Below are 72,089 nucleotides of genomic sequence, written 5' to 3'. Positions count from 1 at the left end.
AGGTGTTGAGGTGCCAAAACAGTAGGAATCCCCCAATAGTGACCCCATTTTGGAAACTATACCCCTCAAGGAATTCATTTATGGTTGTTGTTACCATTTTGACTGCACAGTTTTTTCACAGCACGTATTTGAATTGGGCTGTGAAATTAAAAAAATGTAATTTTTTCCAATAAAATGTCATTTGTGATAATAATTTCTTATTTTCACAGGGAACAAAATACCCCATTTTGTTGCCCAATTTGTCCTTAGTGCGACAATACCCCATTTGTGGTGATAAACTGCCGTTTGGGCCCATGGGAGGGCTCAGAAGGAAAGGAGCGCTATTTGTTCTTTTGAGTCCAGATTTTGCTGGATTGATTTTCGGGTGCCATGTTGCATTTGCAGAGCCCCAGAGGTAGCAAAGCAATGGAAACCCACCAGAAGTGACCCCATTTTGGAAACTACACCCGTCAAGGAATTCATTTATGGTTGTTGTTACAATTTTGACCGCACAGTTTTTTGACAGCACCTATTTGAATTGGGCTGTGAAATGAAAAAAATGACATTTTTTCCAATAAGATGTCATTTTTTTATCAAAATTTCTTATTTTTACAGGGAACAAAATACCCTATTTTGTTGCCCAATTGCTCCTGAGTGCAGCAATACCCCATTTGTGGCGATAAACTGCCGTTTGGGCCCATGGGAGGCCTCAGAAGGGAAGGAGCACTGTGTGTTCTTTGGAGTGCAGATTTTGCTGGTTTGGTTTTCGGGTGCCGTGTCGCATTTGCAGAGCCACAGAGGTATCAAAGCAATGGAAACCCACCAGAAGTGACCCCATTTTGGAAACTACATCCCTCAAGGAATTCATTTATTGGTAATGAGACCATTTAGACCCCATAGTTTCTTCACAGAACTTATTTGAATTGGGCTGGGAATTTAAAAAAAATATATTTTTTCCAATAATATGTCGTTTTAGCTCAAAAATTCTTATTTTCACAATAAATAAAATACTCCATTTTGTTGCCCAATTTGTCCTGAGTGCGGCAATACCCCATTTGTGGTGATAAACTGCCGTTTAGGCCCATGGGAGGGCTCAGAAGGAAAGGAGCGCTATTTGTTCTTTTGAGTCCAGATTTTGCTGGATTGGTTTTCGGGTGCCATGTTGCATTTGCAGAGCCCCAGAGGTAGCAAAGCAATGGAAACCCACCAGAAGTGACCCCATTTTGGAAACTACACCCGTCAAGGAATTCATTTATGGGTGTTGTGACCATTTTGACCCCATAGTTTTTTCACAGAACTTATTTGAATTGGGCTGGGAATTAAAACAAAATTATTTTTTTCAAATAATATGTAGTTTTGGCTGAAAATTTCTTATTTTCACAAGAAACAAAATACCCCATTTTGTTGCGCAATTTGTTCTGAGTGCCGCAATACCCCATTTGCGGTGATAAACTGCCGTTTGGGCCCATGGGAGTGCTCAGAAAGAAAGGACCACCATTTGGCCTACTGGGGATTTTCTAGTGCGAAGTCATGTATGCAGAAGCCCCTGAGGTACCAGTACAGTTGAAACCCGCAAGAAGTGACCCCGTTTTAAAAACTACACCCTTAAGGCATTCATCTAGAGGTGTAGTGAGCATTTTGACCGGAGACCTACGCCCCATAAACTGTAATGTGGGTTCTCCCGGGTATGGCAATACCCTACATGTGGCTGTTATCAGCTGCCTGGGCACACAGCAGAGCCCAGAGGGGAAAGACGAGGGGAAATAAGCTGTGCGGAATGCATCAGGGTAAGTAAAATTGGGGTAAATTATAAGCCAAGGGATTGCATGATAAATTTTAAAACACTCTTTCATACAGAGCTCTGGTTATTCGGGACACGTGTCACATTGATATATTGTGTCATCCCTTATCGCCCTCTTATAGCAGACTTTGCACCTCTTTTGACTTTTTCCCTTCTTGCCAGTTTGGGGAACTTCTCCTGGAAAGTGTTGCCCTGGTGCGATGCGTGTGGCCTCGCTTCCAGAAGTACTGGGTGCCCCCCTTCTTGGTCCCTAAAGATTAGGTTCTTGATAACCACCTCTTGAAATTCCAGGAAAGATCCCCTCTGGCCTGTACATCGATGTAGCACGTACGCATTGTACAATGCCATCTGTATGATGTGCCCGGCCAGCTTCTTATACCGCACCGCATGGCGATGTAGGGCTTCAGGACTTGATCTGACAGGTCCACCCCTCCCATGTACCTATTATAGCCCAGGATGCAGTCTGGTTTGGGGGTGGCCTTTCCTTCATATATCCTAAATCTGTAGGTATACTCTGATGCACTCTCGCACAGCTTATACATCTTCACGCCATACCTTACCCTCTTACCCGGCAGGTACTCGCGGAATTGAACCCTCCCTTTAAAATGTACCAGGGACTCATCAATAGAAATATCAATAGAAATACACTTCTTGGGGGTGTATGCTTGGGAAAACCGGGCACTGAAACGGTCTAATAGGGGTCTCCGTTTATACAAACGGTCAAAACTGGGGTCATCTCGGGGTGGGCACGGCTCATTATCAGTATAATGTAAGAAGCAAAGTATTGCCTAATTGATTTATTTTTTTTGGTTACAGTTCAGTTCTGAAGTTGCTTTGAGGGGCCCATATATTAGAAACCCCTATGAAATACCCCATTTTAGAAACTAGACCCCTCAAAGTATTCACAACAGCATTTAGAAAGTTTATGAACCCTTTAGGTGTTTCACAGAAATTTAGAGCAAAGTAGAGGTGAAATTTACATTTTTATTTTTGTCAGAAAATCCTCTTTATACCATTTTTTTTATAACCCAAAACGATTTATCAGAGAAACGCAACTCAATACGTATTGCCCAGATTGTGCAGTTTTGAGAAATATCCCACATGTGGCCCTAGTGCGGTAATGGACTGAAGCAGCAGCCTCAGAAGCAAAGGCGCACCTAGCGGATTATCAGGCCTCCTTTTTATTAGGCACCATGTCCCGTTTGAAGAGGTCTTGTGGTGCCAAAACAGTGGAAACCCCCCAAAAGTGACCCCAATTTGGAAACTAGACCTCTTAAGGAATCCATTGTAGTTTTCTTGGGGTGTATGCGGCTTTTTGATCAGTTTTTATTCTATTTTTAGGTGGCGTGGTGACTAAAAAACAGAAATTCTACTATTGTTTTTTTATTCAATTTTTTTTACAGCGTTCACCGTGCGCTATAAATGACATATTCACTTTATTCTGCGGGGCGATACGATTACGGCGATACCAGATGTTTATAGTTTTTTTTTATGTCTTATGGTGTTTGCACAATAAAATACGTTTTGTAAAAAATCATTCACTTTTTGTGTTACCTTATTCTAAGCGCCAGAACTTTTTTATTTTTCAATCAATAAAGCCGTGCGAGGACTTATTTTTTGCGTAACGAACTGTAGTTTCGATCAATACCATTTTTAGGTACATGCGACTTTTTGATCTCTTTTTATTCCATTTTTTGGGAGGTGAAGTGACCAAACAATTGTGATTGTGGTACGGTTAATTATTATTTTCTATTATGGGGTTCACCGTGCGGGATACATAACGAAATAATTTTGTAGTTCAGGCCGTTACGGACGCGGTGATACCAATTATGTATAGTTTATTTGTTTGTTTATATGTTTTTATTAATAATAAATGACTGATGAGGTAAAAAGGGGGATTTTTACTTTTAATACTTTTAAAACTTTTATTTTCTTATTTTTACACATCTTTTTTTCACTTTTTTTTTACTTTATTACTTTGTCCCACTAGGGGACTTGAGGGCAGGAGGCCCTGATCGATATTCTAATACACTGCACTACATGCATAGTGCAGTGTATTAGAACTGTCAACTACTCACTGACAGCAAGCATAGTGGGTCCTGGCATAGCCGGATGCCATTGTTTGGTGTCCGGTTGCCATAGTCACCATCGCCGGCCGCTGTCGTGTAGCAGGCCGGCGATGGCAGTTTAACCCCTAAAAAGCCGCGATCTCTATAGAACGCGGTTTTAAGGGGTTTTTAAGGGGTTTTAAGGGGTTAATCAGCGGGGACACAGCGAACGGTCCCCGCTGTAGGAGCTGTGACAGCTGCTGTACGAGACAGCAGCTGTCACAGCTCCTGTATGTGTCGGGAGGATGGCCGAAACGGCCGTTACTCCCGTGACGTACTATTAGGTCATGGAGCGCGAACGATACAGCTGCCATGACCTAATAGTACATCCAGGAGCGGGAAGGGGTTAATACACCCACTTGAAAAGGGAGGGGGAACATACAACACCACCAACACACAATTCCAATGATAAAGAGTACAGTGTACCCCGACATACCGCCCCTCCCCATCCTGGAAGGAGTCATGACATATAAATGGCACCGCCCTATGAATATGTAGTGTGATAGGAATGAAAACTATGGCCTACCCAGGCCCTATGCATCATGGAAACCGAATACCTAGTCATATGCGTCTCCTGTAGTCCTATCACCCATGCCTCCTGCTTCTTGATAAATTCAAATACCACCTGCCGTTTTCTGGAGTCCCGCAAGCCCCGAACATTCCAGGACAGACAATTAAGTGATCCCGTCATCCCTCAACATATCCCAATACATCCTACCCTGTATTTGTAATTTTAAATATCCGACCGGCTGGGACATCCTTCCCTCCCTCCCCTCCCTTCCCCATCCCTGTAACATCCCCCGTAAACCTACCCCTTTCCAAGGGTCGGGGCGACAGATAGTATCTGTCATAACCCATAACAACAAGCATCGGCAGGTCAACTCCGCCCACCGTTCACTCAGCAATACCATAACTTGCAATTCACCCTTCCCGCTTAACTGACCATTACTCCCGCTGCCTTTTTTGCAAATAAACAGCCATCCCTTCAACATATCAGTACCCCTCAATGTCCATAGACAAATTCCTCCACTCCCTGTCTTCAGTGTGCACCGCAGCCAGGCCCTCAAAGGCCCCCAGGGGTTCAATCAGGAGTCCAAGCATAGCCAGGAACCCTCCATGCCAGTTCTTGCAATGGTCTACGACACCTGGTTCAATCCCGCATCCCCGGCCTCATCTTCTCAGCCATTCCACGGCAGATCAACGCCTTCTCTCTGCCTCCGCCGGTCTCAGTTGACTTTCATGACTGTCCAACCAATCTAACCGCTTTTCTCGGTGTCTCGAAAAAGGAAGTCGTGCCCAGAGCCACTATTCTCAGGCGGGCAGGATACATCATAGAATATTGCACTTGTAGCGCCCTTAAGCGTCTCTTTATATCCATAAACTGCGATCTTTTCCGTTGTACTTCCAAAGAGAAATCCGGGAAGAAGGACACTTTCACCCCATTGAAGGAGATGTCCTGACGTTCTCTCGCTTTCCTCAGGATCTTGTCTCTATCTTTATAGTGTAGAATCTTTATTAGAACGGGTCTTGGCGGCCTCCCCGGAGGACCGGGTCTGGTCGGCACTCTGTGCGCTCTCTCCACAGCAAACAGAGGGGTCAATTCATCTCTGCCAAATGTGTCTATCAGCCATTTTTCAAAGAAATCATCCGGATTCGTTCCCTCCACTCTTTCCGGAACCCCCACGAGGCGAACGTTGTTCCGTCTCAGCCGATTCTCCATGTCCTCTGTCTTTGCCAGCAATGCAGCCACTGCCTGAGAGTGTGCTTGTACATCCTGCTTTATGTTAGGAATTGCATCCTCCATGTCTGATACTCTCCCCTCCACAGCAGTGGTGCGTTCCGCTACTTTTTGCAAATCATTCCTGAGCAACAAAATGTCCTCCTTCAATCCACCCATCTGGCATGATAAGGCAGTAAGGACCATAGAATTCTGCTTCACCGCTGCCAAAATGTCCTTTAATGAGGGTTCCCCTTCCTTGCTCCACTTTTCCCTCCAGCACCTGGCTGATCCTGCATGGCATCGCACATCTCCTCCTCCTCCTCATCCTCGCTTCTCATGTCCCCTGCCAAATGAGAGTACCTGGATCCATAAGAGGAGCCTCCAGTAGCCTGATCTCCAGCCGACGTTCTCTGCTGTGCTGCCGCACCCCCTGCTCTCGGCGTGCGGGCGAACCTCTCCAGCTTCTCTGCTGCTTGCCTGAGGCCTCTAGTGCGGCCCTCCGTCTCGCCGGCGCCATCTTGAGAGCGGGACCCGGGACTCGCTGGCGGCGACTTCTGCTTCTTCGAGCGCGTCATTATGGACGGGCACTCGTGCACCTCCACCTCTAGATTCAGGTAAGTCTCCGGGGAAACCGTTTTCCCCGAATTCTGTGCGATATATAGGCCTTACAGGATGGATACAGCAGGAGCTCCGGTCACACACGTCCTCTCACATTCACCACTAGGCCACGCCCCCCTCGGTCTTGTCTTTCTCACGGTGTTCATCTGGTGGCCTTCTTTTTAATGAAATGCATGTATTTTGGCATAAAAAGCACTTTTGTAATTTTCTTTTATAAAAATGTTGTATCGTTGCACTTCTACAGCTTCACTGCAGCACGCCGAATACATCAGTTAGCTGTTCTGACTGCTCGGTCTGCAGAGGCTCCTGTATGCTCCTGAGCCATTATCTTAGCCTTCGTTCACATCTGTGCCAGAGACTCTTGGACATAAATCCAGCAATCTATTAAAGTCAATGAGTTCCGTCGAGCCATTGGTTTCCGCCATGTGATAGATCCGCCAGCTTTGGTTTTTCGTTGTTCTGCTCCCATGAGAGAGCAGAGCATTAGAAAAGCTTGGCGCAGATGTGAACAGAGCTTTAGGCTTAGAAGATCAAGAGCACACAGAAGCCACGGCAGACCGAGCCATAAGACCAGCTCACTGACAGATTCGGCTGACAACAGCGTTTTGCAGCTTCTATGTAAAGTGATACATAAAAGCTGCAGAGGTTAAACATATATTTAATAAAAGTAAGTTACAAAAGTGATTGTAACGCTTACATACATACATCTTATAAAAAAACACTGTAGATGTCCAAAGCATTTAATGTTACCACATCCTTAACCAAATGGGATTAAAGGACTTGTTCTACCCATCTATATGCTATACATAATATACATAATTTACGATTTTCTTACTTGGTAAATAATAATGCATTTTTAAGTAGGAGAATAAGATAACAATACATACCATGAGATTCAGAAAATGCTGAGATCAAGAGGACATGTAAGCTCAGACTAGTTGGCTTCTTGGGATGAACATGCTGGTTAATATACCAGCAACTTGGGGGTTAAATTCATAAGTCAACAATAATGATTAACTGGATGCCGACACAGGATGAAAATACTCGTACTGAGATGCAGGTACTTCGCATATTTGGATGAGCATTCTCGTCCTGTGTGACAGCCTTGTCCGCGAGCGATCAGGAGCAGGGCAAAGGCTGTAATACATAGCCACATCCCCGCTCTAACGGAGGAGAAGAGAAACCTCTTCTCTCTGTCGTTAACCCCTTGAATGCCAGGATCAAAGCTAATTGTGGCATTCAAAGTAAATAAGAGAAGGAGGGACTTCCCTTTGATCGCGTCACAGAAAACCCCTGTGACACAATCAAAACCCATAACTTGTATGGCCAGACGGACCAGGGTCCATTGAAAAAAAAAGTTACGTTAATTTAAAAAAAATAAATGATATTAAATAAAAAAAAAATAGGAAAAATATACACAGAAATACAAATTTTTTACAATAAATAAACTTTTTAAAATATGAGTCCCAAAACATGAAATAATACAGACAAATTTGGTATCGCCACGAGCGTAACAACCTGTTCAACAAATGTATAACATTATTTATGATGATCGGTGTATGGTGTAAAAAAACTAATATTAAATCTGCAGCGGAACTGCTTTTTTTCAGCATTTTCGCCAAAATTTATATAAATGAAATGATAATGTATATGTACCAAAAAATGGTACCGCCACAAAGTACAACTTGTCCCGCAAAAAAACAAATTCTCATACAGCTACGTTGTACAAAAAATAAAGTTATCAGCGCCGGGATGCAAAGAGGGAAAAATAAAAAAGTTGTTCTGTCCTTAAAGAGGCTCTGTCACCAGATTATAAGGGCCCTATCTCCTACATATTGTGATTGGCGCTGTAATGTAGATAAGTGTTTTTTATTTTGAAAAACGATAAATTTTTAGCAAATTATGTACAATTTTAGATGTATGCTAATTAGTTTCTTAATAGACAACTGGGCGTGTTTTTACTTTTTTACCAACTGGGCGTTGTAAAGAGAAGTGTATGATGCTGACCAATCAGCATCATACACTTCTCTCCATTCATATATAGCAGTACTCGCAACAGAGCGTTATCTCGCGAGATCACGCTGTGCAGTCACATACTCCCACATTAACCTTACAGAATTGTTGAGAGTGAATAGACATCACCTCCAGCCAGGACGCGATGTCTATTCACACTTACGACACTTCACTAAAGTTTATTGGGGACTTACACAGCACAGCGTGATCTCGCGAGATCACGTGTGCTGTCATTCATAGTAACTTTACCGAAGTGTCGGGAGTGTGAATAGATATTGCATCCTGGCTGGAGGCAATGTCTATTCACTCTCAAGACACTTCGGTAAAGTACTCGCAAGATCACGCTGTGTTGCCAGTACTGCTAAAAATGAATGGAGAGAAGTGTATGACGCTGATTGGTCAGCGTCATACACTTCTCTTTACAACGCCCAGTTGGTAAAAAAAAGTAAAAACGCGCCCAGTTGTCTATTAAGAAACTAATTAGCATAAATCTAAAATTGTTCATAACTTTTTAAAAAGTTATTGTTTTAAAAACAACAAAACACTGTTGTTATCCACATTACAGCGCTGATCCCATTATGTAGGAGATAGGGCACTTATAATGTGGCGACAGAGCCTCTTTTAGGCCAAAATTGGCCGTGTCTTTAAGGGGTTAAACTGTAGACGAGATTATTTTGTTTGTTTTTCTCATGCACATAGAGGTATCGTGGGTCACATTTTGTGAAGAACCATTCTCATGATTTAAAATAAATACATATTTTAGTATATTCACTACACATACAAATATTGTTTCTATGCTATCACATTTGTCATGAGTTCAATTATCCCAAGTTACTAGTAACGTTAAAATAATTTAGATCAACCAATAGTCTTAGGTGGCAAATTCTGAACTGGAGATTTTAGATAGATTTAAGAATTTACATTATCAGGATTATATATTCTCTGGACAAGTTGTTTATATACATCTATGCTTTGGTGCTGAATGAAAATGTATTTGGAAGGGAAGGGACAAGCCTAGTTTGGTGGGCAAGTAAGGGAAGAGTTTACAGGCGAGAGGTAATATAAGACAGGCTGACTTGATTGCTGACTAGGGGGGTTCACACGGCTTTGCATCCACCATTTAGATAACTGATAGTGTTGTTGAGAAGATGGATTCACAGGGTAGTCCAATGACCAGCTCACAAAGTTCTCTACAGAAGTGCTGCACCCAACCGTCCAAGGATGACATCAGCACCAAAAACCCTTCGATGCCGATTACCTTTTAGTCCAACATGTTTAACACATGTCAAGCAAAGGGTGGAGTAGACATGGGGCACACTGACTCTGTTGGCCCACATATACCTGGAGACGGCTCTGCATCCACCATTTAGATCACTGATAGTGTTGCTGAGAAGATGGTCAGTGCAGCCTTTGATAAAAACAGGGAGCCCTTTGGAGCAGGGGTGCACAACCTTTTCTGTTCTAAGGGTCACATTGTTAGATTGTACTATAAAGGGCTGCAATGAAACTTAAAGGTGTATTCCCATCTGAGACATTTATGGCATATGGACAGTATAGGTCAATAAATTCCACAAAAGTATGCCTCTTTTCACTGTTTTATCAGGGAATAGTAGACTGGAAATACATGTGAGCCGCTTGCTTCTATTTCAATCAATAAGATGAAAAAGTATTGACATTAGACAATATATTTCTAATTTGTCTGCCCAAGGCACAGATGTAGAAGTTATGAAACACGTATGGATTTTCTAATTGGATCAGTCTACTAATGTTAGCACCTCGGTTAGGATGTTGCTTGGGATTCTGAACTTACTGACTGATATATCTCTTCTAACAGGTGCATTTGGTAGGTACTGATTCTCCTTGTGGAGATCCAGAAGGCAGGGTGTGCAATGCTCCCTAGGAAAAAAGTATGCAAAATAGTTCTTCTTTTGAAGGAAGAAAACACTAGTTTCCACCTACAAGTGGCTACACTGTAACTCTATAAAGGGTCAAACCAGTGGGGTCGGTAGCGTCGGGCCTTCGGTATCCAAGCCCCGAAACTTTGACCCGATGCCCCGGATCTCCGGGCGACTGCCGCTACAGTGGACGCAATTACGACCGGACAGCGGCCCTCCGCACCGCGTCTACAAAAATAGTAACTGTGGCCTATGTCATAAAATAAACAGGCCCCAGTTACTATAGTAATAACATATAACATAACCAAACTTATCCTACTTTCCGAGCGCAGCAGAGGTCCTGACGTCTTCTCGTGACATGACGTTACGACGCTGAGCGCTGTGCACAACATCGCGACACTGAATGGAGTCAGGACATGCACTGCACCTGGAGCTGAAAAGGAGGGTAAGTTTAACGTCACTGTCTGCTGGTGCCCCGTATCTAAGCCTACCACCTGGTATCTGCTGCGGGGCCCGCGATATAAGGGGGCCCGTGCCGCCCACCTACAAGGGCCCCCCAATGCCCGGTGGTGCCGCTAGCAGCCGTTACGGCTGCTACAGCGGCAGCAACACTATTACAGGGCCTGCGCCGCCCCGGTCTCTAACATTTATGGGAGTGGGCCCCGCTGCTAACGACAGACACATTCACATGTCTCTGCATCTTCTGGACGTAGATACAAATAAATATTATAGGCTGTTGCTGCCTCTCTGAGGGGGCGGCGGCGCCACTGAAACCAGCTGCTGATACCCAGTGGTGGATTAAGACCATGGGTCCTGGGCTGTTACTCAAACTTGGGCCCCCCTTCTCCACCGCCACCCTGCCGCGCCGTAACTATTGCTAACACTACCTTTTTGCACAAGCATTAACAAATGGGTGTTACGATTCCCCTTTCACAGGGTTGTGTCCCTACATACTGACAGTATCATCCTCCTGACAAGGGGATTGGTAACACCAATTTTTCGATCAGTCCTGGACTGCACAAAGACGTTATGTGAAATACAAGGATTTCCTATAGTAAACATGTCAGGAGAGGGGACAGATTCTCTACAAATCCAGTGACTCACAGGTGACGACGTTACAGATGCTAGTAGTTTTCTTTCCTCTTTTCTTCTCCATCTGGTCCAGAGCTCATGACGACTTCTCCTGGCCATGACCCATTTCTGCAGCCCTTAAATTTAATATCACCATGCACTGCGCCCCTGAATAGAATTGTGTCACACACTGTAAAGTAAAGCAACACATACACAGTGCCCCCTGTAGATAGCGCCACACACACCCCCCTGTAGATAGCGCCACACACACACACCTGTAGATAGCGTTACACACACCCCCCTGTAGATCGCACCACCCACACCCCCCTGTAGATAGCGCCACACACACCCCCTGTAGATAGCGCCACACACACACACCTGTAGATAGCGTTACACACACCCCCTGTAGATCGCACCACACACCCCCCCCTGTAGATAGCACCAGCAGACAGTGACAGTGACAGTGACCCTGTAGATAGCGCCACACACACACACCTGTAGAAAGCGCCACACACACAGTCCCCTGTAGATAGCGCCACACACACAGCCCCCTGTAGATAGCGCCACACACACAGCCCCCTGTAGATAGCGCCACACACACAGCCCCCTGTAGATAGAGCCACACAGCCCGCTGTAGATAGCGCCACACAGCCCCCTATAGATAGCGCCACACAGCCCCCTATAGATAGCGCCACACAGCACTCCCCCTTGTATATAGTGCCAGAAAGCGCTCCCTTCCTTATATATAGTGCCACACAGCGTCCCGTCCCGTCCCCCCTTGTATATAGTGCTACACAGCGTCGCTACACTGCAGCCCTGGGATGACATTTTATCCCATATGACTCCTGCAGTCTGTGATTGGATGCAGCGGTCACATGGGGTGAAACATCATCCCAGGAGGCCGGCCCGGACCAAGAAACAGAATTCTGGGCAAGTCTAAGATATTTTTATTTTCTAAATTGCGTTTTTACATAACATCTGGTATTTGTTGCGGGTTTTACCGCCCCATTGAATTAAATGGGGAAAACCCGAAACAAATGAGAAGCGTTTACACAAATACAATTGACATGGTGCGGAATAAAAAAAACGCACCGCAGGTCAATTTCTGAGCTTTTTTTCCACTTATCATTTACGCAGCGTGTGATGAGAATTGTTCACATCTAATCTACTCTGCTGCTACTGTATTAGGGCTTGTCCACACTTAACGGAATTGCTGCAGATTTTCCGTCCAGAAATTTATGCAGAATACAGTAGTGGCAAAGTGAGTGAGATTTAACAAACCTCATCAAGACACTGCGTAAAATTTCCGACCAGACATTTTATCCTGCGGTGCGTATTTCTCGTACTGCAGCATGTGAATTCCTGCTGCAGATAGTGGACTGAATTGCGGCGTTTTTTTCAGAGGAGATGTCACCATCCCCCAACACTGAGAAAAACGCAGCAAAATACGCACCATTTTCTGCAGCAAAAATGCAGGAAATGGTGCTTTTTTTTCTGCAGCGGAAGTTCTGCTAGATTCTGCGGAATTGCTGCAGAAATATATATATATAATACACACGCACACGTACAAACACACACGTACACACACACGCACATGTACACACACACTCAAACACACACACACGTGTACACACACACGTACGTACGAACGAACGCACGCACACACATACGCAAACACACACGTGTACACACACACACGTACACATCACAGACACACACACACACATACACATCACAGACACGCACACACACACGTACAAATCACAGACACACACACACGTACACATCACAGACACACACACACACGTACACATCTCAGACACACACACACACACACACGTACACATCACAGACACACACACGTACACATCACAGACACACACATGTACACATCACATACACACATGAGTATGCACATTATACACATATAAAGTACACATTGTAAACACACATGCACTTACCTTTTATGTAGGATATTTGTGAAGGGCGTTCAGCAGGTTGATGTGGTGGGAGTCTTCACACAGCGTTTCTCCTGCTCACAGCCCGACAAAGAGCCCACAGATAGTCTCCCCTCCCCCATGTCCCGACTGCTAGCAGCAGGAGGAGAGATGTGCAGAGCAGGGAAGGGGGGCTGAAGGGGGAGTTTCAGCACAGACAACGGCTGATAAGTAGGATAGAAGCTCACCTCGCCTCATGACAGGTGCGGTCCTGGCACCGGGGCTCCCTCTGGTGCTAGCGACGCCACCGGGCATGAGGGGATTCGGGCCCGAACCGCCCTAACGATGATCCGCCACTGTTGATACCCCCTCTTGCACTAATTGTTCCTGCATCTATAGCACGCAGCTACAAAATCATGCATTAGCGCTGAATGGCCTTACAATGACGCCGATTTGCAGGGAAAATGCCCCACCATCAGCGCCTTTCAGTTTCGCATTTGCGATGACGTCATTGCGCCGTTGAAAGGCGCCAATTAACCGTGCAAGTCATTCTGCCCTGCCAATCAGTGCCTTTAAATGACGCTAGCGGCGCGATGATGTCATCACGCTGATTGCATCGTTCAGCCCCAGCAGACCTGCTCAGAAGAGAGCAGGTCTGCATTACCACCGGATGGTGTGGGAATGGTAGCACTATGTACATGGGGCACTATCCACAGGGGTTGGCTATACAGATGTAGCCATCTTTAACGTGACACTAATAACTTGCTGCAGCGTGATATCACACAACAAAAGCCATTGAAAAGTACTTGAAAAAGCCAAGATAAGGGATCTAGCCACTGTTTAGTTTATGCGTTAAATGTCTAGGTAAAGACGACTACATCTGTAAGTGGGACACCACATACAGGGGTGGGCTATACGTGGAGCAATATCTATAGGGTGAGCTATTTCTAGGGCACTATCTACAGGGTTTGGCTATATGTGGGACACTATACACAGGGGAGGGTTACCTGTGGGGCACTATCTACAGGGGGGGCCCTATGTAGGGCACTGTCTACAGGGGTGTGCTATATGTGGGATACTATATACAGGGGGAGCTATATGTGAGGCACTATCTACAGAGGTGGGCTATATGTGGATCACTATCTATAGGGGGAGCTATATGAAGGGCAGCATGGTGGCTCAGTGGTTAGCACTATTGCCTTGCAGCTCTGGAGTCCATATGTTGGGCACTACCTACAGGGGCTTCTATGTAGGGCACTATCTACAGAGAGACTCTATGGGGTCACTATCTACAGCTATTATAATTAGAGTTGCAGTGTATGGCACTATTATATTTAGGGGTTGTGGTGGAACGGGAGTGGTCTTCTGGCACAAGTGTCAGATCATGTCAGTCTTTCCCACCCGAACCGCCTTTAGACAGTTGTTCTTAAATGAAGCCCGGTGATCGGCCCTTGTATCGTCCCTTTATTCCCCTCTATTTACCCTCCTGGACTGTTCCATTATTCCCCGCTATCTACCCTCATGAAATTTCCCCTTTTGGACTGTTACGTGCACAGGAAGCGTGGCTGGTGTTGCATGACAGTTGGTAAGAAAAAGCAGTTGGAGGTTGGAGTCAGCCATTTTACAGATAGGGTATCCAGGGTCTAGCGTAAAGAAAGAAAGCAGAGTATTTACCATCAACCAATAGACTTTATCACAGCGAGTGCTATGTGTACTGTGCCCCTCTGTGTCTCCCTCAAATAAACACGCTGTTTTAACTGTTAAACTATTTTCTGTGTCCGCCTGGATTATTTCACCCACAACAGCGATACCAAACACCTGATATCACCACTGGGGTTTTTAGAATTTTCTTTGTTTCTAGGTGCAGAAATGTTTGAAAAGTGAGAAGCTGAAGACATCTGAGCAGAAAACTGCAGAAATGGGTTTTGGCCGGGAGAAGTCATAATAGAGGTCTAGACCGGATGGAGAAGAAAAGAGAAAAAGAACTAGAATCTGAGACGTCACCGGTGAGTCATTAAATGTAAATGTTTATTCTGTCTCTAATCAATAATGTAGTCACTGTTTGATCTGCAGCGAGATGATGGGTGTTTTGATTATGATATGATTTTTTTTGTGAAACAGCATCTCCCAGTATCCTTAGCACTATTCGGGCCATGCTGGGAGCTGTAGTTTTTCGCCGTACAAACCTATACGGCAGGAGTTGCACTAAATTGAGCTGTATTTATTCTGGTGCTGTATATATGTACTGCGCTTGGTTCTGGGGCTGTATTTATGAACTGAGCTTGGTTCTGGTGTTGTATATATGTACTGAGCTTGGTTCTGGTGCTTTATATATGTACTGAGCTTGGTTCTGGTGTTGTATTTATGTACTGAGTTTTGTTGTGGTGCTGTATTTATGTACTGAGCTTGGTTCTGGGGCTGTATTCATGTACTGAGCTTGGTTCTGTTATTTTATATATTTATTGAGCTAGGTTCTGGTAATGTATATATGTCAGAGCTTGGTTCTAGTGCTGTTTTTATGTACTGAGTTTGGTTCTGGTGCTGTATATATGTATTATTTATAATAAAAAAATTTCAATTAATTGTATATTTAATGGGAACCTGTCTGGTAGTTTTAACCCCTTGAACAGCCACCATGTAGTAATACATGACCTGACAATATTTCCAAATGTATCTTATTTTCAGATGCAGCAAAATCTATAAAATCAACTTTTAATATAGAGCACACTATATGCTAATTACTCATTAAAGAATCATGAGGCGGTGCCGCTATCCTGAAGAGTCACATAGTCTTTCCTTGTTTTATTGACATCCCCTGGCTAAATACAACTTTCTCGTATGCGCCTTTGCCTTGTACTACTTGGGCACGCACCGTGCAGCAAGGTTTACTCTGCCCGGTTTCATCGCTGCACCGCGCATGCCAGGTGAGTACAAGGCAATGCCGCATCCGCAAGAGTTTGAGGAGGCTGGTAGTGATGTAGAACAGCCAGAGTGATGTCAATCAAAATCTGGGGGTTGCCATTTTTCGCCTCAGGCATCAGAAAAGCTAGAAACCCCCCTGAGGCTGCAGGCCACTTTAGGCCTGCAGCCTGTAAGTTGCTGGGAAGAATCCCTGCGCAGGCCGGCGTAATGACGTCACTGCATCAAGCTGGTCTGTGCATGTGTTCCGACCGTAGCCTATGCAGCGCTCCATCCGTCGAAAGAACGGGGCGAGGTAAGTACAATATATATTTTTTTTTGGGGGGCTGTGTAGCACTATATACAAGGGGGGAGCAGGGTGGCATTATATTGAAGGGGTGGGAGCAGGGTGACACTATATACAAGGGGGGTAGCAGGGTGGCACATTATACAATGGTGGAACCACATGAAAGATCCAATGGTTTAGATACACAAGTATGTTTTTTTTTCTTGACCCATCAAAGAGGTCAAGTTCTAGTGTGAAATCCAGCATCTCACAGCTTCGTCACACCTAAATAAAAGGCATGAAAGCCATTGCTCGCTTAATATTCTTCTCTCCCTTAACCATATTTTGTCTTATCAAAACTGTTAAAAATGTATAAAGAATCCTTATCTATGTGTCCCAGTAAATCAACTATTTTCTGGGACACATAGAGTGTCTGGCTGTAAGGCAACTGGCTACAGAAGGAACCTCCCTCCATAGATGTGTCTGCAATAGGAGACCAGAACGATGTGCCCTACCTGGTTTTTCTGTAGCCTTTCCCTTCAAAGTTCAGTGGTCTGAGGGAATGGAAAAAAAGCAATTGCGCCATTGAATTAGCATTTTAAATTTGACGCTGCTGATCGAGCGACATGACTAACGTGTTATTTTAATTCTATGGGTCTGTACGGTTATGGCTATACCAAATATGTATAATTTTACTACTTTTGCCAAATAATAGTATATCTGGAAGACTATTCGTTTTTATATCACCGACCTCTAAGAGACTTTTTATTTTCCTGCGGATGAGGGCTTGTCTTATGCGGGACGAGTATTATTTTTTTTTATAAAATCATTAATTTATTATTACATTAATTATAATCATGTTTAAATGGTTTTACAATGCACAGAAAACACAAGTGAAAATTGACCTGTGACGCGGAAATAAATCACGTAGCATATCAATTTATGTTGCAAATACGCTGCAGATTTATTGAGATCCTTCCCCAAAAACTTGCATGAGGATAAGAAAAATTGCAATAAGAGCCGCATTCATTTATTTACTGCAGAATTTATTTCTGTTTAACCCCTTGGCGACATATTACATACTATTACATCATTGTCTCAAAGGTCTTAACGTACAGTTACATTGGAGCGTTAAACGGTCACCGTGTCTGAGTGCCCTGACATCACGCCATCTTTACTCATCGCCCAGGGACTAATCGCCCCCTCCTGCGTTGGTGATTGCTGCGATTGGCCGGTCAGTTCTGACCGGCCAATCAACATGAACCTATCACTGTGCCACAGAGCACAGTGATAGATGGTGATCGGGGCTGTCTAGGACAGCACCAATCTCTGTTTTGCATTCATGGGCCGGTAGCTGTAGTGACACCTCCCCTATCTCTTCGATTGGTCGGTCTGCATAGACTGACCAATCACAGCCATGGTGGGTGTTTCAAACACCTTACACTAGCTCTGCCCACCTCATTCTGGTTAGGAATGGTAAGCATCCTGCTGTTATGATCATCATCACCATCAGTGGCGTAGCTATAGGGGTCGCAGCGGTCGCAATTGCGCCCGGGCCCCGAAGCCAGGAGTCCGCAGCTCTCCCTGCACTACATCAATAAAAAGTTACTATAGTAACTCAGGCTGTGGGCCCCTGTTACTATAGTAACTGACAGTACTTTCCTTCCTGGTTCCGGAGCGCATGGGAGGTCCTGACGTCACAGCGCTGTGCGCCGCGCACAACATCGTGATCCCGGATAGAGTTAGGACAGAACTTCCGCCGCGGCTGAAGAGGAGGGTAAGATTAATATCCCGGTCTGCTGAAGCTGATTAGCGGGGTCCGACTCCCGGGAGCCAGCCAATCAGCTGTTTTGAAGGGGCCGCAGCACTTGTACGAGAGCTGCTTCCCCTTCATTCCGGTCACTTGTTCACACTGTGAATCTGTGTCGGCGATTCACAGTGCGAGCGAGTAAGAGAAATGAAGGGGAAGCAGCTGTTGTACGGGTGCTGTGGCCCCTTCAAAACAGCTGATTGGCCGGCTCCCGGGAGACGGAACCCGGCCCATCAGCTATTGATGGCCTATCCTAAGGATAGGCCATAAATGTTTAGGGACTGGACAACCCCTTTATGCCTACGATGTAGCAGGCTTAGAGGGCCCATGAGACAGGATCACAGATTGTGTTATGCTGTCTGCTGGGCCCTGTATCTTAGCCAATCGCCTGTTAGGCTTAAATACATGTTGTAACGGCTTCCATGTCATTCCCCGCCTTCCCCCACGGCCTCTGCTCCGGTTCCTGCACCCTCCATTACTGCGTGCTCATCCCGAGCTCGACTTACCCGATCCGGACGCTCTACTGGCCCTGGCCGGTGTCAGGTAAGTGCATCCCTTACCTCCCTCCGCGGCCGTCATCCTCGATGTGCGGTTGCAGTCACTAGAGGGAGCGCGCGCTGACTCGTTCTGTCTTAAAGGGCGCGCCATAATTCTAAAGACTTCCTATTTAAGGTTCCTCCTCCTGTTCATCCTTGCTTGTTCAACCAAGTTCCCCGTGAGTTTCCCTGTGCCCTGGTTCTCTGTTTCCTTCCCTTCTGCCTTTGTCTGGATTTTCCGTTGCTGACCTCTGCCTGAACTTGACTATCCATGCCTGCCGCCTGCCTTGACCTATTGCTATCCATACCCGTCGCGACTCCTGTCGCCTGCCTTGACCTATTGTTTCCATACCCGTTATAACCTCTGCTGCCTGTCCTGACTTCTGCCTTTTCACCCGACCGCCTCTACCCGCTGTGCCAAGCATTGCCTGGGTTCCAAGCACCATCTCCCAGACGACACCGAGGATCCATGAACAAACTGGTGAAAACCATTATAGGTTGAACAAGCCATGGATCCCCTTGACACAGTCCTGCCTGACACAATAGATACGGCTGAGGAGCTTTCCAGATGAGTCCGCCAAGATCAACTGTTTCAGTTGCTGCAAAATGTGTCCACTCATTTGAACGAACCAGTGCCTCCGGCGCCTCTGATACCACCACAGCAAGCTCCTGTCTACAGTCGTGGACTACATTTTCCTACGCCTGCCCGCTTTGAGGGAGACCCTAAGACCTGCAGGGGATTTGTCAACCAATGCACCATCCACTTCGAAGTGATGGCGCATCATTTTTCTTCAGACCGGGCTAAGGTGGCCTACATCTTATCCCTGCTGTCTGGTGAAACGCTAGCTTGGGCATCAGCCTTGTGGGAGAGAAACGACCCCATCATGTACAACATTCAGAACTTTCCCTCCACTTTTAAAAGGGTGTTTGAAGAACCCGGTCGAGCCTCTTCTGCAGCTACCTCTCTACTCAAGCTCCGGCAAGGAACCTCCACAGAAGGCCAATACGCCATTCAATTTCGCACCCTGGCTACAGAACTCCAGTGGAATAATGAGGCTTTGGTATCTACCTTCTGGGAGGGTCTAGCGGGCCGAATCAACGATGAACTTGCTGGCCGAGACCTTCCACCATCCTTGTATGACTTGATTACTCTTGCTAATCGCATTGATATACGTTTCCGTGAGAGACAACAAGAATCTGCTCGAGGCAATCGCACATCACGGTTGGCTCCAACCTTCCAACGACCTATTCTGGCCTCATCTTCCTCTCGGTCGGATGAACCCAGGCAGATGGAGAGAACAAGTTTCACGCCTGAGGAGCACCAAAATAGACGCAAGTTGAATTTATGTTTGTATTGCGGTGGTAAAACGCACTTCCTCAAAGACTGTCCAGTGAGGCCGGAAAACTCCAATGCCTAGGGCAAGCAGGAGAGGCTACCCTAGGTGGAATACCTTCCTCTCAGAAGATGACCATTCCAGCAAAACTGTCCTTTGCCGGAACCACTTTCTGCGTTCAAGCCTTCCTAGATTCCGTATCTGGCGGCGCAGCGATTTTCTTTGTGGGGTAAAAAGACCGCTTCCTGCTTCCTTGTATTGATTACCGAGGATTAAATAATATCACTATAAAAAAGAACAAGTACCCGTTACAATTGATCTCAAAACTCTTAGAAAATTTCACCAAACTAGACCTTCGTGGAGCTTATAACCTCATCCGTATCCGCGAGGGAGACGAATGGAAAACCGCATTCAACACTCGTGATGGGCATTTCGAATACCTCGTCATTCCCTTTGGACTTTGTAATGCTCCTGCGGTTTTCCAGGCTTTTGTTAATTAAATTTTTCGGGATCTGTTGTACAGCTGTGTGGTGGTATACCTAGATAACATTTTAATATTTTCTCCCAATATTCAAACTCATCGTGTACATGTGTGCCAAGTGTTACAGCGTCTGCGAGAGAACAAACTGTTTGCCAAACTAGAGAAATGTCTCTTCGAGAAAACCAGCCTGCCTTTCTTGGGGTATGTAATTTCCGACCAGGGAATTCAAATGGATCCAGCTAAGCTATCTTCTATTCTCAACTGGCCTCGTCCGCAAGGACTCAATGCTGTCCAACGCCTGCTGGGATTTGCAAATTATTACCGCCAGTTTATTCCTCATTTCTCCTCTATGACAGCTTCTATTTCTGCACTGACCAAAAAGGGGGTAAATGCCAAAGACTGGACACGGAGGCTGAAGCCGCCTTCCAAGCCCTTAAAATTGCCTTCTCTTCTGCTTCAGTCCTACATAGACCAGATTCCACCAAACCCGTTGTTCTGGAGGTTGATGCTTCATCTGTGGGAGTCGGAGCTATTCTTTCACAAAAGACTTGTAGAGGGAGACTGGTGGCCTGTGGCTTTTTCTCCAAATCATTCACATCCGCTGAAAGAAATTATGGTTTTGGAGATAATGAGCTTTTAGCTATTAAATTGGCCCAGGAGGAATGGAGACATTTGCTTGAGGGTGCACGACATCCCATCATCATTTACACAGATCATAAGAACCTCCTATAATTGAAAACTGCTGAATGCCTAAACTCTCATCAAGCTCGGTGGGCATTATTCTTCTCCAGATTCGATTTTCAGCTTCACTACAGACCCGCTGGAAAGAATACCAAGGCTGATGCTTTATCTCGCTGTTTTGACCCCGCAGACCAAGAGCCCAGCCCACAGTTTATTATAGATCCTAAACGTATTGTGATCGCTGCTCCAGCTGAAGTGGTACACATTCCCCGGAGGAAAGACCTACGTACCCCCTAAACAAAGGGATTGTGTTCTTCACTGGGGACATGCCTCCAGTGTTTCTGGGCACCCTGGCATCAAAAAGACTCTCAATTTGATTGGCCGTCAGTACTGGTGGCCTTCCATGTCCCAAGACACTAAAGACTTTGTTTCAGCCTGCTTTACCTGCTCTCAGAATAAAGTCTCCCATTTAAGACCTGCTGGCCTTTTGCATCCTCTACCCGTGCCTAACTCTCCCTGGTCGAACATTGCCATGGACTTCACCGATCTGCCTAGTTCTGCTGGGTGTACCGTGATCTGGGTTGTAGTGGATCGCTTTTCCAAGATGGCGCAATTCGTACCCCTCTCAGGCCTTCTGTCATCTTCCCGACTGGTAACGCTGTTTATCAAGCACATCTTTCGCTTTCATGGTCTTCCTAAGCATATTGTTTCTGACAGAGGAGTTCAGTTCACATCCAAGTTCTGGAGAGCCTTGTGCAAACTGCTAGAGGTCAAACTAGATTTCTCTAATGGTCAAGTAGAGCGGATAAACCAAATACTTGAACGTTTCCGCAGGAATTTTGTGTCTCCACGACAAGACGACTGGGCAAGTCTACTTCCATGGGCCGAATTTGCCTGCAACAACCCTACGGGGGAATCTACCCGCTCTTCTCCTTTCTTCTTGGTGTATGGCCAGAGTCCAGGAATTCCCCTCTGCGCATTCTAAGGTTCCAGCTGCTAACACGGTCCACTGCGACTTTGTATGGATATGGCTGAAGGCCAAGGACTCCATCCACAAAGTTGTAGCCAAGTTTAAGAGAGACGCGGATAAAAGACACAGGATACCGCCGCAGCTCCTTCCTGGAGATAAAGTCTGGCTGTCTACCTGGTACATACTTCTGAAGACCTCTTTCTTACAAGCTAGCTCGGTTTTTGGGTCCCTGTGAGATAACAAAACAAATCAATCCATTGACTTTCAAACCTCGCCTTCCTCAGTCTCTTAAAATCTCTAATTCATCTACATTTCTCTGCTGAAACCCACTCTACTCAACCGATTTAAAAAAAAAAAAAAATTCTGTTCATCCTGCTCCTGCGGCTGATGCCGAATTTGAAATGAAAGAGATCCTGGATGTTAAACGAACACCCGCTGTGACAGGCATTGCCTGGGTTCCAAGCACCATCTCGCAGACGACACCGAGGAACCACGAACAAACCGGTGAGAACCGTTATACATGGCCCATGTGTGATCCTGTCTGATGGGCCCTGTATTTAAGCCTACCACACGGTAGGTTTAGATACAGGGCCCCAGCAGACTGTAATCTTATACTGTATAAGATTACTGTCTGCTGGCCCTGAATCTAAGCCTACCTTGTGGTAAGCTTAGATACAGGGTCCCACAGATAGTATCACACATGGGCCCTGTATCTAAGCCCATGTGTTACTAATCGTTTTTTGTGTGTTTTCTTACAGGTTCGGTCGTTGGCCTACGTCGGATTCCAAGACTACTTCGATGATGGCTTTTTTTTTATCAATAAAATGGTTAATGAGGGTTGTGTGTTTTTGTTTTATTTCAATAAAATATTTTTTCTATGTCTTTGTGGTTTTTTTTAAACTATATTACTACCGCCTAAGTAATGGCTGCCGGCTGACTGACAGCATCCATTGCTAAGGCGGGGCTTAGTGTTAGCCGGTGCACTAACCCCCTTTATTACCCTGGTACCCACCGCCACCAGTGGTGCTGGGAAGAGCCGGGTACGATCCACTACTTGACCAATCTGTAGTTATGGTCGGGCAATGGGGCGGCTGCGGGCTGGTATTATCAGGCTGGGAAAGGCCTGGAACAGTGGCCCTCCCACCCTGGTAATGCTTGGCTGCTGTTGCTTTATTGTATCTGGCTGGTTATGAAAAATGGGGGAGACCCCATGTCATTTAAAAAAAATGAAATAAAAAATAATTGGAAAGAACGATGGGCGGTCGCCCCCAATTTTCATAACCAGCCAGATACAACACAGCAGCAGGCAGCATTACCAGGGTGGGAAGGGCCACTGTTTTTGGCCTTCCCCAGCCTTATAATACCAGCCTGCGGCTGCCCCGGTGCCTGTCCGTCACTACAGATGGTCGGGTACTGGTTCGTACCCGGCTCTTCCCAGTACCCCTGGTGGGGGTTAGTGTTAGCCTCTGCACCTACTAACATTAAGCCCCACCTTAGTAATGGAGGCTGTCAATCAGCCAGAGGCCATTACTAAAGTGGTAGTAATAACGTTTAAAAAAATACAAGCTTATAGAAAAATGTTTTATTGAAACAAAAAAACACCTTTTATTGAGAATAAAAAAACACTGTCATTGAAGTAGTCCTCGAATTTGAAGTAGTCCAACAACCGAACTTGAAAAAAAACACAAACACAAAAATAATTAGGAACACATAAAGAAGCAAAAGAATTATTATTCTTACCTTTCCTGGGTCCAGCGCTGGAGTTGCAATGTCAGCGAGCTGGGCCCTATATCTAATCCTATAATGTGTGATACTGTCTGCTGAGGCATTGTATCTAATCCCATCATGTGTGATACTGTCTGCTAGGCCCTATCTCTAATCCTACCATGTGTAATATTGACTGCTGAGCCACTGTATCTAATCCTATAATGTGTGATACTGCCTGCTGAGCTGTGTATCTAATCCCAACATGTGTGAAACTGTCTGCTGGGCTCTATATCTAATCCAATCATGTTTGATACTGTCTGCTGGGCCACTGTATCTAATCCTATCATGTGTGATACTGTCTTCTGAGCAAATGTATCTAATCCTATCCATAGTTGATAGGGTCGTAGTGCTATAGATATGCTGTCTCCTATACACAGACATATTTTTTTGGGGCGGACACATAGGCCTAAACATCCACTAGGTGCTCCTTTGCTTCTGAGGTATGTGTTTCAGTCCATTAGCACACTAGGGCCACATGTGGGATATTTCTAGAAATTGCAGAATCTGGGCAATAAATAATAAGTTGTGTTTCTCTGGTAAATCCTTCTGTGTTACAAACATTTTTTTTATTACAAATGAATTTCGGAAAAAAACCATAAAATGTCTAAATTCCACCTCCATTTTGCTTTAAATCCTGTGAAATTGTTGTGCGGTTTTGCACCTGGAATGTCCACTGCAGAAAACTGCTGCATTAGCCAGCCTGCTGGGATGACATTTCATCCCAGGAGACAACTGCAGCCTGTGTTTGGCTGCAGCAGCAGTCACATGGGATGAAACGTCACCCCAGAAAGCCGGCCCTCAGACGTCATCCAGGCAGGCCTCCTGAGATGATGTTTCATACCATGTGACCACCACTACAGCCTGTGATTGGCTGCAGCGGCCACGTGGGATGAAACTTCATTCCAGGAGGCCTGCCTGCAGAACATCAGAGATAAGTATAAGGTGGTTTTTTTTCTGCTGTTCCGCCGCAAAAGTCACAACACTTGACTGTTGCAGGTGTAGATCCCCATTGAATTAAAAATACTTGCGATTCTGCAAAATACAATTGACCTGCTTCAAAAACCACACCGCAGGTCAATTTGTGTGCAGACTCTGCGCATATCACGTATGCAGCATGTGGAAGAGATTTCTTGAAATTTTATCCACTTCTCTGCTACTGTATTATGCTGCGGATTTTCTGCAACAAAATATGTTGCGGAAATCCACAGTATTTACGCCATGTGTGGACTAACCCTAACAGCATTTTCATAGTAAAACCCGCACCAATGATATCAGTCGGACCCGCACCAATGATATCAGTTAGTCAGAGGCGTAGCTAGGTTCTCTTGCACCCGGGGCAAAGATTCAGATTGGCGCCCCTCCCCCCAACTTATTTCCCGACATTTCCTTCCCCCTCGCCATTTCCCTACCAATCAATGAGATGCAATTTTTTTTTCACTATTTTTTTAATGTAACTCGATTATAAAAGCATTTCTACATTTTACAAGCGATGTAGTTCTATGATGTATTTAACATAAAAATAAATTAAAAGAAAATAAATTAAAGAGGCCACACACAGCCCCCTGTAGATAGTGCCACACACAGCCCCCCTTGTAGATAATGCCAAACACAGCCCCCCTTGTAGATAGTGCCACACACAGCCCCCCTTGTAGATAGTGCCACACAGCCCCCCTTGTAGATAGTGCCACACACAGCCCGCCTCCCCCCTAGTAGATAGCGGCACACTCCCCCCCCCCCTTGTAGATAGTGCCACACACAGCCGGCTTCCCCCCTTGTAGATAGCAGCAGACTCCCCCCCCCCTTGTAGATATCGCCACACACAGCCCGCTGCCCCTTTGTAAATAGCGCCACACTCCCCCCCCCTTGTAAATAGTGCCACATCCCCCCCCCCTTGTAAATAGTGCCACATTCCCCCCCCCCTTTTAAATAGCGCCACACTCCCACCCCTTGTACTTAGCGCCACACTGTGAACAGACCGGTGAGCGGTAGCCTACCTCTACCACTCTCCGTTCTGCCTGGTGTGACTTACCGGAGAAGCCGAGGAGGTCATGCGGTGCAGGCAGCGGCGGAGTTTCTTCTGACGAGGGTTGGTGACAGCCAGGGCCGGCCTTAGGTTGGATGGCGCCCTGTGCGGGACTCTCTATTGCCGCCCCCTACACAAACCAAACATAAACCACATATATGGACACGCTGGAACATATATACTGTACATACAAAAAGACAGATATTTAGACATACAGGCAAATATACATACACACATACAGGTAAATATATAGACATACAGACACATTATATATATATATACACACACACACACACACACACACACACACACCGGCAGATAAATACACAGACAGGGACATATACAAATACATAAAAGGCACATATATAGAAGCACAAAGACACATTCACTAACAGACCCATATATACCCACACAGGCACATATGTACACAGCACAGATAATGTAGTAGATGTTACCTGCAGTCCTATGTAACACCACAGATAACACAGTGATAACTCTCTGAGTACAGATAATGTAGTAGATGTTACCTGCAGTCCTATGTAACACCACAGATAACACAGTGATAATTCTCTGAGTACAGATAATGTAGTTGCTGTTGCCTGCAGTTCTATGTAACACCACAGATAACACATTGTAGCAGAGCTGAGATTGTAATTTAGCACAATGTGTTATCTGTGGTGTTACATAGGACTGCAGGCAACAGCTGCTACATTATCTGTAATCTGAGTTATCACTGTGTTATCTGTAGTCTTACATAGGACTGCAGGTAACATCTACTACATTATCTGTACTCACAGAGTTATCTCTGTGTTATCTGTGGTGTTACATAGGACTGCAGGTAACATCTACTACATTATCTGTACTGTGTAGCAGAGCGGAGATTGTAATTTCGCACACAGTACAGATAATGTAGAAGATGTTACCTGCAGTCCTATGTAACACCACAGATAACACAGTGATAACTCTCTAAATACAGATAGTAGTGTTACCTGCAGTCCTATGTAACACTACAGATAACACAGTGATAACTCTCTGAGTACAGATAATGTAGTAGATGTAAGAGACAAACACATGCAGAGACAGACACACACACACACACACACACAGTAACATATACACACACACACACACAGTAACATATACACACACACACACACACACACACACACACACACACAGTAACATACACACACACACACAGTAACACATACACACACACACACACACACACACACACACTGTAGCATATACACACACACACACACAGACACTCACCATGTCTCCTTGCTGACAGGTCAGGACGGGCTGTGGGCGGAGCTTCCTCTCTGCTTCTCGGCAGAGCACAGAGCACAGGCAGATGCAGGAAGGCTGCAGCACGGGAGTGGACCAGTCCCCTGACCTGAATCATCTGACCTCATGTCACTGACGTGAGGTCAGGTGACTGGACTGGTCCACTCCCTGGCCGTCACAGACCCCAGTCTGAACGCCGTAATGTCCTGGCTGTTCCTAAGCCCCTGTAGGTGTCCGACATACGGGGCGCCTGTCAGCAGCGATCAGCTGCTCTTCGGCGCCCCCCTTCCCTTTCCTCCGGGTTGCGCCCGGGGCACATGCCCCGCCTGCCCCCCCTAGCTACGCCCCTGAGTTAGTGCACAACCGCGTTAATGTCTGAGATGGAAAAACCCCTCTAAACTGCTGACCGCGCTTTATAGGGGAGGGCAGTGTAACAATACCTATAGTCTCAGTCACGCATTTTTCATTACCTAAAAATCAACATTAAATTCCCCCGGCGCTGTGGTTCAAGTATCACTGAGGCAGCCTCTTGATGTGCAAGTGTTCCTTGGCTCTCCTCTCTGCACACTGCCAGCCCCTCCCTCTGCTATGAGTGACAGATAAGTGGTCTCCTGATTGGACGCTAGAGCCGCCATTCAGAGCAAAGAGTGGCACTTGCGACTGGTCATGCAACTTGCATGACTGAGACAACTGGTATTGCTATAATGCCCTCCCCCTTCCCTATATTGCGTTTTTAGCAGTTTTGATGCCCTTTAAGTCGTCTGATTGTACGGCCCATTGGCATGCTTAAGAATAAATTTTCCAGCCATTCCTGCTAGAGTGCCTAACAGACCTCTCTTTTCTTCACTTTCCTCTACATCTCTCTCTTCATCACCCCCCTCTTCTTCATCATCTTCCTCTTCATGTTCATCCTCTTTATTGTGCTAATCATTCCCACATTATCAATCAATATTATATTAGAATTTATTTTATTTCTTTACTTCTGGTGCTGCTTTGAAATGCGGTGATTGATGATCTCTGAGGTTATGTTCACACACAGCGTAAACACTGCAGATTATCCACAGCAGATTTTATTGTGAAAAACCCACATCGTATTACAGTAGCAGCAGAGTGGATAAGATTCAAACAAATCTTATCCGCAAGCTGCCGAAAAAATCTGCAGAGAAATAATTCATAAATTGACCTGCGGTGCATTTTTTAAATCCGCACCATGTCAATTTATGCTGCGGAATCGCTGCTATATTGTTGCAGGTTTTCCCCATGGAATTCAATGAGAGGTAAAATCAGCAACAATTAGCAAAAATCGCAAATCAGAATAAAAAAAAAAAAATTCCCTTTTTTTTGATTAAAAGTAATTAAAAGGTTAATTCTTTCCCCTGGGGCATTGTCATAGCGACACATTCCTTTGTTCTTCATTGTGGCCGGCCTCCTGGGAAGATATTCGATCCCATGTGACTGCTGCAGCCAATTACAGGCTGCAGGGGTCAATCCCAGGTCAATGCCCGGGTGGCAAGTTTTGCCTATTTTTTTCCCAGCATGGTTTCCACAGCAGAGATTCCACCCTAAAGTCTTCACCACAATATGGTGCGGTTTTTAGACTGGAATTATTGCAGGTTCTAGAACGTATCCTGAAGGTCCTGATTTGGTTCCAACAGAGATAATCAGTGCCAGTTACTGGGGGAGATTTAGTAAAGTAGTGAAAAGGAAAAAGTTAATAGGGTGATCCAAGAAATTAAAAAATGTCTGCTTTATTTTTTGGCCATAAACAGCACCACCATAGTTTAAGGGCAAAGCCCCACGTGGCGGAATTGCTCTTGAATTCCGCTGCGGACTCTCTGCAGCGTTAATCCGCAGCGGAGCCGTTTCTCCATTGCCTTCCACTTCTATTTAGTAGGCTTCGTTTAGATGTGGCTGAAAATTCCGCTGCGGAGCATAGGCTGCGGTGCGGAATTTGGTGTCCGCAGTATACAATGGATGCTGCAGACCAGTGGCGGACTGGTTGCGGACTCATTGCGGAAGTTCTCCATTGACTTCAATGGAGATTCTAAATTCCGCAATGAAGTCCGCAGATGTCATGCACATGTTATGTGTGCTGCGGATGCGTCTTGCTTTTTTGACGTGACATTTCTTCATTCTGGCTGGACCTATGTATTTCTAGGTCTACAGCCAGACTGAGGAACTCAATGGGGCTCCCGTAATTACGGGAGCGTTGCTAGGAGATGTCAGTAAATAGTCACTGTCCAGGGTGCTGAAAGAGTTAAGCGATCGGCAGTAACTGTTTCTGCACCCTGGACAGTGACTACCGATCCCAATATACAGCAACCTGTTAAAAAAATAGAAGTTCATACTTACCGAGAACGTCCTGCTTCTGTCTCCAGTCCGGCTTCCAGGATGACGTTTCAGTCTAAGTGACGGCTGCAGCCAATCACAGGCTGCAGCGGTCACATGGACTGCCGCGTCATCCAGGGAGGTCGGGCTGGATGCCGAAAGAGGGACGCGTCACCAAGACAACGGCCGGTAAGTATGAAATTCTTTTACTTTCACTAGGGAAAGTACTGTCTCTTCTCTCTATCCTGCACTGATGGAGAGAAGGGAAGCACTTTTACCGCAGTACGCAGCAGCTAGTCCGCATCAATTTACTGCACATTTTTGGCAGATCCGCCGCAGAATCTGCAACGCAGATTCTGTGCGCCATTGATGCAGACAGCTGCGGAAGAAAACCGCCACGTGGGGCCATGCCCTTATTGTGGTGTTTGTTATTGCAGCTCATCCCATTCCAGTAAACACAGACACAGCCCAATGACATTAGTTGCGTTTTTTTGTTTTTTTATCCTTTTGAAAAATAGCTGCGTAAAAAAATGCCAGTGAAAAAGAAGTGCATGTCACTTCTTGAGCCGTTGAACACAGCTCCGTATCTTCAGACGTTTTTTATTCAGCATGTGAACATAGCCTAAGGCTGGGTTCACACGACCTATTTTCAGACATAAACGAGGCGTATTATGCCTCGTTTTACGTCTGAAAATAGGGCTACAATACGTTGGCAAACATCTGCCCATTTATTTGAATGAGTTTGCCGACGTACTGTGCAGACGACCTGTCATTTACGCGTCGTCGTTTGACAGCTGTCAAACGACGACGCGTAAAATGAAAAATGACTGCCTCGGCAAAGAAGTGCAGGGCACTTCTTTGCAACGTAATTTAAGCCGTTCTTCATTGAAGTCAATGAAGAGCAGCTCAAGATTTACGAGCGTCACAGACGCCTCGCAAAATGCGAGGAGGAGCTTTTACGACTGAAAGGAGGCAGCTGTTTTCTCCTGAAAACAGTCTGTCTTTTCAGATGTAAAAGCCTTTCATCGTGTGCACATACCCTAATACATCCCCTTTCTTTGTATCCATTCCTGTGTTTGGTTAAAAAAAACTGAGACAGAATTTGCATCAAAACTCTGTCTGTGTTCCTGGCCTGATGAGCCTGAAATTCAAACTAGATTTGCACTATAGTTTACGCCAAATTATAGTCTAGTTTTAGGGGAGGGATTTATCACTTCATAACTAGGCAAATTCGGAATTCAGCACTTTGGAATTCTGGGTAAGAACTTTTGCTGAAATGGAGGCCACACTTGGCACATACACGTGTACATGTGTATCAGATGCCAGTCTTAATCTAAGGAGCGCAGGAGTAAGATGCTTCTAATTCATCATAACATCTCTGGCTGTCCACACATATGCCCCCTTACGCTACACCATGTCCACTTTTTAGTAAATTGGCCTGAGTGGCGCAAATGCCTCAAAAGTCACAATATTGAGACTTTTCATGCATTTGCGACTTTTCTACACCAGAAAACTGACCATGAAATAATAATGAATTCCATCCATAAAGACGAGGCTGGACGGCAGCGCGGAGGGCTTGAGGAAAGCCTCCATGACTGCCATAGGAGGAAGATGGGCCAATAGCAAAGGAGATGGGAGTAGAGAGAAAGGAGGAGACGGAGAGGGGAGGGGACATGGGGGAGGTGCCTGTTCTTCCCGCTGTTTTCGGTATTGAGCCGGAAGCAGCGGGAGGAAGAGCAGGTACAGAACTGAGCTGCGCACTTACCTCTCTCTGCCTTAGCAAGATGTCTTCCCCGGCAGCGTTACTCGAGCAGCTGCAGGCTGCAGCTGTGTTCCACGATCCGGGCTGGCTTGAGGAGACAGTTGCAGCGCTAGCCCGGATCCCTCAGGCAGGCCCATCGCGCTCTGTGTCTGCAGTCGGCACAGAGGCGCTCCCTTCCCCCGCCCTCCTCACAGGCATTAGTAATATTGCAGCGGGGGGAGAGATAATCCCTGCGGCCCCTGCTCCGATAAAGCAGAGGGCGTCGTCGGGAGCGGTGGCTCAGGCCCGGTCACCCCGCCGCTCCCGGTGGTCCCGTTCACCAGAGCGTCTGAGCCCAGATATGGCCCCGCGGGCCCGGCGTCGCAGGGGGAGCCCTTCTAAGGACGCTGTAGGCCAGGTTGCTGGGACGGGCGCCTCCTCCCAGGGCCTGCGTCCTGGCAGGAATCCCCAGCCGCGACGGGGATCGGCGGCTAACAGGGAGTCGCAGGCTGGGCTCCCTATCACACCCCCGCCTTCAGCCGCAGTATGCCGGGTGCAGTCCACGGCCGCCACGCATGGTGATGTGGCGGCCAGGGGGCTGGCTTCCTCGAAATCATCAGGGAGGACGACAATATCAACGACGACGTCGAGGCAACAAGTCCGGTCGGAGGTTTGGATCCCTACGGTCGGGTGGCAGGTGGCCGGCCCCTTGGTCAGCATATCGGGGTCCCCATGTTGGAGATGTCGGTGTGAGCACCAGTCGGCAGCAAGAGAGGAACTAGAAGATGGAGAGCTGGATGAGACGCAGCGCGGTCAGGATTTTCCGGCTGGTGGGAATACAGCGCCTGGGTAGCCCGGTGAGTGTGTAACTCCTACGTTACCGTATCCAGCAATTTTCATGTCGGGTTTTGAAGGTGGGTCAGTGAGCGCGAAGGTTGGGGCTGTCGATAGTGGCGCTGTCGGGCGCGATGGCTTATCGGATTTGGTGGGTTGTTTGCGTGAGTTAGTCTGGCGCTTAGATAGGGCAGCGGCCCCTGTAGTTCCGGCGGTGTACCCGGCGTTGGTATGGGAAGGTCAGCGTGATGTATTGCCGCGGTCCGTGGGTAGTAATGTTTCGGGGGTGGCAAGAGAAGCGGTAAAAGTGTCGGTGCAAACTGAGACGCAGAAGGATGGGGATAGAATTAGGCTGGATGATCGTGCTCGGGGCGAGGTTTATGTTTGTTTTGAAGGTCCGTTAGGGGCTCACCTGAAGCAGGAGGTGAGGGATCGAATTTGGAAGGATGAATACGTGGAAATATTTTCTCTTCTGCCGCTTGCAAAGTTCAACTTGGATAAAGGCAAGCTGGATGAGAGTAAAAAAGAAGAAGAAGAAGAACGCCGGCGGTATAGGCTTATTCCGCAGACGTTCGTTAACTGGTCGCAAGCTTTTGCTATTTTGGCGAGCGTGATCGGAGAAAAGGCGCAGGAAAATTGCTTGGCGTTGTTCTGTTATTTCGATGCCATCGGGGAGGCCTATAGGGCGTACGGGGGGCAGGCAAGGTTGCGGTATGATGAGCAATTTCGCCAGCGGAAAGCGGTAAGGCCGGCGATTCGGTGGGATCAAAAAGATATTGCTGTGGTTACGGGTTACGGACCCGATTAAGCAGTCCTTTCCCGGGAGCGTTGGCCAAGGAGGTCAGTCGGGTCAGTCCGGACAGGGTTCCGGTTCAAAACTTGGGTTCTGCTGGCAGTTCAATGATGGCCAGTGTAAGTTCGGGGCCTCATGCAAATTTAAACATGTCTGTTCGGAGTGTAACGGCTCCTCTCATGGGGCTGCAAAATGTATGTGGAAAGGGAAGTGGTCAGGTCCTCAGTCCTCCTCCATTGGCCAAGGGGCGGTCGCCGGTGAGGGTGGAAAGAATGGCACCGTATCTAATTGAATATCCGGATAGGGTTGCAGCCAAGTTAATTTTTGAGGGGTTTTCGTGTGGTTTTGTTATTCCCCCTCCTCCGTATGAGGTTCCAGTTACACGGCGTAACCTTAAGTCAGCTTATTTGCACTCGGCGGTTGTTTCGGAAAAGCTGTTGAAAGAAGTTTCGCTAGGGCGCATGGCCGGCCCTTTTGTCGAGCCGCATATTGTAAATTTAGTTGTATCCCCCTTGGGAATTGTGCGAAAGCGGGAGCCCCATAAATTCCGTTTGATTCACCATTTGTCCTTTCCCAGCGGATCGTCTGTAAATGATGGGATAGATCACGATTTATGCTCGGTGGTTTACACGTCATTTGATAAAGCGGTGACGTTGGTGCGTGGGGCGGGACCCGGGGCGTTGTTGGCGAAGACAGACATCGAGGCGGCTTTTCGGTTGCTGCCGGTACATCCGGAGAGCCAACGGCTGTTGGGTTGCTTCTGGAACGGTGGGTTTTATGTCGATAGGTGTCTTCCAATGGGGTGTTCTCTTTCATGCGCATACTTTGAGGCGTTTAGTAGGTTCGTGGAATGGGTGACGAAAGGTGTAGCGGGGGTGGACTCATTGATACATTATCTGGATGACTTTTTGTGTGTCGGCCCTAGCGGGTCCCCTGTTTGTGGTAACCTATTGTATTGCTTGCAGAAGGTTGCGTCGGATTTTGGAATTCCTTTGGCGCCGGAAAAGACTGAGGGCCCGGTCTCTACCATCTGTTTTTTTGGGGATTGCAATTGATTCGGTCGCTATAGAGTACAGGCTGCCTGAGGATAAATTACTACCCTTGCGGCATGAAGTGAGGCGGGCCTGCCGACTGAAGAAGATCACTTTGCGCGAACTCCAGTCGCTGCTGGGGAAGTTGAATTTTGCCTGTAGGATTATGCCAAAGGGCAGAATTTTTAGTAGGCGTTTGGCGGCAGCGACGGCGGGTATCAGGGCATCCCATCATTTTGTGAGGCTCGGGCTGGAACACAGGGCAGATCTGCAGGTATGGGATAAGTTCCTCAGGAAATATAATGGTAAATCGTTGTGGATGTCCCCGGTGCAAGAAATGAGCGTGTTGGAGTTGTTTACTGACGCGGCGGGGTCCGGTGGGTTTTGGCGCATATGCGTGGGGTCAATGGTGTGCGGGGAACTGGCCGGACAGCTGGGTGGTCAGTGGGCTTACGCGGAACCTGGCCCTGCTCGAGCTGTTTCCCATCGTGGTTGCGGCTACCATTTGGGGGGACAGGCTCAGGGATAAAAAGGTTTGTTTCCACTGCGATAACATGGGGGTGGTGTTAGCGATTAACAACTTATCAGCATCGTCTCCACCTGTGGTTCAGTTGTTGCATCACCTAGTGTTGGTGTGCTTGTCGCTAAACGCGTGGGTAGTGGCGGTGCATGTGCCAGGGGTGTCCAACTGTATTGCTGATGCTCTTTCTCACTCACAGTGGGATCGCTTTCATCATTTGGCACCGGGAGCGGATACGTTCGGCTTGGCTTGCCCGGAGCATCTCTGGGAGCTGGTTTCGGTCCAGTGGACAGGTTAATTGAGCGGTCGCTGGCTAGGGTGACTTGGAACGCTTATTCGGCTTGTTGGCTGCAATGGGAGGATTGGGTAAGAGTATTGGGCAACGTCTGTACGGAACAAGACAGGTTGTTAGCATTGTTGTACTGGTTGGGTGATGCATGGGAGGCGGGGTTTTCTCCGGCTAAGGTGAATCGTTTCGTTGCTGGTTTGGCGTTCGGTTTCAAATTACGGGGTTTCCAGGATGTATCCAAGCATTTTCTAGTAAGGCAGGCGTTGAAAGGTTTGCATAGAGGCAGGGCTGAAGCAGATCAGAGGTGACCTGTGTCTTTTGCCCTCCTGGGTTCGCTGGGCGCATCGCTGGGGGCGGTTTGTAATTCACCTTATGAGGTAGATTTGTTTCGTTTGGCGTTTTCCCTCGCGTTTTTTGGAGCACTCCCAATTGGGGAGTTGGTCTCTCCTAGTAAGGTGAGGGCTGGGGGTTTGCGAAGGCGGACTTGGGTCTTTACGGGGATAGACTCGAGTTGTTGGTGTGGCGGTCCAAGACTGATCAGTTAGGCCGTGGTAAGCGGTTAGTGCTGTTTTCTCTCCCTGGGTCGACGATGTGTCCGGTCGCTTGCATGGTTGCGTTCATGCCACGTGGCGAGGTGCCTGAGGCGCCATTGCTCCGCCATGAGAATGGCGCGTTTCTGTCTAGGTATCAATTTGATGCAGTATTCAGAAAGTGTTTGGCTGTGGTTGGTGTGGGGGACGGGGGTTACTCGTCTCACTCGTTAAGGATTGGCGCAGCTACAGAAGCTGGGCGTTGTGGGTTGGATGACGAAGGTGTGCGTCGCATTGGCCGCTGGAAGTCCAATAGGTTTAGGACTTACGTTCGCCCTCAATTGTTATGAGTTGTACGCTGTATCTGATGGCATTTCTTTGAGTTTGTTGTCCTTTCATTTCAGACCATCGCCCATGTTTAGTCTGGCTGTTGGGACATTCTTTTGTGCACTGGGGGGAACTGCAGGCGGACGTGCGCCCAGATGGCCGCCAGCTTCGCATTCCGCGGCAAGATGCGGTTTTACATTGGATGGGATTTCGAGGTATGCTATGGAGCCGGGTACTGGCCGAGTTTCAAACGTATGCTCGTTTGGATATAGTCCCGGAGGTTTTGGTGTTACATGTTGGGGGGAACGATCTAGGGGTACGCCCCTTTCGTGAGCTAGTGCGGGATGTAAAGCACGATTTGTTGTGTCTGTGGGCGTCTTATCCGTCCTTGGTGATTGTTTGGTCGGACATAGTTCCGAGGAAGTTTTGGCGCTTGGCAAGGTCGGTGGAGAGGGTTAATAAGGCCCGCATTAAGGTGAACCGGGCAGTGTCACGATTTGTTGCCAAGAACGGGGGCATTTGTGTTCGACACAAGGATCTGGAGTTGGAAATTATTAGCGTCTTGATGGGGTACATTTGACCGAGGTTGGAATTGATCTGTGGAGCTTGGCCTTAGCAGAAAGAATTGAGAGGGCGGTTGTGGTATGGAGGAACTCACAGGCTTAAGGTAGTCAAGGCCTGTTTCGCTGTGGCGGGGGGAGTCCTTGAGGTTGGTCAGTACAAAATGGTGGGGGGGTCGCATCGGGGGTATGTGTCCCCCAAAAAGGTATATCATTTGAAGACTTCATAGGGTGTTATCCCTTTGAAGTGGTCTTCTGGTGGTTGGAGCCATCTGCAGAGGTGAGCGGTGCCTCCGAGCTGGTTTACGGCTGGAGGTAAAGAGTTGGTGGTGGTTTGCAGATGGCTAACGTAAAGGAAATCCGGTTTAAAAATGTCTTCAAGGACTTCCCCTGCTCGCTCTGTTAAAGTATTAAAATGTTGTTTATTATTTCTGATTCTGACCCATGTTGGGTCATGTGAATTAGATGAGGAATTCTCCGGTCGAATTCCTAAAGGAGTTATCCGAATGTTTCGGATTAAATTACATTTAATAATGTAAATAAATAAACGGCTGCTGTGGCCATTTCATATCCAACCTCGGTTGTCAAGTGTCGTTATTGGGGGCCAGGGAAAGGGAGGAATAAAACTTAAAAGGTTTAATAACACATGACTCTACTTAGGCCAGTCAAGACGAGGCTGGACGGCAGCGCGGAGGGCTTGAGGAAAGCCTCCATGACTGCCATAGGAGGAAGATGGGCCAATAGCAAAGGAGATGGGAGTAGAGGGAAAGGAAGAGACGGAGAGGGGAGGGGACATGGGGGAGGTGCCTGTTCTTCCCGCTGTTTTCGGCATTGAACCGGAAGCAGCGGGAGGAAGAGCAGGTACAGAACTGAGCTCCCACCCTCCCGCCCTAAAATAGGGGGTAATTCGGGATTAGGGTTGTTGTGTGTTTTGTTTATTTTATTTTATGATGTATGATTATGTAACTGGTGTTTCTCATTTTCTTTGGAGCAGGTTTGGATGTCATGGCAGTTGGCGGGGGGAGTCCTTGAGGTTGGTCAGTACAAAATGGTGGGGGGGTCGCATCGGGGGTATGCGTCCCCCAAAAAGGTATATCATTTGAAGACTTCATAGGGTGTTATCCCTTTGAAGTGGTCTTCTGGTGGTTGGAGCCATCTGCAGAGGTGAGCGGTGCCTCCGAGCTGGTTTACGGCTGGAGGTAAAGAGTTGGTGGTGGTTTGCAGATGGCTAACGTAAAGGAAATGCGGTTTAAAAATGGCTTCAAGGACTTCCCCTGCTCTGTTAAAGTATTAAAATGTTGTTTATTATTTCTGATTCTGACCCATGTTGGGTCATGTGAATTAGAGGAGGAATTCTCCGGTCGAATTCCTAAAGGACTTATCCGAATGTTTCAGATTAAATTGCATTTAATAATGTAAATAAATAAACGGCTGCTGTGACCATTTCATATCCAACCTCGGTTGTCAAGTGTCGTTATTGGGGGCCAGGGAAAGGGGGGTATAAAAGTTAAAAGGTTTAATAACACATGACTCTACTTAGGCCAGTCATGTTTATACCAGTGTTTCTCAATATTTCTAAACCAACCCCCTGAAATGCATAAAACTACCCCTAAGGCTACCATCATACACAATACTCCACTGATACTATCTATTATATATACATACCCATAGTATCGGGACCATTATGAGTATATTCTACATGCAGTTTATATTCTACATACCCAGTTTGGACTCCAGTATAAGGGCGGATTTACAGCTCCGTGTGTCTTGATCATATGATGCGCGATTGCGTGCTTTTCGTGCAGCCGCCATCATTATGACACTCTGTTTGGATGTTTGGAAACAGAAAAGCACGTGGTGCTTTTCTGTTTGCAATCATAGTTTGCCTGCTGTTGCGCGAATACGCACGTCCCACGGAGGTGCCTCCGTGTGGCATGCGTGATTTTCACGCACCCATTGACTTCAATGGGTGCGTGATGCGTAAAAAATGCAGAAATATAGGACCTGTCGTGAGTTTTACTCAGCAGACTCACGCTGCGCAAAAATCACTGACAGTCTGCACTGCCCCATAGACTAGCATAGGTACCGTGCGACGCGCGTGAAAAGCACATGCGTTGCACGGACGTATTACACGTTCGTGTAAATCCGCCCTAACTCTACATTGGATTTTACTTTCTAAAGCTCCTGAAAGGCAATTCTGCCTAATTATGCAGCAATACAGGAAAGGGAGAATTATCACTGCATAACTAGGCAGATTTGGAATTCAGCAGTCCAGGATAGTTGGGTAACTTTCTCTGTTGAGCTGTAATGGAGACCCCAATGGCTGTGAAAACACCGCTGTCCTGATGCTTCATGTGTGTATATAGTATCGGGACACCGGTACACGTATGCTGCTTCTGTCCTTTTATGAGCAATCAGAAAGCCTCTGTGCACATCACGCTTTTTGCCTACGTTTGACGTGTAGAACGGGAAAAGTTCACAATGTATACATTAAATGTAGGTTGCAAGGGAATCCTTAACAGTGGAATCTATCACCATAAAGTTTAATGCTATACATTGATTATATATGTCATGAACTCTCATGACCCTTTTAAGGACATATACATGAAGCGGATACCACTATAATTTATAAGTAACGGATGCCACTATAAGGGTTTATTCAGAGGTTGCGGTTGAGGTGCTCTTAAAACTGCATCGAAATAACGCATCCGAAAACTACATGAGTTTGTACCACAATTGGATAGGTTTTTCTGTAAGGATCACAAACGCATAGAGAGATGTATCAAATTGCGGTAAAAACGCATAAAGTCTTAATCACACCTCACCCACAACGTCTGAATACACCCCTGGGCATCCAATAAATGAATACATCGCTCATAAACTATAATAGTATCCGTGTAACGTATACATCATAAAAAACTATTGATATCTATGGATGGAAAAGCGTAGTCTACCACACTACTCCATTCTTAAAAAAAGGTATACTGAGGTATACCAGGCTGCCGGAGGCCAAAATAATACTCTTTTGGCCTTCATTGTGCCAATGGTGCCCTATAGACACGTTTAGCGTGTAAGTTAGGAGCTTTTCCGACATACACACTAAATGTAGCGCCAAAACATGATGTGCACAGAGCCGAGGATTCCTTTTGCCACAAAATCGCCTAGTACTGTACTACTATAAGTCATTGATGTCCAGCCGACTGGTAACACTATGAACTACTGCTGTTACTATTTGTACTACTGCTGGTGCCACTATGCCTGTAATACTGCTGTTACTATTTGTACTACTGCAGGTGCTACTATGCGTGTAATACTGCTGGTACTATTAGTACTACTGCTGGTGCCACTATGTGTGTATTTCCACCAGGGCCAGTGTCAGCACTCGGCGAACCTGGATTCTGCTTCTAGAGGTAGCTCCTGTCTAGGAGGTGGCTGCTACAGTGCCCGCGCCAGCAACGCCACATTCAATATTACCTGCGTCCTTAGGACGTAGGTACTATTGAACGCTATGGCAGAGCAGGGAGGTATCTCCACGCTATGCCATTTACTATGCTACAGACTCTCAGGCAGAGTGCTAGAAGCTAATAGCGCTCTGCCTGGGACTCCGGCTCTGGGGAAGTCACAGACATTACTGTCCATATATGGACATTGATGTCAGGAGCAGAGCAGGAGTCCCAGGCAGAGTGTTAGTAGTGATCTGCCCGGGACTATGGCTCTGGGGTTGTCCCTGACAACACTGCCCATATATGGACAGTGACGTCAAGGGCTTTTCCTGAAGTGGAATCCCCAGCCAGAGCTTTGGCAATGCTCTGGCTGGGGATTCCACTCCTAGAGGGAGCCCCAATGGTGCTATCTACCGGGAGGGGGCTGTGTGGCAGTATCAGGGAGAGGGACAATGTTGTATTACCAGGAATGGGGGCTGTGTGGCACTGCCAGGAAGGGGGGGGCTGTGTGGCACTACCAGGAATGGGGGCTGTGTGGCACTACCAAGAAGGGGGGCTGTGTGGCACTACCTGGGAGGAGGGGCTGTGTGTCACTACCTGGGAGGAGGGGGCTGTGTGGCAGTATCTGGGAGGGGGGCTGTGTGGCACTACCTGGGAGGGGGCTGTGTGGCACTATCTACTGAGGACACTAAATAAGTGGGGGTACAAACTGGGGGCCCTATCTTCTATATAATTCATTAACAGGGCCTAACGACTTTAAGGGAGCACAAAGTTACGTCGATGTAGCTACTTACCTGCAAACGCTGATGCTGCTGCAGAATCAACTGTAGCCTCTGGTGCCGATGTGTCCTCGCTCGTCTGACACGATGCAGGACCTGTGAGTGACGTCACAGCGTGATCTGGCAGAAGCTGGGCGTTCTGAAGAGAAGTGGATGATACTTCTCATCAGAACGCCCAGCTAGTAAAAGTATTAAAAACGCCCCGATGTACGCACATAATACACGCCCACTTGGACTTTTACTTTTAAACACACCCACTTGGACTTTTGCAAGCCTCATTTGCATAACTACAAAAATGGTCATAACTTGGCCAAAAATGCTCGTTTTTAAAAATAAAAACGTTACTGTAATCTACATTGCAGCGCCTATCTGCTGCAATAGCAGATAGGGGTTGCAAAATCTGGTGACAGAGCCTCTTTAACAAATTTCATCCACACGTTGCGTAAAATATTTTAGTACATACGAGTACTTACTCTTTTTCACAGATGGAAAGGGAGACTAATCCAAGGAGTAGTACAAGGAAAAGATATTTCTTTAAGAAAACCATTTTGGTCTGTGAAAAACATTTAGGCTGGGTTCACACGACCTATTTTCAGACGTAAACGAGGCGTATTATGCCTCGTTTTACGTCTGAAAATAAGGCTACAATACGTCGGCAAACTTCTGTCCATTCATTTGAATGGGTTTGCCGACGTACTGTGCAGACGACCTGTCATTTACGCGTCGTCGTTTGACAGCTGTCAAACGACGACGCGTAAAAATACAGCCTCGTCAAAAGAAGTGCAGGACACTTCTTTCAGACTTAATTTGAGCCGTACTTCATTGAACTCAATGAAGCACAGCTCAAAATTTACGGCTGTCAGAGAAGACTCGCAAAATACGAGGAGGAGGAATTACGGCTGAAACGAGGCAGCTGTTTTCTCCTGAAAACAGTCTGTCATTTCAGCCGTAAAAGCCTCTCACCGTGTGCACAAACCCTTATATTGATAAGTAAAAAAATAATTTGTCTTTTGTTTTTTAGAGCAAGACGGTGTTAAAGAGTATCTGCACTTTCATCAAACTTTTGACATGTCATAAAGACATATCAAAAGTTTGGATCAGTGGGGGTCCGGGTGCTGAGACCTCCACCGGTGCTCAAACGAAGGTGTAGAAGCGCTTACCTGAGCGCTTTGCACCTTCGGCTGTGATCGGCGCTCCCTGTCAGGCTGAAGATGTCTTACATAGATCGTCTTTGTAAGCCATCTTCTGCCTGACAATGAGTGATGATCACAGCCGAAGGTGCAAAGCGCTCAGCTAAGCGCTTCTACACCTTCGTTTCAGCAGTCGGTCACATGGCCGATTATCCCTGTTGTGTGAATAAGCCCTTGCACTTAATGAAATGTTTGTATTTTTGGATAAAAAGCACTTTTGCACTTCTGTAATTTTCTGTTATAAAAATGTTGTAGCGTTTCACTTCTGCAGCTTCACTGCAGCACGCCGTATCCGTCAGTTAGCCGGTGTGACAGCTCAGTCTGCAGTGGCACCTGTGTGCTCCTGAGCTGTTATCTTAGCCTCTGTTCACATCTGCATCGATGGCTCTGTGACAGAAATCCGACAGACTCTATTAAAGTTAATGGATCCTGTCGGGCTCCGTTGGTTTCTGTCATGTGACGGATCCGCCGGCTATGGTTTTTTATTAGTCTGCTCCAATGACAGAGCAGAGCAACAGAAAGCCTTGATGCAGATGTGAACAGAGCCTTAGGCCTTATTTACACGAGCGTTGGCAGATTTTCACGTCCGAGGTGCATCCGTGCTCTGCGCTGCAGAATGTGATGTCTCGCATTTCCCATAGATGAGAGTCTATGGATGGATGAGTGATGCGTGAAAAAATAGGACATGTCCTATTTTCTCACGGACCCTTCACACGGTCCGTTGAAACAACGGCTGTGTGAACGGCCACATTGAATTACAAAGGTCCGCGGGACGGCCTTGTTTCAACGGCCATCCCACGGACGTTTAACACGCTCGTGTAAATAAGGCCTGAGGCTGAGAAGATTGCTCAGGTCACACTGGAGTCGCTGCAGACCGAGCCATCCGACCAGCTCAACTGACAACACCGCTTTGCAACTTCTATGTAAAGTGATACATAAAAGCTGCACAGGTTAATGGTACAATATTTCTGAGAAAAGCAAGTTACAAAGAGTGATTGTCAGGCTGGGTTCACACACCCTATTTACGGACGTAGTTCGGGCGTTTTAACCTCAAATTACGTCCGAAAATACGGCTCCAATGCGCCGGCAAACATCTGCCCATTCATTTGAATGGGCTTTACGATGTTCTGTGCTGACGGTCATTATTTTTACGCGCCGCTGTCAAAAGACGACGCGTAAAAAAGACGCCCGCGTCAAAGAAGTGCCTGTCACTTCTTGGGACCTAATTGGAGCCGTTTTCCATTGGCACCATAGAAAAACAGCTCCAATTATGTCCGTAATGGACGCAGCTAAAAACGCCGGCAACATGCCATTACGTCTGACATTCAGAAGCTGTTTTCTCCTGAAAACAGCTCCGTGATTTCAGCCATAATGGACGCTGCCGTGTGAACATACCCTAATGCTTAAATACAAACATTTCATTAAGAAACCCACCATAGATGTCCATAGCCCTTTAATGCTACCACACCCTTAACCAATTGGGAATAAAGGACTAGATTCCCCCATCTTTATGCTATACATAATATACATAAAATTTGCTGAAAATAAATTTACATTTAAGATTTTCTTACTCGGTAAATGAAAGGGAATAAGATGACAATACATACCGTGTGATTCAGAAAACGCTGAGATCAGGAGGACAGGTAAGCTCAGACTAGTTGGCTTCTTGGGATGAACACGCTGCTTAATATACCAGCAACTTGGGGGTTGGATTCATAAGTCAACAATAATGATTAAACTGTAGACGAGATTATTTTGTTTGTTGTTCTCATGCACATAGAGGTATCGTGGGTCACATTTTATGAAGAACCATTCTCATGATTTAAAATAAATACATACTTTAGTATATTCACTACACATACAAATATTGTTTCTATTGTATCACATTTGTCATGAGTTCATTTATCCCAAGTTACTAGTAACGTTAAAATTATACACTTCAACCAATAATCTTAGGTGGCAAATTCTGAACGGGAGATTTCAGATAGATTTAGGAATTTACATTATCAGGATTATATATTTTCTGGACAAGTTGTTTATATACATCTATGTTTTGGTGCTGAATGAAAATGTATTTGGAGGGGATGGGAAGGGTCAAGCCTAGTTTGGAGGGCAAGTAAGGGAAGGGTTTACAGGCGAGAGGTAATATAAGACAGGCTTACTTGATTGCTGATTGGGGGGTTCACAGGGTAGTCCTATGAGCAGCTCACAAGGGTCTCTAGAAATGTGCTTCACCCAACCGTCCAAGGATGACATTAGCAACAAGAAAACTGCCGATTGCATCTTGGTCCAACACGTTCAAAACATGTCAAGCAAAGGTTGGAGTAGACATGGGGCACAAATATACCTGGAGACGGCTCTGCATCCACCATTGAGATAACTTATAGTGTTGTTGAGAAGATGGTCAGTGCAGCCTCTGATAGAAACGGTGAGCCCTTTGGAGCAGGGGTGCACAACCTTTTCTGTTCTAAGGGCACGTTCAGACGAGTTTTTCCGCTGCAAATGTTGGTGCAGATTTGGGGCAATTACGCAACGAATCTGCACCAACATTTTCATATTTGACCGGTAATTCAGACGTTGCAGAAAAGACAGCGGACTTGCCACAGGTTTCAGTTTTTGCATTGCAAAGGCTGAAATCCGCAGTGAAATTCCGCTTCTTCTCCGCAACAGACAATGCAGAGGGAAAATTCCGCACTGCAGCCTATGGTCCGCAGCGGAGTTTTCCGCAACGTCTGAACTAACTTGCCTAAAAATGTGTTGAAACAAATGTAAAAAATGGCCGCTGGAGAATTCCACTGCGGACTGTCCGCAGCGGAATTCCACAGCAATTCCGCCACGTCTGAACATGCCCTAAGGGTCCCATTGTTAGATTGTACCACTATAAAGGGCTGCAATGAATATTAAAGGTGTGTTCCTATCTGAGACATTTATGGCATATGGACAATATAGGTTAATAAATTCTACAAAAGTATGCCTCTTTCCACTGTTTCATCAGGGAATAGTAGACTGGAAATACATGTGAGCCGCTTGCTTCTATTTCAACCAATAGCATTAAAAAGTATTGACATTAGACAATATATTTCTAATTTGTCTGCCAATAATGAGCCAATCTATAAAGAGAAAAAGTAGAGATGCATGGCGCCACATAGTGCAGGTAAACCAGGGAGGGCGTTCTGAAAGGTAGAGACAAAAGCATGCTCACCTATACAGGTTGTGCTAAGTCAGACACAAATCTGATGCAGGCAGGGGTTAAATATTCCAGAGAGTATACTGCTGCAACGGTCCGATCTAGTAACAGGTTGTTACCGCAAATTGTAGAATTGGGTTTTCATAGAAAAATTGGACCACCACTGGCGCTGCTATACATACATTTACATGCTGACATTGAATATCTAGAGTATGTTTATTGTTGCTAAAAAGATACTAAATATTAGTCTGCACCTGTGCATTTAGGAGATACGCAGAAGTGCATATATATGTATATATATATATATATATATATATATATAAAGAAAGAAAATTTGCAGCACTCCAATTTGAAAAAAGTGGTGGTTTATTCAATCCAAGAACAACAGCAACGTTTCAATCCTACAATAGGATCTTTATCAAGCCTAGTGACACATCTACTACAGGAAACTAATATAGGGTTGAGACTACTTGACATAATTAGTCTCATTATAATACAATAAAGTATATAGTGTTGGAAAACTCATATAATGCATGGTATAAGGTATCATTATAAAACACAAACATGATACAGAAAGTGCGAATGTGCATATATAACAGTGTAAGTGGCAATGTACAATGACACAAACATTAAAAACAACTGATTACAACATAATCATTTATGCCTCAGTGGTGTTAAAATCAATCGTCATAACCACACTCACCAACCAGAACTTCAGATACATCAGGTGAATCATTAGTATGTAAATTCGTAGGCATATATTGTAGCAAACAGCTGCACACCTAATGTCATTAGACTTCGATACATCCGTATAAAGCCAAGAGACGGAAGTGTATCGTCGATCAGCAGCAAGACGCATCGGACGCATCAATATGATGTAATGCGTGTCAATGCGTTCCACTGAACTGATCATGTTTGAAGCGGCGTCATAGGTTGCCAGGCAACTGATGCAACTATGTAACGGATAACTAGTAAGACGGCTGTGTCGGACAAAAAGTCTGAATTGTAAACAATACAAATAAATTAATCAATGCTCCTCATGGTAAGGAATGGAGATATTAAAATAGTATTACAATATTATGTTATTATATCAGCTTCTTATGGATGATCCACACGTTGGCACAAAGAGCTCTGTCCGCAATTAAGTATCCAGAGCGTCCTTCTACCTAGAGTTTAGGAACCACATAGCATCGTCTTCACGTGCATAGGATGTCCCATCCCCGTCATCCGTGTAACGGACCAGGATTGTCGTAACAGCGACACCATCTCTCATAAAGCATTTTTTTTTTTTTCTCACATTTTTAAAAATAATCTTTTTTTATATATAAATATCTCTACATCACTCGACACCACAGTAGGAGACTAGAAAAAATTCAACAGATAATAAACATCTTTATTGATATCATAAGACTAGATGAATATGACACAGCCGTGTCAGATATCCCTAATACAGTAATTTTTCTATTAAAAATAAAGAAAGAGATTCCGAAATTCTGTTGGGAGTGGTATATCGATCTAGACAAATACAAAGATATAAAAAATTAGTATTTATCACATATTGACAAGAAATTCATCATAAGAAATACAAATGTTAGTGTGTCAACATTCTTTATACTAGGGAGGACATCAAAGAATCAAAGGAGAGAGATATGCGAGCGTCATACAGCTATCCTATCTACAGCAAATTCTACATTAAGTCCAAATGGTCTCAATGTATTTAATCGGAATATCCACCTCAATGCTTTTTTATGTAATGCCAAATGACGATCGCCGCCTAATTGTAGTATAGGAACATGGTCCAGGATCATAAATGTTAGATCCCTCTCATTGTGACCATATTCCGAAAAATGCTTAGACACAGGTAAGTCAAGTTTCTTTTTGCGTATCGAGAAACAATGATTATTTAACCGGGTTTTGAAAGCACAAGTCGTCTCCCCTACATTTAGGAGGCCACAGGGACACCATAACACGTATATGACCCAATCCGAGTCACAAGTGAAATTGTGTCTGATTTTAAATTGTTGTCCAGTAACTGGATGTCTAAAGGAATCACCCTTGCCCATCAAAGTGCAGTTGACGCATCTGTAGCACGGAATATTACCCGGTTTAAGGGGTTTAAAGATTGATTGTAATACTTTCTTTTGTTCTGGCACTCTGGTTTTCACCAGTCTATCTCGAAGATTTTGTGAACGTCTATAAGACATAAGAGGATTATTATTCAATTCATCAATGTGCCCAAAGCTATTGCTAATAATTGGCCAATGTCTGTTCATAATTTTAGAAATATCCCCACTTATATCATTATAAGTCGAAATTAAAGGAATACGTTTCCGTTTTCCACCCACTAGAGCTTTTTTAGGTTGTAGCAAGCTATCCCTCGCTGTATTATCAATCTTATTTCTATGTGTCCACAGTAGTGCTTTAGGGTAGCCTCTTTGAAGAAAATTGGCAATCATAATATCTAAAGATGTATCAAGATCTTCCTGTCTGTCAGTATTGCGTTTGGCCCTAATCATCTGGCTATACGGCAAGGACCTAACCATATTCCTCGGATGACAACTGTCAAATCATAGTAAAGTATTCCGGTCAGTCTCTTTGGTATACATTTTAGTTCTTAATATGTTGTTATCAATCAATATAGTAACATCCAAGAATTGGATATTATCCATAGAGTGTGTCATAGTAAACTGAATATCCTCATCTAAGGAATTAAGAAATTGATGAAAATCAGTTAGTCTAGTGACAGTATCAGTCCAAATGAGGAAGATGTCGTCTATGTAACGCCACCACCTCAAAACATGTGAGAAGTGGTGGGACACATAGACTGACATCTCCTCAATATTGTCCATAAAAATATTGGCGTACGTTGGAGCCATATTGGATCCCATGGCCGTCCCTTTCAATTGGATGTAATAACTATCCTTAAAAAGAAAATAGTTAGAAGTCAAAATAAGTTCTACCAATGACATAATAAACTCGCAAGAACTGTTATCATAATTAGAAGTCATTAATTTACGTCTTACAGCATCAAGCCCTTTATCATGGCTAATGGAAGTGTAAAGAGAAGTGACATCAAAAGAGACCAAAATGGATCCCTCTGGTAAGTCTACTGATCTTAATTTTTGTAAAAAATCAGTAGTGTTCCTAATATAAGATTTGGAGTTAATGGCAAAATTTATCAGCACTTTATCCACAAAGATAGAGATATTGCTCATTAATGAACCCCGGCCGGATACAATAGGGCGGCCTGGGGGGTTCATTAAATCCTTGTGGATTTTTGGTAATAAATACATATATTTGTATATATATATATATTATATATATATATATATTACATAAAAATACATAAAAATACACACATATAAATAAAAACAAAACATATATGTACGAGAAATACACATGTTTGTAATTTAACACCTTCCCGCCCCAGCCATTTTTTCATGTTTTCAATTTCGTTTTTTCCTCCCCACCTTCCAAAAGCCTTAACGTTTTTATTTTTCCATCGATATAGTCCTATGAGGGCTTGATTTTTGCGGGACGAGTTGTAGTTGTTTGTAGTGCCATTTATTGTGCCATATAACGTACTAGGAAATGGAAAAAAAAATATTGTTGGGGAAAAAATGAAAAAAACAGTGATTCCTACATAGTTTTTTTGCGCTTAGTTTTTACGGAATTCACTGCGCAATTAAAACAACATGTTAACTTTCTTCTGCGGGTCAATAGGATTACGGCGATACCAAATATTTATAGTTTTTTCTATATTTTACTACTTTTACAAGTAAAAAACTAAGTGTAACTTTTTTTATTTATTTTGTGTCGTCAAATTCTGAGAGCCATAACTTTTTTATTTTTTTCAATTAAGTGGTATGAGGGCTTATATTTAGCGGGATAAGCAGCAGTTTTTAATGATACAATTTTGCTGTACATGCGAAGTTTTGATCACTTTTTGTAGGAGATGAGGTTACCAAAAAAATAGAGATTCTGGTGTTTCCATTGACCGTGCGGGTTAAATAATGATATGTTGTAATAGTTCAGACTTTTACGGATGCGGCGATACCAATTATGTTTATTTATTTCTTTTTTTACAATGCTCTAGAGGGGAAATGGGAAAATCTTCTTTTTTTTACTTTTAATATTTTTACTTTTTTTAACATAAAAAAACAACTTTATTTTACACATTTTTACTTTTCTTATTAGTCTCCCGAGGGTACTTCAAACAGCGATCGTTGGATCGCTTGCACTATATACTGCAATACTAATGTATTGCAGTCTATCGTCTTTCTGACAGACTTCTATTAAGCCAGGGCTTAATAGGAGCACAAAGATGGCAGACCTGGGTAACTTCATTAAGCCCCCAGGTTGCCATAGCAACCATTACCACACGATGAGCTGCTAGAGGGGGTCGTCCCTCTCTTTCTAATGTTTTAAATGCCATGGTCACTATTGACCGCGGCATTTAACTGGTTAAAGGAGCAGGATTGCCCTCGATTCCGCTCATTACTGTTAAGTGTCGGCTGTAACATCGAGCCGACACCCGCATTGTATATAGCGGTTTCACTCTGTGAGCCCGTTCCATACTTCCCCTACCCGGCTATGACGTATGCATACGTCAAATGTCGGGAAAGGGTTAAACATACTATTCTAGAATACTGTTGTATAAGTAATGGGTTATTTAAAGAGGGCATCTGAAAATTATGAATGCAGCTATGAAAAATCTAAGGTTACATAATAAAAAGAAAACGGTCTATAGACATTCACATTCTGTTGGTATGCAGATTATAGCGATGGTAAAAACAATTAGGATAACATTAAAAAACATCCTATAGTCTTATAAGGGCTTGTCCACACACAGAATTGCTGCAGAAAATTTCTGCAGCAATTCCATTGAATGTCAAAGGCTTTCCGCTGCGGCAAAAATGCACCATTTCCTGTGATTTTTTACGGCAGAATGGTGCGTAAATTGCTGAGTTTTTCCCAATGTTAGGAGATGGAGGCATCTCCTCTGAAAAACGCAGCAATTCTGGACACTTTCCACAGCAGGAATTGACATGCTGCGGTCCGAAAAATACGCACCACAGGTCAATTTCAGCTTGGAAATTGTACACAGCGTGTAGATGAGATTTGTTAAATATCATCCACTATGCTGCTACTATATTCTGCTGCATTTTTTTCGTCCGAAATTCTGTCTGGAAAGAACGCGGCAATTCCGTAGCGTGTGGACAAGAGCTTAAATGTGTCAATATTTTACTCCACACAACTCATTAGGGATTTGCGTGGTCTAAACATTAATCCTATTACATCACCTGTTACGTTTTTAACTGCTGACGTGTCCGTTCTCTATACGAACATCCTCCGTGATAAAGGCTTGCAAGCAATAGAATCTTTTTCATCCTCTGACCCTTACATACTCACCGCACAGACACTGTTTTTAACTAACTGTATTTATTTCATTTTAAGACATAATGTATTCAGTTTTAATAATACATTTTATAACCAACTAAGGGGCTGTGCCATGGGGTCATGTTTTGTACACGCCTATGCAAACTTTCATATAGGGATTTTTGAGGACATGCACATTTTGGGGATCATCCTTTTAAAAACAATATTGTAATGTACCGTCGCTATATAGATTGCCTCTTTTATATATGGAATAGTGAGGAAACTGAAGCTCTTGCAGTTATAGGGCAGATTCAGACGAACGTTGCGTTTTTGCGCGCGCAAAAAACGCTGCGTCTTGCGCGCGCAAAAACCACTTGACAGCTGCGTGTGTCATCCGTGTAGGATGCGCGGCTGCGTGATTTTCGTGCAGCCGCCATCATAGAGATGAGGCTAGTCGACGCCCGTCACTGTCCAAGGTGCTGATAGAGCTAACTGATCGGCAGTAACTCTTTCAGCACCCTCGACAGTGAATGCCGAACACAATATCGAGAAACCTGTTAAAAAAAAAAAAAAAAGTTCGTACTTACCGAGAACTTCCCTCCCGGCCGTTGCCTTGGTGATGCGTCCTTGGTGACGCGCCTCTCTTGACATCGGGCCCCACCTCCCTGGATGACGCGGCAGTCCATGTGACCGCTGCAGCCTGTGCTTGGCCTGTGATTGGCTGGAGCTGTCACTTGGACTGAATTGTCATCCCGGGAGGTCAGACTGGAGGAAGAAGCCGGGAGTTATCGGGAAGTCAGAACTTCGTTTTTTTTTTACAGGTTCATGTATATTGGGATCGGAAGTCACTGTCCATGGTGCTGAAACAGTTTAACTCTTTCAGCACCCTGGACAGTGACTATCTCCTGACGTCGCGTACCGGAAATTTTTTTGCCGGGTTCGGCCAAAACTAGTTCGGCCGAACCCGGTGAAGTTCGGTTCGGTTGTCCGGGTTCGCTCATCTCAAAGACACTCCGTTTGGATGTTTGGAAACAGAAAAGCACGTGGTGCTTTTCTGTTTACATTCATCCTTTTGACAGCTGGTGCGCTGTTTCAGTCGGTTCGCACCTGCGTGGTTTTCACGCACCCATTGACTTCAATGGGTGCGTGATGCGCGAAATACGCGGAGATATTGAGCATGTCGCACTTTTTGCGCAGCTGACAAACGCTGCGCAAAAAGCACGGACTGTCTGTACTGCCCCATAGACTTGTATTGGTCCATGCGTGTCGCGTGAAAACCACGCGGCCCGCACAGACCCAATACACGCTCGTGTGAATCCCCCCATAGAGTCGCTCAATTTTAACACCTCCAGGCTAACTTTTATCTACACTTTCTATGATTAATCTATTGATTTATTTGGACTTCACTATTAGCACTGACGACAGCAATAATTTTGTCACTAGGGCTCATTTTAAATCCGTGGATGTAAACAGCTACCTTGATTTTAAAAGCGCATGTTAGCCGCCATGGTTACAAAATATACCGTTTCGTCAATTCAGAAGGGTTAGAAAGAATTTCTCAGACCAAAAATCTTTTCTTTCAATACAGGTAGTAAACCTGTTATGTCTATTTTATGCAAATACTGGCACATTCTTAAAGATTCTGTGGCAGACCCCGAGACTAAGGCTACTGCGTCAAAACGTGTGTTCGGGAGGACGTCCATCAATTACTGCAGTACTTTATGAGTCAGTATGCTTATTTTTTCCTCAGTATTTTCCCCTTATACAGACTATTGCTGTACATGTATGTATATACCAATATGCACATGTGTTGTCTGGATTCGGTCTCTTTTTGTATGTTACACTCCATATTCTGACTCATGCATACATTACTCCATGTGGAGGAGTTTATTTGATCGTCTTTATTTTAGTGTATCCGTGGACATTTTTATATGTATTATTTAAGTATTTTCAATCAAATATATACATTTTATATTTGATACATTACAATTGTGTTTTGCATTCTTTTGTTCGTTTTTTGGTCTGCATATTCAGTTTGGATGCAGGCAAACATTACTGAAATAATTCCCTCTGATCAACCCTCCTAACAAAACTATTTCTCTGATATGTAAATTATTTATATTTGTGAGTGATCTCTGCTATATCTTTTTGGTTATATTTTAAATGATCCTGTTTACACAGAATGATATTACTGAATCTTCTTCAAAATAAAATATTGACACATTGTTTGCTGAAACTTTCCTACAAATATAACCTTACCTTTTCTAAGACTATAGGATGTTTTTTAATTTTATCTTAATTATTTACCATCGCTATAATCTGCATACCAACAGAATGTTTATGTAACCTTTGATTTTTTTATCATCGCTGCATTCATATTTTTCTGTTTCAGATACCCTCTTTAAATAATCCATTACTTATATACAATTGTATTCCAGAATAGTATCTTTAAATTACAAACACTAAAACACTATCTGTTTGGGTATTTAAGATGTGTATTTTTCATACATATATGTTCTGTTTGTATTTTTATTTATATGTGTGTGTGCGTGCGTGTGTGTGTGTGTGTGTGTGTGTGTGTGTGTGTGTGTATATATATGCATTTATATATATATATATATATATATATATATATATATATATATATATATATATATATATATATGCACATTTGCGTATCTCCTTAATGCACATGTGCATACTAATATTTCATTTCTATGTATCTATATGTATATTTTCAAAATGTATATATTCTGTTACCATTGGGGTGTGCTAACATACTGTCACAACACCATCATTAGTTTTCTATCCGGTTCCAATCCACTAACATAATACTACTTTCTTATTCAGTTGTATCAGTAATGATAAATGTCCCGATAAATGAATAATTGCTGATCCAATTTAGTATTTAATCCGAACCCGATGTTAACCCCTTCCCGACTGCCATACGGCTATATACCAACTGCCGATGCCCCGTGAACTTGTCACGTGTATAAACGTTGACAGCCTTGAAGGGGATTAATGAGTGAGTTGCTGATTCAGTGTGAGCAGCGCTGCACTCTCATGTCTGCTGGTGCTTTAAGATCCCAGGACTACACCCGCCACTGTAGATGGCGCAAAACGCCCTGCAGATAGTGCTACCTAAGCTCCCTCTGGAAGCGAAATACCTAGCCAACTCTCTGGCAGGGGATTCCCCTCCTAGCGGGAGCCCCCGATGTCTCTCCATTCCCGCTGGAAATAGTGCCCCCCCTGTAGATAGCAACCCCCCCGTGTAGATAGCGCCACCTAAACTCCCACTAGTAGCGGAATTCCCAGTGTCAGATCGCTCTATTCCAGGAATTACACTTCTGGAGAGAGCCCCTGGCATCACTGTCCATCGTGAGGGGCTCTCCCCAGGAGCGGAATCCCTGGCCGACACTCTCACCGGGGATTCCGCTACAGGAGAACCCCCTGGTGTGACTATCGATAAATAGACAGTGAAGTCAGAGGCTGTCTATAGGAGCGGAATCCCCTGTGCCAGATCACTCTGTGCCGTGGATTCCGCTACTGGAGAAGCCCTTGGAGTCGCTATCCATATATGGACAGTGACGTCAGTGGCTACTCCTAGAATGGAATCCCCGGCCACAGCGCTGCCATCGCTGAGGCAGGGGATTCCGCTTTTAGAGTTAGCCCCAACGTCACTGTCCATATATGGACTGAGACTTCAGAGGCTCCCTCTGGGGGCGGATTCCCCGGCCAGATGGATTCCACTCCTACAGGGAGCTACAGTGGTGCTAGTTACAGGAAGGGGGTGCCAATAATGGGGGGAGGGGTGCTGATACATACAAGGGGAGTGGCACTATCTACAGGGTAAGTGGTGCTATCTGCAGGGGGTGGCACTATCTACACAGGGGATGTTGCCATCTACAGTGGGGGTGGCGCTATCTATAGTGGGGGTGACACTGTCTACAGGGGGATGGTGCATTCTGCAGGAGGTGGAGCTATCTACAGGGGGTGGTGCTGTTTACAGGGAGTGCTATATACAGGGGATGTGGCATTATTTACATGGGCATTGTGGAATTATATGGACACTACCTACATGGTACACTGTGGTGCTATATACATGGGCACTGTGTGTGGCATTTTGTGGGCACTATGTGAGCACTGTGGCACTATTTACAGTGGGCACAATGTGGGCACTGGCACTATCTACAGTGGGCAATGCGGCACTATCTACAGTGGTGTTGCGCCACTATCTACATGGGCACTATAATGTTTTCAGGTGACTGCGACAAAAAAAACTAATGAATAAAATTAATCCATTATTTTAACATCCATGAAAAACAGATTACAAATATCGGTGAAAGACGGTCAGGAAATGGAATCAAATTTTGAGACACATTGATGCAAAACAGCCATGAAAAACTGAGAGTTGATACGTTGTTAACTGCCCTTTTTTTTCATGTCGTGTGAATATAGCATTATAGCCCTCCTATCCGCTCGCAGCGATTCAGGGTGACAGTATATGTATGTATGTATATACATATATATATATATATATATATATATATATATATATATATATATATATACAGTGAAGGAAATAAGTATTTGATCCCTTGCTGATTTTGTAAGTTTGCCCACTGTCAAAGACATGAACAGTCTAGAATTTTTAGGCTAGGTTAATTTTACCAGTGAGAGATAGATTATATTTAAAAAAAAAACAGAAAATCACATTGTCAAAATTATATATATTTATTTGCATTGTGCACAGAGAAATAAGTATTTGATCCCTTTGGCAAACAAGACTTAATACTTGGTGGCAAAACCCTTGTTGGCAAGCACAACAGTCAGACGTTTTTTGTAGTTGATGATGAGGTTTGCACACATGTTAGATGGAATTTTGGCCCACTCCTCTTTGCAGATCATCTGTAAATTATTAAGATTTCGAGGCTGTCGCTTGGCAACTCGGATCTTCAGCTCCCTCCATAAGTTTTCGATGGGATTAAGGTCTGGAGATTGGCTAGGCCACTCCATGACCTTAATGTGCTTCTTTTTGAGCCACTCCTTTGTTGCCTTGGCTGTATGTTTCGGGTCATTGTCGTGCTGGAAGACCCAGCCACGAGCCATTTTTAATGTCCTGGTGGAGGGAAGGAGGTTGTCACTCAGGATTTGACGGTACATGGCTCCATCCATTCTCCCATTGATGCGGTGAAGTAGTCCTGTGCCCTTAGCAGAGAAACACCCCCAAAACATAATGTTTCCACCTCCATGCTTGACAGTGGGGACGGTGTTCTTTGGGTCATAGGCAGCATTTCTCTTCCTCCAAACACGGCGAGTTGAGTTAATGCCAAAGAGCTCAATTTTAGTCTCATCTGACAACAGCACCTTCTCCCAATCACTCTCCGAATCATCCAGATGTTCATTTGTAAACTTCGGACGGGCCTGTACATGTGCCTTCTTGAGCAGGGGGACGTTGCGGGCACTGCAGGGTTTTAATCCATTATGGCGTAATGTGTTACCAATGGTTTTCTTGGTGACTGTGGTCCCAGCTGCCTGAGGATCATTAACAAGTTCCCCCCGTGTAGTTTTCGGCTGAGCTCTCACCTTCCTCAGGATCAAGGACACCCCACGAGGTGAGATTTTGCATGGAGCCCCAGATCGATGTCGATTGACAGTCATTTTGTATGTCTTTCATTTTCTTACTATTGCACCAACAGTTGTCGCCTTCTCACCCAGCGTCTTACTTATGGTTTTGTAGCCAATTCCAGCCTTGTGCAGGTCTATGATCTTGTCCCTGACATCCTTAGAAAGCTCTTTGGTCTTGCCCATGTTGTAGAGGTTAGAGTCAGACTGATTAATTGAGTCTGTGGACAGGAGTCTTTTATACAGGTGACCATTTAAGACAGCTGTCTTTAATGCAGGCACCAAGTTGATTTGGAGCGTGTAACTGGTCTGGAAGAGGCTGAACTCTTAATGGTTGGTAGGGGATCGAATACTTATTTCTCTGTGCACAATGCAAATAAATATATATAATTTTGACTATGTGACTTTCTGTTTTTTTTTAAATATAATCTATCTCTCACTGGTAAAATTAACCTAGCCTAAAAATTCTAGACTGTTCATGTCTTTGACAGTGGGCAAACTTACAAAATCAGCAAGGGATCAAATACTTATTTCCTTCACTGTATATATATATATATATATATATATATATATACACACATACACATACATACATACATGTAATATAGAGAAATGTATATAAAAAAGTTTAGGGTCACTTAGAAATTTCCTTATTTTTGAAAGAAAAGCACAGTTTTTTCAATGAAGATAACATTAAATTAATCAGAAATACACTATACATTGTTAATGTGCTAAATGACTATTCTAGCTGCAAACGTCTGCTTTTTAATGCAATATCTACATAGGTGTATAGAGGCCCATTTCCAGCAACCATTACTCCAGTGTTCTAATGGTACATTGTATTTGCTAACTGTTTTAGAAGGCTAATGGAGGATTAGAAAACACTTGAAAACCCTTGTGCGGTTATGTTAGCACCGCTGTAAACAGTTTTGCTGTTTAGAGTAGCTTTAAAACTGACCTTCCTTTGAGCTAGTTGAGAATCTGGAGCATTACATTTGTGGGTTGGATTAAACTCTCAAAACGGCTAGAAAAAGAGAGCTTTCATGTGAAACTCGACAGTCTATTCTTGTTCTTAGAAATGAAGGCTATTCCATGCGAGAAATTTCCAATCAAACTGAAGATTTCCTACAACGTGTGTACTACTCCCTTCAGAGGACAGCACAAACAGGCTCTAACCAGAGTAGAAAGAGAAGTGGGAGGCCCCTGGAAGCATGGGGTGAAATTTCTCCCGATTACCTCAGCAAATTAACAGTAAGAATGCCAAAGGTCTGCAATGCTGTAATTGCTGCAAATGGAGCATTCTTTGACAAAAGCAAAGTTTGAAGGAGAAAATTATGATTTCAAATAAAAATCATTATTTCTAACCTTGTCAATGTCTTGACTATATTTTCTAGTCATTTCGCAACTCATATGATAAATATAAGTGTGCGCTTTCATGGAAAACACAAAATTGTCTGGGTGACCCCAAACTTTTGAACAGTAGTGTCAGTGTGTGTGTATATATATATATATATATATATATATATATATATATATATATACATATATATATATATATATATATATATATATATATTATATTATATTTATATATAAATTCGAAAATGTGTTTTTGTTTTCACATTTTTAGTGATTTGTCTGCCATAATAAATATTTAAAACATGGAATTAAACTAATCTAGAAGATGAAAGCCTCATGAGTCTTGTAAAAAAAAAAAAGTAAAAATAGTTGTGATATTTAAAGCGGTTGCAAAGATATTGTCGTTTAAAGAAGTGCATATCAGAAATTTTAAATTTAACCTGGACACAAGGGCTTCCCCAGAGACCTGGAGCAGAGCCACTAGCGCTCTGCCTGGGACTACTTCTTTCCTCCTAACATCACTGTCCATATAAAGACAGTGATGTTGGGCTTCCCCAGAGTCGGAGTACTATGGCAGAGCCGCTTGTAGCGCTCTCCTGGGATTCCTTCTCTCCCTCTGACATCACTGTCCATATATGGACAGTGATACCTTAATGACGGCAGCGATAGCACCCGAAGGCCGAGTGGGCCCCCCCAAGGGTAGAGTGCTAGTAAAGGTTTCCCCAGAGACGGTGTCGAAGAGCAGAGTCGCTAGCGCTCTGCCTGGGACTCCTTCTCTCCTCCTGACATCACTGTCCATATATGGACAGTAATGTCAAGGACATCCCCGGACCCGGAGTCACGAGCAGAGCCACTAGTGCTCTGCCTGGTACTCCTTCTCTCCTCCTGACATCACTGTCCATATATGGACAGTGATGTCGGGCTGCCCCAGAGACGGAGTACCGGAGCAGAGCCGCTTGTAGCACTCTGTGTAAAGGATTTGCCAGACACAGGTTCTGTGTCGACGCCCGTGGGCAATCAGTCTGCACCTGCTCCTATGTCTGTGAGACTGTCTCCATCTTCCACCACTCAGGATGGCAGGCTTAGGAGTGGGAGAGCCTATCACAGCCTGGCCAGACGGAGCTAGTTCCCGCCCTCTGTCTATTTATGCCTGCCTTTCCTGTTCCTCCTTTGCCTGTGATTCTTCTATGCTTGTTTCCTGGCTTGCTGCTGCTGCTGCTTGCACAACTGATCCTCTGCTTGTTATTGACCTTCGCTTTCTGACCACTCTCCTGCTCAGCGTTTTGCACCTCGCTCACTCCTGGTTTGACTCGGCTCGTTCACCACTCTTTTTGCTCACGGTGTCTCCGTGGGCAGCTGCCCCGTTTCTCTAGCTTCTGTGTACCCCTGTCTGTTTTGTCTGTCTTGCACTTACTGAGCCTAGGGACCGTCGCCCAGTTGTACCCCGTTGCTTAGGACGGGTCGTTGCAAGTAGGCAGGGACTGAGTGGCGGGTAGATTAGGACTCACCTGTCTGTCTCCCTTCCTTGTCATTACATAATCACAGGCCCATATACCTAGTCTACTCTGGTCCCTGACACATCTATGGACCCCCTTGAGACCCTGGTTCTGCAGATGCAGGGCCTCTCCTTACAGGTCCAGGCCCTGGCTCAGAGGGACAATCTGCGTGATGCTTCCCAGGTAGTGCCCCCCACCTCACCTCTTGTACCCCACCTCAAGTTGCCTGACCGGTTCTCAGGGGACCGGAAGACTTTTTTCTCCTTTCGGGAGAGTTGTAGACTCTATTTTCGCTTAAAGCCCCACTCCTCAGGTTCTGAGAGCCAGCGGGTGGGTATAATTATGTCCCGGCTCCAGGACGGGCCCCAAGAATGGGCCTTCTCCTTGGCTCCTGACGCCCCTGTACTTTCCTCCGTTGATCTTTTCTTTTCTGCTCTCGGGCTCATTTATGACGAGACTGACAAGACTGCCTTTGTCGAGAGTCAGCTGGTGACCTTACGTCAGGGTAAGAGACCTGTAGAGGAGTATTGTTCTGACTTTAGGAAGTGGTGTGTAGCTTCTCGGTGGAATGGCCCTGCCTTGAGGTGCCAGTTTAGATTGGGTCTGTCGAACGCCCTAAGAGACCTGCTAGTTAGCTATCGCTCTGCTGACTCCCTAGATCAGGTTATGGCTTTGGCGGTACGACTTGACAGACGTCTCAGGGAACGACGACTTGAACGTTTTTGTGCCTTCTCCTCTGACTCCCCCATGATGGCTCCCGAGGATCCGTTGCTTCATTCTTCCACGGAAAACTCGGATGAACCTATGTAACTCGGGGCCTCCGTGTCCCCACAACAACGTAGAGAGTTCCGCAGGAAGAATGGTCTCTGCTTCTACTGTGGGGATGACAAGCATCAAGAGAACAACTGTCCTGGGCATAAGAATAAGCAGCCGGAAGAACTTCCGCGCCTAAGTGATCATTGGGGAGGTCACTTGGGCGCACAGGTATTTCCCGTAAAGATGAAACCTAATAAAATCTTGCTTCCCTTTCAGGTCTCTTTTGGTGGTAGGTCTGCTACCGGCAGTTCCTTCTTGGATTCAGGGTCTTCTGCTAATATTATGTCTGTGGAATTTGCTATGTCTCTAGCTATGCCATTGATTGATTTGCATAACCCTGTCCCGGTGGTGGGTATCGACTCCACTCCTCTTGCTAATGGTTATTTTACACAGCATACCCCTGTTTTTGAACTCCTTGTTGGCTCCATGCATTTGGAGCAGTGCTCTGTACTGGTGATGCAGGGATTATCGTCCGATTTGGTTTTAGGCCTTCCCTGGTTGCAGTTGCATAGTCCCACGTTTAACTGGAATACTGGGGATCTTACCAAATGGGGTAATAAATGCATGACGTCATGTTTTTCTGTTAATTCTATTTCTCTGCCTGAGGAGGTAAACACTCTACCTGAGTTTGTTCAGGACTTCGCTGATGTTTTTTCTAAAGAGGCCTCCGAAGTGTTACCTCCTCATAGAGAATACGATTGCGCAATCGATTTGGTACCAGGAGCTAAGCTCCCTAAGGGTAGGATATTCAATCTCTCTTGTCCCGAACGTGAAGCCATGAGACAGTATATCCAGGAATGTCTGGCCAAGGGTTACATTCGCCCCTCTACTTCTCCGGTAGGTGCTGGCTTCTTCTTCGTAGGGAAGAAGGATGGTGGTCTTAGGCCGTGCATCGACTACTGGAACTTGAATAAGGTCACTGTAAGGAACCAGTATCCCCTTCCTTTGATTCCTAATCTCTTCAAACAGGTTCAGGGGGCCCAATGGTTCTCTAAGTTTGATCTACGGGGGGGCTTATAACCTTATCCGCATCAAAGAGGGGGATGAGTGGAAGACTGCGTTTAACACGCCCGAAGGTCATTTCGAATACCTCGTCATGCCCTTTGGGTTGTGTAATGCTCCCGCGGTCTTCCAGAATATCATAAATGGGGGTATTTCTTGTAGTGTACCTGGATGACATACTTGTGTTTTCCAAGGACTGGTCCTCCCACATTGAGCATTTCAGGAAGGTGCTCCAGGTCCTTCGGGAAAACAAACTTTTTGCTAAGACCGAAAAATGTGTGTTTAGGGTGCAAGAGATAGCATTTTTGGGTCGAATCCTCACTCCTCATGAATTCCGCATGGACCCCGCCAGGGTCCAGGCTGTGGCGGAATGGGTCCAACCTGCCTCCCTGAAGGCGTTACAGTGCTTCCTGGGATTCGCTAATTATTATTACAGGAGATTTATTGCTAACTTCTCGGTCATCGCTAAGCCTCTTACGGATCTCACTCGCAAAGGTGCTGATCTCCTCCACTGGCCTCCTGAGGCTGTCCAAGCTTTTGAGGTCCTTAAGAAGTGCTTTATCTCGGCCCCAGTGCTGGTTCAGCCCAACCAAATGGAGCCATTCATCGTGGAGGTTGACGCCTCCGAGGTGGGAGTGGGTGCTGTCTTGTCCCAGGGTACCAGGTCCCTCACCCATCTCTGTCCCTGTGCCTACTTCTCCAGGAAGTTTTTGCCCACTGAGAGTAACTATGATATTGGCAACCGCAAACTCTTAGCCATTAAATGGGCATTTGAAGAGTGGCACCACTTCCTGGAGGGGGCTAGGCACCAGGTAACGGTCCTTACCGACCACAAGAATCTGGTTTTCTTAGAATCTGCCCGGAGGCTAAACCCGAGACAAGCTCGATGGGCGTTATTTTTTACCAGATTCAACTATTTGGACACCTATAGGGCTTTGTCTAAAAATATTAAGGCTGACGCACTGTCGCGTAGCTTCATGGCCAGCCCTCCTTCGGAGCAGGATCCTGCTTGTGTTTTGCGTCCAGGTTTAATCATTTCCTCTATTGATTCTGATTTAGTCTCCGAAATCGCGGCTGATCAAGGTTCAGCTCCTGGGAACCTTCCTGAGAACCAGCTGTTTGTTCCCCTGCAATTCCGGCTAAGGGTACTCAGGGAAAATCATGACTCTGCACTATCTGGCCACCCAGGCATACTGGGTACCAAGCACCGCATTGCTAGAAACTATTGGTCGCCAGGGGTGCCTAAAGACGTTAAGGCCTACGTCGCCGCTTGTGAAATTTGTGCTAAGTCCAAGACTCCCAGGTCCCGACCAATGGGCTTACTATGTTCTTTGGCCATTCCCCAGAGACCTTGGACCCATATCTCCATGGATTTTATCACTGATCTGCCTCCATCTCAAGGCAAATCGGTGGTGTGGGTTGTAGTAGACCGCTTCAGTAAGATGTGCCACTTTGTGCCCCTCAAGAAACTACCCAATGCCAAGACATTAGCTACCTTGTTTGTCAAACACATCCTGTCAATATTGTTTCTGACAGAGGGGTACAATTTGTTTCATTGTTTTGGAGATCTTTCTCTAAAAATTTGGAGATTGATCTGTCCTTCTCCTCGGCCTTCCATCCTGAAACTAATGGCCAAACTGAGAGGACATATCAGTCTCTAGAATAATATTTAAGGTGTTTTTTCTCCGACTGTCAATATGATTGGGTCTCCTTCATTCCCCTCGCCGAATTTTCCCTTAATAACCGGGTCAGTAACTCGTTAGGGGTCTCCCCCTTTTTCTGTAATTTTGGGTTTAATCCACGGTTCTCCTCCGTTTCACCTGGTGATTCCAACAATCCCGAGGTAGATGTATTTCATCGGAAACTGTGCACAGTCTGGGCCCAGGTTTAGAAGATCCTAGAGGCGTCCCAGAGCATACAAAAGACTCAGGCAGATAGAAGACGTTCTGCTAACCCCTTGTTTGTGGTCGGGGATCCGGTGTGGCTATCTTCAAAAAATTTACGTCTTAAAGTTCCGTAAAAAAATTATTTTCCCCGGTATAATGGGCCGTACAAGGTCATTGAGGTCCTTAACCCTGTCTCCTTCCGGCTGGAGTTACCCCTGTCTTTTCAAATACACGACGTGTTTCATGCCTCCCTCCTGAAACGCTGCTCCCCGTCCTTGGCTACCTCGAGGAAACCTCCGGTCCGTGTTCTCACCCCTGAAGGGGTAGAATTCGAGGTGGCCAAGATTGTGGATAGCAGGATAGTCCAAGGCTCCCTCCAGTACCTGGTCCATTGGAGAGGATACGGGCCTGAGGAGAGGACTTGGGTACCCGCCCGGGATGTTCACGCTGGGGTATTGCTCAGGAGGTTCCATCTTCGGTTCCCCAATAAGCCAGGTCCACCTAGGAAGGGTCCAGTGCCCCTCATAAAAGGGGGGTACTGTAAAGGATCTGCCAGACACAGCTTCTATGTGGACGCCCGTGGTTAAACAGTCTGCATCTGCTCCTAGGTCTGACAGAGTGACTCGATCTTCTACCACTCAGGCTGGTAGGCTGAGGAGTGGGAGAACCTATCACAGCCTGGCCAGACGGAGCTAGCTCCCGCCCTCGGTCTATTTATATTTTCATTTCCTGCTCTTCCTTTGCCTGTGATTCTGTCTGGTTTCCTGGCTCTGCTGTTCCTGCTAGTACTATTGACCTCTGCTTCAAATTGACCCTGGCTTTACTGAGTACTCTCCTGCTCTGTGTTTGGTACATCGTACACTCCTGGTTTGACTCGGCTCGTTCACTACTCTTCTTGCTCACGGTGTTGCCGTGGGCAACTGTCCCATTTCCCTTAGCTTCTGTATACCCTTGTCTGTTTGTCTGTCGTTCACTTATTGAGCGTAGGGACCGTCGCATAGTTGTACGCCGTCGCCTAGGACGGGCCATGCAAGTAGGCAAGGACTGAGTGGCGGAAAGATTAGGGCTCCCCTGTCTGTCTCCCTACCCCGACATTACAAAATCCCTGTGAAAAAACTAACTTAACCGTTGTCCATTGCTTCTGTAGATGGGAGGCTTCTACAGGAAACTATCTATCTCGTCACCAAGCCCATTATCTTGTTTACAGGGGCACTGCACCAGGAACGTATCTCCTTCTATGTTTTAAAGAACTCTCTGAACCCTTTGCTACTGGGTCTACCGTGGTTGCAGAATCACTCTCCTGTTATTGACTGGACTGGAGGTCAAATTACCCGCTGGAGTGACTTCTATCACCAACATTGTCTACAATCTATTCGCCCACCCATGCCTCAGTCAACAACACCTAACTCAGCAGGACTTCCTACTCCATGCAAAAGCTTCTCGGATGTTTTCTGTAAACAACAAGATGAATCGCTGCCTCCTCACAGGCCATATGACTGTGCCATAGACCTGGTTCCCAACGCCTCGCCTCCCAGAGGTAGAGTCTACCCTTTGTCCTTGCCCGAGACGGAGGCTATGTCTCGGTATATCCAAGAAAATATAGAGAGAGGATTCATCCGTAAGTCCTCCTCTCCTGCCGGCGCAGCGATTTTCTTTGTGGGGGAAAAAGACGGCTCCCTGCGTCCTTTTATTGATTACGAGGATTAAATAATATCACGATAAAAAAGAACAAGTACCCGTCACCACTGATCTCAAAACTCTTTGACCGCCTACAGGGGGCGAAAATTTTCACCAAATTAGACCTTCATGGTGCTTATAACCTCATCCGTATCCGTGAGGGAGACGAATGGAAAACCGCATTCAACACTCGTGATGGGCATTTCGAATACCTCGTCATGCCTTTTGGACTTTGTAATGCTCCTGCGGTTTTCCAGGCTTTTGTTAATGAAATTTTTCGGGATCTGTTGTACAGCTGTGTGGTGGTATACCTAGATGACATTTTAATCTTTTCTCCCAATATTCAAACTCATCGTGTACATGTGCGCCAATTGTTACAGCGTCTGCGAGAGAACAAACTGTTTGCCAAACTAGAGAAATGCCTCTTTGAGAAAACCAGCCTGCCTTTCTTGGGGTATGTCATTTCCGACAAGGGACTTCAAATGGATCCAGCCAAGCTATCTTCTATTCTCAATTGGCCTCGTCCGCAAGGACTCAAAGCTGTCAAACGCCTGCTGGGATTTGCAACTTATTGCCGCCAGTTTATTCCTTATTTCTCCTCTATGACAGCTCCTATTTCTGCACTGACCAAAAAGGGGGTAAATGCCAAAGGCTGGACCACGGAGGCTGAAGCCGCATTCCAAGCCCTTAAAATTGCCTTCTCTTCTGCTTCAGTCCTACATAGACCAGATTCCACCAAACCCTTTGTTCTGGAGGTTGATGCTTCATCTGTGGGAGTCGGAGCTATTCTTTCACAAAAGACTTGTAGAGGGAGACTGGTGGCCTGTGGCTTTTTCTCCAAATCATTCACATCCGCTGAAAAAAATTATGGTTTTGGAGATAAAGAACTTTTAGCTATTAAATTGGCCATGGAGGAATGGAGACATTTGCTTGAGGGTGCACAACATCCCATCATCATTTACACAGATCATAAGAACCTCCTATACTTGCAAACTGCTAAACGCCTAAACTCTCGTCAAGCTCGGTGGGCATTATTCTTCTCCAGATTCAATTTTCAGCTTCACTACAGACCCGCTGGAAAGAATACCAAGGCTGACGCTTTATCTCGCAGTATTGACCCCACAGACCAAGAGCCCAGCCCGCAGTTCATTATAGATCCTAAACGTATTGTGATCGCTGCTCCAGCTGAAGTGGTACACGTTCCCCGGAGGAAAGACCTACGTACCCCCTAAACAAAGGGATTGTGTTCTTCACTGGGGTCATGCCTCCAGGGTTTCTGGGCACCCTGGCATCAAAAAGACTCTCAATTTGATTGCCCGTCAGTAATGGTGGCCTTCCATATCCCAAGACACTAAAGAATTTGTTTCAGCCTGCTTTACCTGCTCTCAGAATAAAGTCTCCCATTTAAGACCTGCTGGCCTTTTGCATCCTCTACCCGTGCCTAACTCTCCCTGGTCGCACATTGCCATGGACTTCATCACCGATTTGCCTAGTTCTGCTGGGTGTAACGTGATCTGGGTTGTAGTGGATCGCTTTTCCAAGATGGCGCACTTCTTACCCCTCTCAGGCCTTCCGTCATCTTCCTGACTGGCAACGCTGTTTATCAAGCACATCTTTCACCTTCATGGTCTTCCTAAGCATATTGTTTCTGACAGAGGAGTTCGGTTCACATCCAAGTTCTGGAGAGCCTTGTGCAAAGTGCTGGAGGTCAAACCAGACTTCTCTTCCGCTTACCATCCTAATGGTCAAGTAGAGCGGATAAACCAAATACTTGAAAGTTTCCTCAGGAATTTTGTGTCTCCACGACAAGACGACTGGGCAAGTCTACTTCCATGGGCTGAATTTGGCTACAACAACCATACGGGGGAATCTACCCGCTCTTCTCCTTTCTTCTTGGTGTATGGCCAGCAGCCAGTAATTCCACTACCAGTCTCTGCGCCTTCTGAGGTTCCAGCTGCTAATACGGTCCACCGTGACTTTGTACGGATATGGCAGAAGGTCAAGGACTCCATCCACAAAGCCCTAGCCAAGTTTAAGAGAGACACGGATAAAAGACGCAGGATACCGCAGTAGCTCCTTCCTGGGGATAAAGTCTGGCTGTCCACCCGTTACATACTTCTGAAGACCTCTTTTTACAAGCTAGCTCCTCGGTTTTTGGGTCCCTATAAGATAACAATACGAATCAATCCAGTGACTTTCAAACTTCGCCTTCCTCAGTCTCTGAAAATCTCTAATTCATCCACATTTCTCTGCTGAAACCCACTATACTCAACCGATTAAAAAAAAACAAAACTCTGTTCATCCTGCTCCTGCAGCTGATGCCGAATTTGAAATGAAAGAGATCCTGAATGTTAAACGAACACGGCGGAGATTATGGTACATTGTGGACTGGAAAGATTCTGGTCCTGAGGAGAGATCATGGGAGCCCGTGGAGAATATCAACGCCCCAGCTCTCATCCAGGACTTTGAGCGAAGGTTTCTAAGCAAGCCAAAAAAGAGGGGGCGTAAAGGGGGGTACTGTAACGGCTGCCACGCCATTCTCCGCCTTCCCCACGGCCTCTGCTCTGGTTCCTGCGCCGTCCATTACTGCTCATCCCGAGCTCCACTTACCCGATCCGGACGCTCTGCTGGCCCTGGGCAGCGTCCGGTAAGTGCATCCCTTACCTCCCTCCGCGGCCGTCATCCTCGATGTGCGGTTGCAGTCACTAGAAAGTGCGCGCGCGCTGACTTGTTCTATGTTAAAGGGCCAGCGCGTGCCTTAGTTCTAAAGACTTCCTATTTACGTTTCCTCCTCCTGTTCATCCTTGCTCGTTCAACCAAGTTCCCCGCGAGTTTCCCTGTGCCCTGGCTCTCTGTCTCCTTCCTTTCTGCCTCTGTCTGGACTTCCCGTTGCTCACCTCTGCCTGAACTTGACTATACTTGCCTGTCGCCGACCTATTGCTATCCATACCCGTTACGACGCCTGCCTTGACCTATTGCTTCCATACCCGTTACGACGTCTGCTGCCTGTCCTGACGTCTTCCTTTCCAACCGACTGCCTCTACCCGTTGTGCCAAGCGTTGCCTGGGTTCCAAGCACAATCTCCCAGATGACACAGAGGAACAACAAACAAACCGGTGAGAACCGTTATACATGGCCCATGTCTGATCCTGTCTGATGGGCCCCCAATTTTCATAAACAGCCAGATACAACACAGCAGCAGCAGGCAGTATTAGCAGGGTGGGAAGGGCCACTGTTTTTGCCTTCCCCAGTCCTATAATACCTACGGCTGCCCCGGTGCCTGACCGTGACTACAGATGGTCGGGTACTGGTTCATACCCGGCTCTTCCCAGTACCTCTGGTGGGGGTTAGTGTTAGCCTCTGCACCTGCTTACATTAAGCCCCACCTTAGTAATGAAGGTTGTCAATCATTACTAAGGCGGTAATAATAACATTTAAAAAAATACAAGCACATAGAAAAAATATTTTATTGAAACAAAAAAACACCTTTTATTGAGAATAAAAAAATGCTGTCATTGAAGTAGTCCTCGAATCCGAAGTAGTCCAACAACCGAACTTGTGAAAAAACATAAACACACAAAAATAATTAGTAACCCATAAAGAAGCAAAACAATTATTATTCTTACCTTTCCTGGGTCCAGCACTGAAGCTGCAATGTCAGCGAGCTGGGCCCTATATCTAATCCTATAATGTGTGATACTGTCTGCTGAGCTACTGTATCTGATGACATCATGGGTGATACTGTCTGCTGGGCCACTGTATCTAATCCTATCATGTGTGATACTGACTGCTGGACCACTGTATCTAATCCTATCATGTGTGATACTGTCTGCTGAGCCAATGTATCTAATACTATCCATAGTTGTTAGGGTCGTAGTGCTATAGATATGCTGTCTCCTATACACACACACACATTTCTTTTGGGCGGACACATATGTATTGGGGCTGTTTCCCCTGACATTTTAAGTCCTTAGTGACGCCCCTGGCTGCTAGTGCTGCATTGTTGGGTCACTTAGGAGACCCAGCGATGCCACTGAAAGCTGCGGACCGTTGGCCATGAGAAGTTTGCGGGGGCGGGGGGCCCATGAGCCTTTAGCTACGCCCCTGATGACCATAATCAACTGTGCTGCTGCTGTTTTTTTGTTTGTTTTTTTGGGGTTTTTTTTTAGCAGCACTGTCATCTGCCCTTAAATTTCCCTGTGCCAGTCCCTGACCTTGTCCCTCGACTCCCTCTGTCCTGCGGCCACTGATCTTGCACTCCTCCCATTCTACCATGGGTGATTTTAATTTTGTTGGAATGTGCTGTTCAAACTTTTGTGTTGTTTATGTGTTTCATATATGTGGGGTCAGTGACAGCCTCCATTTATTGATCTTGCACTCCTCCCATTCTGCCCAGGGTGATTTTAATTAGTTGAATGCTGTTTCCTACCTTCCCAGATATATGTAAGCTTAGTCCCAGTTCTGGGTGTATGTGCAGAGTAGGTTCCCACCTATGGAGGACGCCTTGTCGTGGCAGGTGGGCATACACAATTTGATAAAAATGTGCGCTACAAACCTCCCTATTGTAAGTAGATTTATCAGAAATGCATATTTATACTTAGTGGCTTAGGTGGCATTAGTGTTTGCAGTGTGCTGTCACCATTTTTTGGTGTGTTGTATAAATTTGCAGTCACAGGCGTTCTTGCACCGGCATACACGTTTTGTTTCATTTTGTTGGAATGTGCTGTTCAAACATTTGTGTTGTTTATGTAAATGTAGGGTTAGTGATTGCCTCCATTTTTTATCACTCCTCCCATTCTGCCCTGGGTGATTTTAATTAGTTTAATGCTGGTTCCTACCATCCCCAGATATATGTAGGCTTAGTCCCAGTTCTGGCTGTAGGTGCAAAGTAGGTTCCCGCCTATGGAGGATGCCTTGTTGTGTCGGGTGGGCATGCACAATTTGATCAAAATGTGTGCTAAGAACCTCCCTATTGTAAGTAGATTTACCAGTAATGCATATTCATTTATATTTAGTGGCTTAGGTGAAATTGGTGTTCCCAGTGTGCAGCCGACAATTTTTTGTGTGCTGTCCATTCACTGATTAAGATTTGTGCTCATTTTTTGGCGCAAGTTTTTGATTTTGGGCCCATTTTTACAGTGCCATATACCTGTCTGCGCCATACGGCCACTGGGTGCTGAGTCTATAATCAGTCTCAGTAGTAATTTGTTGAGGCACGGGTTTTTATGGCCTTTTTTTTTTTTTTACTACCTGCACAAATTTCCTATGTGTGTCCTGCGACCATTGAGCGCTGATCAGTGACCAGCATCACTGGTCAGCATTTGTGCTCATTCTGTGGCACAGGTTTTTTGCTTTTTTGCCCTATTTTTACAGCACCATGTTCCCGTGTGCGCCCTGCGAACACTGAGTGCTGAGGCTGTAATCAGCCTCAGTGGTAATTTGTTGATGCAGGTTTTTTTTTGCACTTTATAAAACTGTAAAAAAAAAAAGTAAAAGATAAAAATATTAAATATATAGCTAGGTTTAGTTAGTACCTGCTTAGGTAAGGAGTTAATGTAAATTTACTGTAGTATATTTTTTATACTAGTTTTTTAGTTAGCATTAGTGATACCTTAGCGTTACAGAATTGGTGTCCGTTAGTGACGGACCTTCAGTTTGGTTTTTACTGAAGTTCGTTCACTAAATTTTACATAGCGTAGCTTTATAATTTTTGTCTAAATTTACTGTTGTAATTTTATTTACTACAGTTTTCTTTTTTAGTATAACACCTACTAAGACGATTGGGCCAATATATGCATAGAGCAAAAATAGTTTGAACTGTGTGACTAGAACTATTAACACCTATACAATGAATCACACACAAACTATTATTCACAAAATATATATATCTTTATTAGAAAACCATTCAGTTAATATAACACAAAGCGGTCACATTACCCATAAAAAAGTGTATTCTCACATAAGTCGCGTCTAAAGCCTCAATATAATAAGGTGCAAATAGTACAAAAAGGGGACTGGTAACTATATCGCTGGATGGATGAAGGATCATCCAGAAATTATAAGGCATAAACAGAAACCCAGTCCAGTAGTAAGGAGCTATACAGACCTGATCTATGAGGGGATCCAACCCCAACACATTTTCCGCACATAGCTTCCTCCAGGGTGCTATACCAGAGGTCAGAGTAGGTGAGCATATAAAGCCCATCTCACCAATAAGAGACAAAACATACAGCTGGTAACAATAAGCACCACATATTAACTTCAGTACAACAGAGTACTCACACGTTACATGGCAACCTCTTCATTATCATATGTGGCTCCATGCCAAGTTAGTGGTACTTATTGTTACCAGCTGTATTTATTGTCTCTTATTGGTGAGCTGGCCTTTATATGCTCACCTACTCTGACCTCTGGTATAGCACCCTGGAAGAAGATACGTGTGGAAAATGTGTTGGGGTTTGATCCCCTCATAGATCTGGTCTGTATAGCTCCTTACTACTGGACTGGGTTTCTGTTTATGCCTTATAATGTCTGGATGATCCTTCATCCATCCGTATACATACAGCGATATAGTTACCAGTCCCCTTTTTGTACTATTTGCACCTTATTATATTGAGGCTTTAGACCCGACTTATGTGGGGATCCACTTTTTATGGGTAATGTGACCGCTATGTATTGTTTTATCTGAATAGTTTTCTAGTAAAGATATATATATATATATATATATATATATATATATATATATATATATATACTTGGTAAATAACACTTTGTGTGTGATTCATTGTAAAGGTGTTTACAGGTTTTTTTTGTAGTAATAAATAGCGTTACAGGACTAGCGTCAGTTAGTGATAGACGTTCAGTTTGGTTTTTACTGAAGTTTGTTCACAAAATTTTACATAGCGTAGCTTTATAGTTTTAGTCTAAATTTACTGCAGTATATTTTTTTTATACTACAGTTAGGGATAGCGTTACGGATAATTTGTTAGCGTCAGAGAGCCATAACTTTTTTTGCTTTTTTGTATTGCCATAATTTGTTTTTATTGAAGATTTTTTCAGTACATTTTATTCTACAATGTTTTTTTTTTATTTTGTACATTGAGGGTATGTTCACACGGCCAATTTACGGACGTAATTCGGGCGTTTTTGCCCCGAATTACGTCTGAAAATAGCGCTTCAATAGCGCTGACAAACATCTGCCCATTGAAAGCAATGGGCAGACATTTGTCTGTTCACACGAGGCGTAATTTACACGCCGCTGTCAAATGACGGCGCGTAAATAGACGCCCGCATCAAAGAAGTGACCTGTCACTTCTTTGGCCGTAATTGGAGCCGTTATTCATTGACTCCAATGAATAGCAGCGCTAATTACGGCCGTAATGGACGCGGCGTTCAAGCGCCTGCACATGCCAGTACGGCTGAAATTACGGGGATGTTTTCAGGCTGAAACATCCCCGTAATTTCAGCCGTAACGGACGCCCTCGTGTGAACATACCCTGATACGCGTGTAAAACCACCTCTGTAAAAATAATTTGAGTATTACACGTGTTGAAGCACTACACACCCCCTAAAAAATATGTCCCAATCTTTCCAAATTGTCTATTCAGCCGAGGAGGCATACGCCATCCTGGCCTCTGACACTGATTCGAGGGAGAAGAGGAATTTGCCCCATACATCTTGTCCTCCTCCTCCTCTTCATCATCGGCTGATGAGGAACCCCCGCAATGCTGCCCCAGAACATCAGCTGAAGCAACCCCCCAAATTAGTGAGCTCATGTGGAACCCAGCCCTCGAAAGTTATGAGCCTCAGATCCCTGATTTCATGGGCAACTCAGCAATTTATTTTGAGACTGAAGGCCTCACAGAAATATCATTTTTTAAGTTTTTTTTGAGTGAGCAATTTGTGAACCTAATGGTGGCCCAGTCCAATTTATACACACAGGAATTTACTGCCTAGAACCCCACGTCATCATATGCTAGACCCCTTAGTTGGAGATGATGACATTTTGAGGCCTTGTGCTGCATATAGGTCTAGCGAAGAAGCCAAAGATTAGGCAATACTGCAGTACATATGTTTTGT

Source organism: Rhinoderma darwinii, chromosome 2 (genome assembly GCF_050947455.1).
Source record: "Rhinoderma darwinii isolate aRhiDar2 chromosome 2, aRhiDar2.hap1, whole genome shotgun sequence".
Classification (NCBI taxonomy): Eukaryota; Metazoa; Chordata; class Amphibia; order Anura; family Rhinodermatidae; genus Rhinoderma; species Rhinoderma darwinii.
This window is presented reverse-complemented; position numbering follows the sequence as displayed.